The following is a 70,524-nucleotide window of genomic DNA, read 5'->3' as shown; positions in this document are numbered from 1 at the left end:
ATTTCACTCACCTGTTTCTGTTCCAAACGTCAACCTGATGGATTCAAAACACAAGCTTAAAATGAAAGTTGTGTTCTTTGTCAGCATCACTTTATGTTTTCAGCATTTTTAGCTGAGGTTGACTCACTATCGTGTCATATTCAGTGTCCAGAAATAGCATCAACAGCTAAGTTTGGCTGGACAGTATAGCACAGAGGGTAATGTTTAGCCTGGAGGCTCTGGGAGACCAGACAAGAATTCTGAGGAGCTTGACTGCTGAGTTCACCATGGGACATACTGAGAGAAGAAAATAAACTATTACAGCCTCAAAAAGTATTGTGTGTGTGTGTGTGTGTGTGTGTGTGTGTGTGTGTGTGTGTGTGTGTGTGTGTGTGTGTGTGTGTATACTATGTTTACATGTCTTTGTGGGGACCAAAATTTGGAAGTTTACTTTACTTGTGGGGACCAATAGCCCTTATGGGGACAAAATCCCCGTCTCCGCGAGTTTGAAGGCATTTTTGAGATTCAAAGTATAGTTTAAGTGTCAGGATTACAGTTGGTTGGGTTAGGCATTAATTTTTTATGGTTAGGGTAAGCAGCTGGGAAAGCATTTTGTCAATTAGGGTTTGAGTTAGGGTCCCCACAAAGACATGAAAACACGACTGTGTGTGTGTGCGCGCGCATTTAACAGAGAGAGAGAGAGAAATGATGCATGCAAGTGTCTACCGGGAGCAATAAACACAGCTTGAAGCCCTGTTTCGGTTTGGGTTTTTATAGCAGCAAAACTTTCATCAAAATAGGACAGAAAAATTGACTTATTTGGCAGCACATCACACACTTTGTGGATAGAAACATGTTTGTGAAAGGAAGCAGTTTAGCACTTTTTGTTCTCATATAAAATCAGCTAAATGTGTACATCAAAAACCGATCTAAATGATCGTACCTTACACATTTTCCATGTAAATGAACCTTTACTTTCCCAGGACATTCTGGCTTTTTCCATCTGCTGTCTGGATCTCTGCTGCTGCTTCTGATGAACCGGGTGTTTGAAATAAAACTCTCTAAACCTGCAGCTCAGAGATGGAGGATTGAGATTGGTAAGAGCTTAATAAATAACAGCCAAGCCCATTTAGAACCCATTTTAAAGTAAAGGGGATAGCTCACAACAGGAAGCCCCTGTAAAATTGGGAGTCAAAGTTCCATTTGAATGGGATGGAGGCACAGGCTGCACAGCACAGGCTGCCTTTCAACAAAGAGTTAATTTTTAGTGATAAAAAAGCATGAAACCTATAGAGATATACAGTCAAGATAAACAGTAATAGAAGCTCAAGACAGCAATAAAAATTTAATATGATTTTAATTTAAAACATCTTTCTTATATAGGAAGGAATCATTAATTTTATCCCAATTCAGGAGATCCTTTGAAGGTGTGATCCACCAAGCCTTTGTACAACTATGTTGTTAAATGCAGTTGTCTAGATTACAGAGCACTTTCTGTTTGCATCACCAGCTGTTTACGCCTGTGCACTGCAGGGCAACTGGGACACAGCAGAAGATGTTTTGGGCCATGACCAGATGAAGTATGATCATTTGCTCTAGAGTCTCTACAGTTTTTGGAAAACCACGGGTGCTGTGTCTATCCAGTCATCAGCGCACAGTTCAATGCTTACCTCCACAGTAGTATAGGGGTGCATAACCACTAGTGGCATGAGAAACTTCCTTCCTTCTGTGAAATCATGATTAATGATAAACAATATATGCAGGTTCCTCCTGAGTAACAGATATTTGTCTTTAGAAGGGGCTGTGCCTATTTCTAAAACATATGACCTAAACCACATCCAGCGTCTCTTTCAGCGGTTTTTATTTAAATGCAGGACTTCAGTGATTCATGAGTCATTGCATTCATTCTTTGCTTTGAGCATCCAAACTTCTTTGGAAACTGTGTTTTATTTTGCAGCTTGACAGTTATTGCAATTGATGAATGCCAAAGCATACGATTTATTTTCTTGGTTTGTGATCTTAAACATTACTAACTGTATTTGAAGGTGGAGCACTGATGTTTTGAAAGTTACACAGCAATAGCTTCTGCTCTGTAACGGAAATTTCAGTGGGCTTACTCAAGCTCAATAACTGGATGGAAGAATAGCCACTTAGTGATCTCAAATTGATGATTATAATATAAAACTGATTGCATCCATATCAAGCATAAGAAAGGGCACAAGGTTAAAGTGTTCCCAGAGCTGTAATGACTACTTTGGTATCTTAAATTAAGTAACACAGGAAGAGATGTTATCAGTGTAATATTCAGGCCTCTGAAACTTTTCTTTATCCGTGTTATTTCAGTGTACTTCACACAGAGCACTCTGCGTCACTTTAAGAAAAAAAATTATAGAGGCTCGCTGCCATATTTTTAAAATACATTCATTTTCTCAGGGGAAATGATAGCCTGTCAGGACCTCGAGCTGCCTGCTGCCTTTAAAAACAATGTGCAAAAGGAAGCCCAGGCCTGAAAAAATGGGCCTTAATGTTCTCAGTCAAAAGAGTTTTTTTAATTGTACACCCTGGGTCTGCATAAATGAAATCTATTCTGTTAAATTACCAATTTCTTAATTTTAGAAACATTGTATTCCTTTTGTTTTTCTATGATAGATAAATAAATTAAACACATTGCAAACTTTCTGATGACTCATATGCGATAAAACGATGCAAAAAAGCCAAAACAGAGCAAGAAGCAGCAGCTCCAAACATGGATATAGTGTGTGCAGATGACAGACCTCTTTAGACCTAAGCCCCAGTTCTTATGTGCTGCTTCTATTACAGTTTCACACAAAAATATGTAGCTGCAAAGCAAAACAGCAGCCAAAAATTTCCCATGTGGACTGGGATGTAGCCACAGATTGGTCCAGACATGTTTCCTCTCTATGGGTGCCTGGCACCACTTGGGAAATCTTGGTTTGGTTTTAGTAAGTGGTACTCCACCCATGCCTCATTGGGGCTGAAGACACAACCGCAAGAATTACACCCTATATGAATGTCTGTCACCCTGTTTCCACTATAAGAACCGCTGTGCACCAACTTTACCCTAACCGACCGAGAATAGACCAGGATACTCGGTGAAGCATCGCCCTGGGAAGCCACCAGTAATGACCACCTCTAGCTCTATTTGGCTTTCTGTGGGATGGCTTGGAGACAAAGAGTCAGTTGAAAAAAATATGATCTGTGTGGGTTGCTTGTCTTCCTGTTTTCTTTTTCTCGATCAACATAGTGGGTATTTTTAGATAACAGTAGGCATGTTTAAAATAAAAGCTTTACAATGAATCAAAGTATTGACACATGCATCTTTTTATGCATACTTTCAGTTATTGACAGTTGTTTAAAATTCTTGCAGTTTTTCTGTATAATCAGTCAAGAATTTGTTTTTTTCTTCTTCTAATTAACACCTTTTATTATTAACTAGCAATATAGCTGCTTATAGACTCATTTTCAAAGGTCTGCCCTTCTGACCAGATCTTATACTGTGTGGGAAATTTAGGCTCATACCTAGAACATCTGGGTAGGGATGGAAAAGGATAGTATTATTTTATGTTTTTCCAAAATAGTATCTTTGGCAACAGTGGGAAGGAAAAACTCCTTTTTAATAGGAAGAAACCTCTGGCAGAACCAGGCTCAGGGAGGGGGCGGCCATCTGCCGCGACCAGTTTGGGTGAGAGAAGAAATATACTTAGTGTTTCTCTCCAACCTGTGATAATTTAAACTAAAAATAAAATCCTTCTTCATGAACAAACACTTAGCTGAGTAGAAGTGGCGTGCACTCTTGACTAAGAGAGTGCTTCATCCTGTGCTTTGATGTCAGTCCTGCTGATGGACTTGCAGAGATTACACCGAGCTCTGAAGTTTGACTCTTTGATTGGAGAAAATATTTACAGCATACACAAAGAGACGGAGACGAGCATTGACCGCCCACACCAGAGTTCACTACTGAAGGGGCAGTGAGAGGAAATACAGGGTACTGTTTGCCATCATCAGATACAGGATGAAGGAGTGGGATGCACTTGAGAGGAAGAAGAGGAGGATGTGAGAGTCAGAGTTTATTCAGCATTTTGATGAATCTGGTTTCTTTACTGGAATAATGTTGAACATGAAACCTTCTGGTTTCTGAACATACTGCTGATGGGCTTTACTTTCCACAGCATTGTCGTATGTCAAGAAAAATCCCTGATGCCAAAACCTAATATCAGATATAGTTGTCTGGTTTTACTATGCTGAATACGCTCAGTGGCCTTCTATAGTGATGTTTAGTTGAAAAGACGTGTGGTATGTTTAGAATAGAATAGAATAGAATTCAACTTTATTGTCATTGCACATGCACAGGTACAGGGCAACGAAATGCAGTTTAGGTGCTGAAAGCAGCGGACAAGGCAGAAACTGACATTTCTTAAAGACTTCAGCTCCTCTGTGCTCTGGTTAATAGCTATCCAGTTATTCATGAGCCACAAATGTTAAGAAACTTTAAGTTCAGTCAGCACAGAATATACTTACAGAAATAAACAAAACCTTAAAAAGACAAAATAAAAAAACCCTACACACAAAAAGCTATGATCATTATGATGGTGAATAGTACATATAAGTAAGAACACTTTAAATATAAAACAAATGCCAAGTTTTGAGTATCCCAGAGCACACTATAGAGGTAACCTTCTTTTCCTAATATGGTCTTTATGTCTGTTAAAACTGAAACATCACCCTGAACTCTTGAGCATATGCAGAAAAGTCCAGTATGAGATTTAACGATGTGTCTCTACTGTTTACATCTCTGGATTTGAGGGAGTCTGTGGTATGAGGCCAAACGTCATTAGAGAAGGAAAGGTGCAGACAGACAGCTGAGTTCTCTGAGCTGTTCATTTAACATCAGCAGAGCTCCTGGAGTTCTGGCTGCGCTGAGTGAAGACAGCTGCAGGACTCATAATCACCATCAACCGTTTCCCAAGCTAATACCACCTCTGCTCACCACCGATTATCGTTTTGAGGATTGCGCTCATTCACATTTTGTTGAGTTTTTTTGGCTCTGTTTTTGGACAGCAGGTACAGTTTTCCCTTGCAAAATGATCCCAGAGGCCAGGACCTAGTTCCGTCATACATACAACATGTGGCTTTTACATCAAACAAAGCAACATCTTTCCTGGGTTCATCTCAAGCCGACTGTTAATCTCATTTGATTGAGTTTTGTTTATTTAATCAAAGAAAAATACCTTATCTCAAGAGGCTTCATCACACAGAGAAGAATCCCATCGCACTTAATAGTACATTTATCAAATTACATGATCAAATGTTGCTCTCTGGCATGAAATCATGCTCCACAGGGAGTAACACATGAAGATTTTTCAATCATGACAACATTATGAACTGCTTAATAAAATATTTTTATAGCCACCTAGTAAGACAAAGAGGAAGGCATTTCAATATGAGGTACAAAGTTTATATTTCATAATATTATGCACATCATTTCACATTTTCAACTATAATTTGTAACTGCTGCTGTAAGTATTGAAAATTAAATAGAATAGCGGTAAAGAAAAATGTGATTGTATGAAAGTTTTGCTTTTGGCAACTAAAACTTGTATGAAAAACACATTAGGTAAACAGATCTTTTGGGAAACATTCCCCTTGAGCTTGATTAATGTCAGACACAACTTCACAAACAGGTGGCAGCAATAAGACGCTGAATTAATTAACTAAAAAAAGATCCATCTGGTGGCATAAACAACCACAAGATCAGGAGAAAATAAAAGAGCACGTCTGCTTACAGAAACTTTAGCGAGTCCTTTTTTTAGTAGTTTACTCTAAAGTACTGAAGTGGTCGTATAATCTTGCCAATTTGAATAAAAACAAAAGGCAATCGCTGAAATTAAAACAGGATTTTGTACTAAGGGTATAAATTTTCCAGCTCCGGGGAATTTTAATTAATGGGATTTATTTCATTTCAAATGGTGTTTTCCAAAATAGCACACTTTTATGTGTTTCCAGCTTTCCATAAATCTTTTCAGTGGTAATTTTAGGATATCTCAAACACATTAAGTATTGTTTTCTTGAAACTCAGTCCTAAAATCTTTCTCCAATTTCCTGATTTTGCTTTTGGTTGTAGCATCAGATGTTTTCTCTTGACTGAGACTATGTTTTATTGACGCCATCTGTGTGTGGCCTAAAGAAAGGCTCCAGTAATAAAACAAAAAGAAAACATAATGTTCCCATATTATTTTGAAAAACCTTTCTGCACTACACCTAAAGAAAAAAAAAAATCCTTCTAAAGCCACCAACGCATTTTGCTTTTTTAAAAAAAAGAAAAAAAAAAAAAAAAGTTGTAGACTACTAATCCAAAGGAACACATGGTAATTTTTATTTAGTCTATTTAGTTTATTTAAAGGCAAATTAAAGAAAAGAACATCCATTCATATTACTGTAGCTCTTTCCAAAAATACACAGTATTCATGAGTCTAACTGGTGCCTGTTAAAGACCATTACAGTATGAACAGTGCACACACGCCTCCTTGTTCGCCTCGCGGTGTGCTGTTCTCATGGTGTTGACAGGGGACACAAGGGCTCCCTTTGACAGAGCTGCCCTCCTCCCCTCCCCGGACCAGATGTTCAGAGTTAGCGGGCAGTTTGAAAATGACACTCATTCTTGAGCCACTTTGGATTTCCCATTCATCTGCTGATGGACGGGTTCAGGAGGTGAAGACAGGCAAAAGTAATTCAGTGAAATGTGAATGTGCTACCTTAGTAGTAAAGCTTTTTCTTAGAAAATATATAAATGTTACCTGAAATAACGGAGTGAACAAAAAATGAACAAGAGCGTCTCCACCCACAGCTGGCCCGGCTCTTCTCTTGAGTTTTTATGTCGAGCATTCTCAACTCTGAATAAACCCATGTGTAGGCTAAATGTGCGAGGAACGTCAAACACATGCACTCAAAAGAGTAATTTAAAGAATATCTCAAGATGCCGTCCTGAAAGAGATGAGAAGCAGAGGTGTTTCTCTCTGAGAACTGGACAAGATCATGGAGAGAAACAGAGAGGCTGTAAACAACCTTCTGACCACATGCACACTGATAGGTTTCAGATGATTGTGAGTAAGAGGGGTTATGCCCCGGGTATGTGTGAGAAGCTTTAGAAATACCTTGTGGTACGATTCATACCCACATTACATACCAGACTGATGAGAGCCCATGAAAAAAAAAAAAGTAACAATAGTGATCAAAAAACAATACATTTAGGGGAATGTGCCCTCTAGAAAGCTGAGGCATGATTAGGTGCAGGAACAGCAGTGAGTTACTGTCATCCCTCCCAAAGCTCCGAAACACAACACATCTCAACCTCTCAAAAAACCTAAGGCGCTTGTTGTTTTAGAACCTAAAAAAAAGACATTTGCATACTTGCAAATGCATTTTAAATTTAGGTGGTGTTAGCAAGTGTGCACAGTGTCCAGCTCCAACACTTAACACAGGTATAAAAAAATGATAGCAGTGAATCCCCTGCTCTTAGTCTTTTTCCCAAAAATGTATTGCCTTGTGAGAACTCAAAAGCAGTCAAATGAAATCAAGGTCTGGTCTCAGCTCTAACTGTACTTAAGTCTGTATGGGAATCATTTTTGTAGTTTTGTAGATGTGTCACAAAAAAAGGGTGGTTTATTACCAGAAAACTATTTTATTTGTTAGCATTATTAGATTCTGTCTGTTCTGTTCTCTGTTGGCAGTACTGTACCATGTGTACGGCGCCACAACAAAGTCTCTTCCTGCTGGCACCAGTTTTATAGCATCGTCTAAGCCCGTCTGTGACGGAATTAAGTTGATTCTTTAATGTGGGACGAATATGAGTACAAGTGGTTTTGTTACCTCGTTTGTTTTATCGTCATATGAGAGTGGAACATTAACAGTGCTTTCTAGGTTCAGCAGAACATGGGAACTTGTTTTAAACGGTGTAGCTTACAGTAGTACAACATATGTCCAAAATAAATGAAGACAAGGGGGAAAAAAAAAAAAAAAAAAAAAAAAATATTAAAAAAAAAAAAAAAGGAAGGTATTTGCTTTTGTTGCTACTAGTACTATGATTATGTCAGAAGTTTTGCTTATCATGCATTTTAAGAACGAACAAGACTAAAGGCAAACTTAAAACAATTAAAGTAAAACCTATTCCAGCTGTTTTCACTCCTCATATGGGTACCATGTGCATATTTTGTTTTGAGGCCAGTTTTTTGCTTTTCTCCCCTAAAATGAACTTTGTTAACAATACTGGTCTCTTCAGATCCTGGATTTTACTTTTACAGTATTAGGAGCTAGGGATCAATACTGGATTGCTGTTTAGTCAAAAAGGAACTTGTATTCATATTTAAAACAAATCTAAAGCACAGATAAAACCAATCAGGCATAACATTACTACGTGCCTAAAATTGTGCTGGTCCCCTCTTTTGCTGCCAAAACAGTCCTGACCCACTGAGGCAAGCACTCCACTAGACCCCTGAAGGTGTGCTGTGGAATACCATTTCCATGAAAGGGTGTACATGATCTCCAACATTGCTTAAGTAGGTGGTACATGTCAAAGTAACATCCATATTGATGGCAGGACCCAAGGTTTTTAAGCATAACTTTGCCTAAAGCATCACACTGCCTTCTACACATAGCGAGTCCTGGTACCAGGTATTCCCCAGGTAAGCAAGGCACACGGCCATCCACATGATGTAAAAGAAAACATGATTCATAAGAGCAGGCCATGTTCTTCCATTGCTCCATGCTTGCATGCTCATTGTTGCTGCTTTTGACGGTAGACAGGGGTCAGCACAAACACCCCGACTGGTCTGGAGCTTTGTACGCAACAAACTGATGCACTGTGTATTCTGACACCTTTCTATTAGAAACAGCATTACATTTTTCAGGAATCTGAGCTACAGTAGCTTGTCTGTTGCTCCCCAAGTGTATCAGTGACTTACCATGACCCCGTTGCTAGTTCACCACTGTTCCTTTCTAAGCTTCCAGATAGTTACTGACCACTGAGGACAAAGAGCTGCAGTTCTGATGATGCTTTAAGGACAAAATATTTACTTGCTCCCTAATATATCCCACCCCACATACAAGCCAAACCAACGAACTGGTCAAGAGGGCCAGCTCTGTCCTGGACTATCCGCTGAGGTCCATCGAGCAGGTTGGGGAGGAGAGGATGTTGTCTAAGCGAACAGCCATTATGGACAACACCTCCCACCCCCTGCATGAGACTGTAGGAGCACTGAGCAGCTCGTTCAGCAGTGGACTTTTACACCCACAGTGTAGGAAGGAGCGCTACCGCAGGTCACTCTTACCAGCAGCTGTTAGCCATGTTAAACTGTGTTACTCATCACCTTTTTAATTGACATGTTTTTAGTTGCTGCTACTCATTTGCATCTTGTTTGTACACTGTATCCATCTTACACATATTTACCTTACTTGTTCAGTTCCTAGGAGAGCGAGTCAGATCATTTTGCCTTTGCAACAATAGCAGATATGGACTGGGCCATGAAGTAGAGGCACATATTCAGCATTCCATGAGCTTGGATGCATTTATGGTTTAAAATCATGTTTTGTTTTAATTCCAATGCTACATTTTTGTTTTCTTTAGTGTGTTTTGCTTAAGTGTCTTGCCAGGAGAAGCCATAAAGCTTCCGTGCTTGATAGAGACACATTCGCAGTCCCCACAAGACAAACAGTAATGACTACAATGCTGATGCAGCTGGGAACTTAAATCAGTTATTTCCAAAACACTTAAATTTACTGCTACCACTAAAACAGACAGAAAGTTATGACAACACTGCAACATTCACACATCTGGAAATGTGGATACTCGCTTACCCTTTGCTATCCACATCCAGCTGCATAACCCCACTCTTGCACTTTTCTAGAGGAATCAGATACATAATGCTCTCCAAGGTAATTAAGCAAGAACATTGCAGATGTCTGATGTTGTCTTTAACGCACACTTGTTTGTGACACATGAATCTATGGGCCGTCCTCAAGGCCAGCTGCTTGTAGCTTACAGGGAATAAAAATCATCAGCAGAGCTTAGTCCCTTAAAGGTTTTGGACTTTCCCATCCTGACGTTCTGTGAATGTACTAAAAGACAACAAATATTGGAAAGGTTAAAGCTTAGGCATTCTTGTCAGTGAGTCAGCACAGCATTTGTGTCCTTGCTCACTACTTGTTGAGTTTTAAGACCATTAGAATAAAACAAATTCCAAACCATTATCAAGTTCTGGGTTTTGGCTGCTGAACACAATCCCAGCGAGCACAGGGTGAGAGATACACCTTTGACAGCTTGCCAACCTGTCAGCGGACTAATATTTAGACAACCACTCTCACTCACACCTGTGGTTAATTTATAATTGCCAATTAACTTAGTCCTGTACATGTCTTTGGACTGTGGAAGGAAGCCAGAGCATCCAGAGAACACATGTAAACTCCACAACAAACGGCCTGCTGTAAAAGTCATTCCTGTAAAATGTAGGTTATAAGTATACATTAAATAACAAAAAAAAAGTAACTTTTGTCAGTATCACATTTAATGAGTCTATGGTCTGCTTAAAATAGGCTTTCCATGTGTAGCATTTTTGGCCTGAGTGACATGAGGGTGTGCCTCCAGTTCAAAAACCTGAGGTGAGGTGGAAGACCAGCCCCACAGGGTACTGTAATGCTGTCAGAGCCAGCAGGAGGCTTCCTTTCTGAGAAAGTCTACCTCAGTGTGGTCCAAAACCACAGTCACTGCAAGAGTGAGACAGTACAAAGGGAGTCATTTATAACACGGGTGGTGCACTGAAAACGCACATCTAGAGACGTCTAACACAGTTGTACAAGTTTTCTGTAGGTTTCTTTTGTCCAAATCTGGTAGAATATATAGGAGAGGTAGTCTTTATGGGTCTACTTAGAATACAATCCCCCTACTGCAGTCTTGTTTTTGTTTTAACTGCTCCACCTAGTGGGAAAGAATGAGACAGCTGGATGTTTCCATATCAAAGTTTATTGCTGACATGCATGTAGAGATCTGATGAAGTAGAAAAATATGTTTTTATACAAACGCGTTTTCATCTGTACAATTACGCAGTTTTCTGTATTTAGATGCCCATGTCCAACCAAGCAGCTTACAACACATTTTCCCATTGGGTTTAAACTACGCCACACATCCTACACCAAGTTTCCAGTTGAAACAGTCAGCTATACATCAGTTATATACTGACAACTTTAAAACTAGGGTAAAATTAAATTTGAGGAAAAAAAAAAAAAAAAAAAAAAGTATAAAATTTTTTACTTTCAGTTGGGGAGGTTGATTTTCAATTTAGATTGAGATTTTTTTGGAACCCAATTATCTACAACTTGTTTTACTGGCAAATCCAAATATCCTGCAATAATCACGTGTTTTTACACAGAGTTATCTCACAATTGCCATGCTTTCAGTCCACAACGCAATCTACCAATACAACTCTGTAAAACACATTGAATGTGGTAAAAACCACTAGCTAGAAAGTGAAACACTGATTCACTTTACTAAGAGTTACTAACTCAAGAGTTTAGTAACTCTTGAGTTACTAAACTGTAGACGTGTCACTGGAGATGGTGTTAAGACACTTTCCACAGTATCAATGTAAAAATCCAGCAGTAGTTATGGTGCTAAGAAAACCCCCACAGCCACTACTGAACCTATGCTATTACTACTACTACAATACTGCTGTATAACCCATGGAATTCACATTGAGGAGGGAGAAAGCCAACAGCTGTCTTTACATATTTCAGCCTCCAGATGTGGTACTTGAAGGCCAACGTGAGCTAAAGCACACATCAATCCCATGTGTTGAAGCAGAGCTGGTATCTCACTGGGGTGGAATAGATACAATGACTGGGGCAGTCATGATGGTGCATTATTTACATACTGACCAGCAAGTGTAGGGAGTTTTTTGGGGGGGTAAATATAAGAAAAGGAAAAAACAAAACACTACAAAATAACCCCTCCTATAAAATAAGGAAAACATGCAAGTATCATTTTGTTTTCTTTAAAAAATAGAACTATGCAAAAGTCAGTCTCATTAGTGTAGCTTAAGGTGATCACAGACATTATGGCAAAATGGAAAGAAAGACTTAGTAATACAAAGAATTGAAACAAAATAGAAATGCTACCATTTCATGAACGGGCAGAAAAGGATCAAAATAACAGGGTTAAAGCAGAACCACTGTTGGAGCTGACGCTTAAAGCAAAGATGTGGGGTCTGCTTCACTGGTCTAAATCAATGAAACAGACCCAAAGTTAAGTGACACTGTCTGAAATGTCACTTAATTTTTTTGGGACCATCTATAATCAATGTCTGTGATGCAAGCTCCAGTGGAGGCATTTGGGAGAAAGTCTACACAAGTGAATAAAAGTATGAAATTACAAGGGGAAGTAGTAAAGATTTGAAAGTATTCAAGAGCCTAAGTTCATGCAATCAGTTTGAATATAAATAAGCCTAGAAAGCAGGTACCAATATGCAAAGGCAAGTTGCAGTGCACAAATGCCTAACAGTCACTGGTTAGTAGCTTTGCCATGGTTTGAAGAAACACTTAAGAATGCCAAGAAAACCCAGCAACTAAACTTAAAATCTGAGTCTGTATTTGAATTTTTCTATGACTTATAGTATTCATTACCAGCCAGGAGCCTACGCCATAAGATAATACAAGCATGTACAAGAGAGAGGCCTGAGAATGGCAACAGATATGTGATCATTTCCAATCTTAAAGCATTAATGTCATCCCCTAAAACATTCAGTCAAGCCCGGTTTTAGCAAAGCCTGCACTAGTTTTCACAGTGTCTGCCACTGAGGCAGGCCAGATAACAGAACACAATGATTGGAGGATAGCTTAAAGGGTCTGAGACAGTTAACAGCCTCAGACCATCATTTCGCCTGGCCCGAAAGACAACATACACTCATGGACACGTCAAACATTCACATTCATACTGAAACACTTATCCCAAATCCGTCTTTATAAAGAGAAACAGGGAAGTTAAATACCTGGAAGCCATTTGATTCTGAATGAGCCTGTGGGTACCGGTTTCCTTGGCTAAAAGTAAATTTAAAGTGCCCCTATTAGACTTATTTACAGGCCTTAAAGAGGGAGTGCCCACAGAACAGGTTTACATGGTCCACACACACACACACACACACACACACACACACACACACACACACACACACACGAACGAGTGTGGGGTGGGGGTGGTAAATCTCACACTGTACATTACTTGCACTGAAACCCCTTTTTTGGCCCCTTTCCTTAAGCCTGCTCATTGGTCAGTTGGCTTGACAAATGCCTGTTCTGAGTGGTAACAAAGCTTTAGCCACATTTTTGCTTCTTTTCCGTGAAAGCTTGGAAAAAGTATATGCAACCATCACATGCATGCCTAACTTGGGTAAAGGGGATTTTGGTCAGATGACATTGCGCTTATAGAAACTGTAGTACAGAGCAGCAGGGGTCAGAAAATGGCTTTAAAGTGACAGCTCATTTACACACGGGGGTTGTGTTTGTGCCACCATTTATACTCAGTCCATTTTGTGGCAACAGAAACATGTTCACATGACAACATGTTTAGTGGGAAAACAGCTGCATTAAAATACAGTTTAGTATGACCAGAGCCTAAGAGAAGAAAATGGAAAGCACAGTTAGCCGGGCACCATGCCAACACCAAACACATAAACTACTTCCTAACCGTTATGGGTGCGTGAATATTAAGAAGAAAAGTTCAAATTTCTTCAGATGCTGGGAGTACACAAAGAAAGCGGTTTTCACGCTTGCAGCGAACAACTGAACTTTTGTTGTGCTTTGCTTATAGCTGTGACATTTTAGTTAGCAGGAGCGACTCTGGCAAGGAAGTAATGACTGAGGCAGCTGGCTGCGTCTGCATGTAGCTGAGACAGCTGCTCGACCTTTGAGGTCATGCCAAACCTTTGCCACATGGCAGTGTGTTACATAGTAATGCAGATGAGGGGGGAAAAGAGGAATATAAGCAAGGAGTTTCAGGCATTTCATCAGCACCATTTTCCACAGTTGCAAATAATTCCACTTGAACTGCACTTGGCTCCAACTTTTCAGACATTTCACATGTATGGAAATAGTCATGCAAGACTAAAAGGACAGGGAAACCTACAAAGGATAATAGGGGCACTTTAAGGCAAGATTTTTGGCAATAGAAACAAGACAGTGCCCGATCGTCACTATACTGGCACTGTGGAAGCGTTATCAATATGCCTTGGCAGGGAGGAGCCAACAGTTTTTCCCCCCATTCAGTTCTTGGCATTGTAACTTCCAGGTACCTCACACTAGCTGCCTAGATGCTAAAAATAGATTTCCACAGGGATGAGCAAAAGCGGGAGACAATGCATTCTGCAAATACCAAAGGATGCTTGTACATACTTTGATCTTCAGTTCTTTCTTCAATGCAAATATAGGGATAAATGCTACTTAATTATGATTTAAAAAAAGCTTATTTGAATTTTTTGAAACCACTGACAAGGTTTCAAAGCATTATCACTGACAGAAAACATTAATGCTATGTCACTGGTGGCATCAAGATTCAATTGTTACAATCCCTTGTCTCAGAACAGTGAGCATGGTTTACCAACAGAAGAGAGACAGAGAGGTAGATTGATTTGAAGTCAGAGTTACAGACAGGAACATTACAGGAAAACAGACTGAGAGGAAGGAGTGAGGGGAGGAGGTTGGAATGGAGGTATACAGAAGTGACATCTGTGATCAAGTGATCCGACTTGAGGCAATACCATTACCACTAGGAAGAAAGGGGGTTGCTACATGATTCTGGTCCTGTATTGCTCAGGGGATCCAGAATTGGTTGGGAAGGGAAGTGTTACAGTAGGGCATCCTCGACAGAGGAGGAACACAGGGTTGATAGTTTCTTCAACACTCCAGGCAGAGCCTTGTGTTGGGGCCGTGTGAAACTATGCAATCACGTCTGCTGCACAGTGAGATCTGACTGTGGGCGACTTGAAGACAGGAACCTTTGGTTCAGATCTTCCTGCAGGCCTTGCCATGTTTCACAAGAGGATTCAGACAGGAGGAGCGAAGTTCTGGGTTGGCAGTTTGTTCTGGTACCCACTTTCTATCTGTTCCACCTAGACTGCCAAAACCCCACCTACATACAAGGCCGTCTGTACATCAGCTCAGGCCTCCTGTATGCAAGTTCAGTTTTGTGGGTGAGGGGGGTGAGGGGAATGGATTTACACCAGTCCTCTCTAGACTCTGCAGGTTTCTTTACTTCCTGGGAGGCCAGAGTCCGGAATTGGTCATTGAGGGATTACTTCCGCAGAAAACGTTGTGCCAAGATGGCAGCATCTAGTGGGCTGACAGGCTGAGCATCGTGTCCAAGACGCCTTACAGGTGGGATGCTGCCAAACTGACGGTTTGTGAGAAAGCTCTTGGCTTCATGGATAGTGTTCTTCTCTTCAGCTAGCAGCAGCTGCTGCCGCATGTAGTTCTCAAACTCGTACTGCGAAGACTCTTCTATCACCTTGGCCTGAGGAAAGAAAGCATCCAGTTCAATATGCTGCAGTTAGTGTGGTAGCAAAAAGTCAACATTGAGTAAAGAGATCTTTTTTGTAACTAAAATTTAATATTCAACTCGTTTTCATAGTTGCATCAAGGACGCTCAGTTTGGCTGTGTCCAAACTGGAAGTGATTCGTCACTTTTGGGTCACCCAAATTCCCTATGGTCTGTGGCTACAATGTTGTTACGACCCACTTTCAGTATGTAGCTCTTGCTGCATATGTATCCTTTAAGTTTAAATGTAATTTTCCCTCCAAGATCTTACCTCTTGTTCCGGGTGATTGACCTGATCATCAATATCTGGAACCACCTGCAAAGGGCCACTCATTGCTGAAACTGACTGCCTGTGATTAAACATAACACATTAATCATTAGGAACTGTCTGTCTGCAAATGGTTTATAGCCAATACCAGGAAATGTGCAAATAAAGCAGTGCAATTCAAATTTTTTCGTTTCTCTGCAAACAAAATGCAAAACATCTGATTCACTCAAACATCCAGCAGGTGGCGCAATTACCATGAGGCAATGATGGCACTGAGGGACTCCAGCACCTCTCCTGCAGTCAGCCTTTCCTGAGGGTCCAGCACCAGTAGCTTTCGGATCAGGCACACCGTGTTCTCTGACACACGGCCGTCCCTATAAATGGTGGTGTAAGGGAAAAGGACAAGATTTTTCTTTAAAGCAAAAAAACCTAAAACAAAAGTGGAACATCTACAAGGTCAGGTTTGAAATAAATATCAAAATGCAGACGAGAGTAAATTAATTTAAATCCTTGATTTTACTGCAGTACAACAAAAGACAATGCAAGATTGTATCTCAGAACAAATTTGAATGAAAGAATAATAACAGAGCAAAATGTCATATTAATGTGATCACTTTAATTAAATCTCCACAAAGATAAATGCTCACTCTGGGATGGAGTACTCAGCAGCCTTGATCTTGCGGAAGAGTTCTTGAGGCATGCTGTCATAAAAGGGGAACTGGCCATACAGCATTGTGAATAAAACAACACCAAGCGCCCACATGTCACTAGGTTTTCCACGATATGGTCGACCTGGAAGCAGGAAGGAGGGGATAAGGGTCTATTTAACATGCATGACAAACAGAAAACAGGTTGACAATTGGTGCAATGTCAGTTTTTGTCCTGTGAGGAGAAACCAACCGTTCAGCAAGTTAAATTGCCATCAAATCACGAGGTTTAATGATTAACAATATAAGCAAACACTCCACATCTGTTGTACTTCAAAGAAACTTCCAATAGAAGCACCTTAAAAAAAAAAAAAAAAAAAAAAAAAAAAAATGTTTTGAAAGCCAGACGAGACATTAAATCAGAAGAACAACAATGAGAAGCTGATGCTGGCGAGGGTGGAGTGTCATGGCTGTGCATGACCATAGGCAGTGTTGTTGTTAGAGCCAGGGAGTCGGCAGCAACAGCAGCAGGCAATTATGTTAAAGCTTGTGACACACAGGCAGGGGATGGGAGGGGAAAGGGTAGATGGGAGTAGTTTCCCTCTAGTGAGTCATCACTGTATGAGTCACTGAAGCTCTGTTTAATTGTGTGCCTGTCACGTTATGCTGATATACACGCTGGGGTTTTATCTACAGTTTGACTGGTTGGACATGAAAGAACTGCACTTGAAATTATACTTCTCTTGTTTTCTGTCCTAGAGTTTGCATTGGAAATCAGTAATTAAAGTTCTTTTTGAATTGGCGTTAATAGTGGCACTTGGGTGTGCAATTTTAACAGAAGCACCATCAAGCTGGGGAAAAGGAAAAAGACAAAAGGGAAAAAAAAAAAAAAAAAAAAAAAAAAAAAAGCAGAGCAACAAGAGTAAAGCAGTAGCTTCCCCTTGCAGATGCATACCATACAGCAGTAGGATGCAACATCACTGAGATTACTCAAATAAAGGCAAAAAAGGCCATTTCTTGCTTTTGCCAGTCCAGGATTGCAACATACCTCCGGGTTGCTCAATAACCGGAAAATCCAACACAAGACCTGACTGCTAAGCATTATGAAACCAAAAACAACCAACAACACAAAAACAAAGTTCCTATCTGGCTTCAGAGAAGGAATCACGATTCCATAATTTTACTCAGACATTTCTAGTCTGCATTTGGAGGGAGGAGGGAAAGAAGGAAAAACAAACAAAAAACCAACAAACCAAAAAACCCTGCACACTTGTTTCACCCACACTAAGCAAACCCATTTCACTTCTGATAGTTGGTATAATTGGTCAAAGAACAAACAAACAATCCATGCCTGAAACCCTCACTCACCACTTAGTACATCAGGACTGATGTAAGCTGGACTTCCTCTCTGGTCTTTCAGAAGGTCATCCTCACTCACCAGGTGCTTTCCCAGGCAGAAGTTTGTGATGGTGATTCGATGAGTCCTGTGAGGACATGCAAAACAAACTTGTTAATGCTTTCAATCAAACGGTGAACACAATATTCCCATTGATAGAGTTTTTTTATTTTTTTTTTATTTTTATATGTTCTCAACAATCTTGCTCAAAACACAGTTCAGACTTAACACAACACATTCAGTTGACGGAATAAAGACTTGTCTTGACCCCAAGGCTTGATCTTTATTAAAAAAAAAAAAAAAAAAAAAAAAAAATTTACATACAACAAATGATAAAGTTGGCTTCAAGCTCTGCAAAAGTTGTTGAAAGGTTTTACATGCAGTATTGGTATCTTAACAAATAAAACTTTATGCTCAGAGCAACAGGGCTTAACTACAGAACACTTTGCATCAAAGACAAACTGTAGCGAAATCTCAATTTTGAAACCATGCATAAAGCTAATATACTTAATACAAATAAGCACCGATGGTATGGTGTTAGCTATTATTGGCCTACAGCCTTTATGAGAACAACATCAGTCCAGATACAGTGGTGCTTCAAAGACTCACTCTTTTTACAGGTTTGATTAACTTTGCTTCCCTGGTAGTACTAGGATTTCTCCAATGAGACTTGGATTCAGAGCAGTTAAGTTTACCATGAGCAAACTGAGGGACTGTGCACTATGTTCCTTTAGCAGAGAGGGAAGGGGAGAAGAAAAAAAAAAAAAAAAAAAAAAAAAAAAAAAAAAAAAAAAGAAAAAGCAAAAGCAAAGCTGCACTTTGACAAACATGAGTCAACCTGTGGTTTAGAATAATTGTTTCGATGACTAAGCCTGCATGGTGATGGGCTGTTAAATGAATATATAAAGCTCAAGTTTAAAATATGTACACAAACAACTTCAAACCCACACGATCACTCCCAGGGCTAACACGCTAGGGGGGGGGGGGGGCACTCGCACACAAAAGCAGCCATCGTGTACTAGCTCGGGTCCTTTGGATCATGCTCTTCACCCACATCCGCTTTCTAAAAAGCCTAAGGTCAACAGCTTCCCCTATTCTCTCTCACTTTCACACCCTGCCTCGTTTTTCATTCACTATTCCCATTACAGCATCTGGAGACAATTCTGGCTAAACGCTCTGACTAAAATCCTCTAATCTTCCCATGAAAAAGTCGCAATTTGATTTTCAGAATTTTATGTTATCAATACCCTTTAACAGCTTTTGTAATTCAAGTCACTGTAACCACATAGCAGCCTTGTGATCTGCACAAGGATAGGCCAAAGGAACAGAGGGCAATGCTTCAAGGACCCTCAACATAAAAGCTTCCTTCATGGAGAGATCTGTCCTTTTGTCTGTGTGCATCACGACACAGGCTTCTATTCTTGCACCGGAGATTGGTTAAATGAAATTGCATGTTTGCTTCGTGAGGCAAGGGTCCCTGAGGACGCAAGAGAGACCACATCATCCCTGCTTCCTGGTCATGTGACCCAGGGCAAGTCAGGAAACCAGAAACCTAAATAACTCCCATGACTTCTCCTTCCCCACAATGTTCTGATCATAATACACCAGCTGACAAGAAGAGGTTAAACGCTGGGCAACTTGTTCAGAGACTTTCGTTTCGCAGATTATGGGAACCACTGATTCGAATGGTCTTACCAAGTTCCAGGTTTTTGTGTAACAAAATGTTTTTAATGCAAAAGCCACTACATGTCTAATACAACTGTATTTTCATTTTATTATTTCGATTATTTTATTATTATTATTATTATTACAGTAGGAGTTTGTCAGCTTTTACAGAATTTAAAAAGACACATTTATGTAGTTCATATCCACATACGCCTATGGAATCTAAAATTAGGAATTCCTATAGTTCTAAATATAGTGACCCTGAATACAGATTCATAATATACTGTTAACAGCTGGCACTGAAATCGCACACTGACATTACAGTCATACGTACTCAGGGTGGGGTCACGAGGAAACATGCCAACCAACAAGTATGATGCACTTGTATGCTATGAAGTCTATTGTTTGTAAATACAAGTGGTGACTCTACTGCAAAGAGGAAAAAAAAAAAAAAAAAAGACAACCTACAGATATAAATAAAAATATTAAACTAAAATAGGGGGGGGGAGACGATGGATTAAAAAAAATGATATAACAAAAAGGGCATAGATCAGACAACAGATGCAGAAAAGGGATTGTAGTGTAAATAATGAAATAAATGATGACTGTGTGTGCAGTACATGGTGGTGTGAGTCAGCTCTGAGCTATGGGCCTTTGGCAGGCCTCTCCTTTGTCTCCAGCTGGGACGGAGTGTTCCACTCGTCTGCTCCTCTCCCCACCACCCTCCTACCCTGGTCTAAACATTGTTTCATCACTACTACTGCAGGTTGTTATGGGTGCTGATGCAGTAGATGAAGAAGTGTGCAATAAAGCAGATAAACCAAGTACATGACATCTCAGTACAAGTAGTTGCAGATCATGGCTGAACAACACTGTGTCAGCTTTAGTCATTCAGTCCTTAATTAAGAAGTTTTGTGTCCTCTAATGTTTAACTTTTTTCTGACAACTTTATGCATCTGTAACATTTTGCAATTCTCTAAACTCTAAAAATAGCACTTCCAGTGTGTGTGTGTGTGTGTGTGTGTGTGTGTGTGTGTGTGTGTGTGTGTGTGTGTGGGGGGGGGGGGGGGGGGGGGGGGGGGGCAGTTTTACCCCTCAATACACTTTCTAAACACAGTTGAATGGTTTACAGATGAGTAGTTTTTCATTCTGCATGGCAAATCTGACCTGAGGTGCACCTAAGGTCCTGCATGCTGCATAACCAGTGCCCAGTTCGCCTCTCATTTTTAAGAAAGGAAAAAAAATAGAAATACAAATCCAGCAATAGGAAGTCACACACATGGGTGAAGTGTTAAGCACAAAATGGTGAGGCTTTCGTTTCCTGATACTGATGTTGCCCTTAATCTAAGAACACGACCTCTGGTTGTACTGATGTTCAGATATACACTGGAAGCAGGCTGCTGGAGCCAGTTTAGACCTAATGCACATGTGAGCCGAGAGAATGAAGCCTGGCACACTAAAGTAACTCACCCACTATAATGGGAGGAATTACTGGCCAACTAACATGCCGTGCTGAAATAAAAGCTGCACATCTTACCGCTTGTTCAGCACCATATTTCCCAGCTTGAGGTCTCTGTGAACAATGTTTTTCTGCAAGCAGGAAAAAGTAGGGGGAAAAAAAAAGGTTATGTTGTGCTTTGTGAATCATTGGTATCACAACAATCTGTTCTAGGAGTGGCACAGGAGCATGGGAAATGAGTAATCAGAAATGATGATAGAAAGGGGAAAAAAAAAAAAAAAAAAAAAAAAAAAAAAAAGTATTTTCTAAACAGTTGACAAAACATTGCAGTATCCAAACTGTTTGCTCAGAAAATTGCACAATCATAGTTTCATTTAGACACACTGGAGTGGTGCAACGGGAAATATTCTTTAGAATGCTTTAAAATGCTCTTCGATGAGTCGAGCACAATCCGTTTAGATTTACCTTGTGAAGAGCCTCCACCACACGCACCACATCATAGAAGATGACAATGGCTTCCCGCTCACTCAAGCGCTTCTCCTTTATGACGTAATGCTGGAGATTTATTAGATCCGCCGTCTTGTCACTAAAGTCATGTGCACACAAGCAGTCCAGCACGAGGCAGAGACGCTTTTTCATCTTGCGCATTTTGTTAGCATCTGTGTCCTCCACAATCTCATAGGCTCGATCCTGGAGAATAAAAGGGTAATGCGTTTAATATGCAGCATATCCAGTCAAAAAGGGGTAACAAAACCACATGCAAACAAAAGGGCTTTCTGCTTTTCTGCTATCAGCTGATCAAATAGATTTAACAGATTGATTGGAAATAAAGATTGCAGCGCAGGAGCCATTAACAGCCTGCCTGTACCCAAGATAAAGACAACATCTACCCTGAAACACTGGGTGCTATAGACCAGCATAGACGATTCAGTCTTCCAGCACCACCTAGCAGAGACACCACTTTATTGATTTTTGTATCAGATTGTCTTTTTTTGTTTTGTTTTTTTAGATTCAGTCAGCACCTCTTAAACAGTACATTAAACCCAGCCTCTCACAGCACAGATGCACTATAATAATCCAATCAATATCACAAGCCTAAATGAATCAGAGTGCATGGCTCAATGCAGCTATTCTGAGAACACAGGCAGAATGAAAGAGACAGGATGTGAAAGAGAGACAAGAGGAAACGGAGACAGAGATTTAACAATAACAACGTTAAGAGGACGCCGACGGGAAGACAGGTGAAAAGGTAGGTGGGCGGTGGGGGTCATTATGAATAAATGTGAGTGTAAACAGAAGATGACTGCAGATAAATATAGTTTTAATGGCACTCCCACTTCTCTTTTGAAACCACTTGGATAAGAGAATAACAGCTGGCTGACAAGCTTACTGCTGCCACTGAGCTGATAAGCGCATGCCGTTACTTGTACTTGCATAATGAAACCATATTCTAAAATGAATAGAAAGTGATAGAAACCTCTCCACATATAGAATGCCTGCCGACCTAGTGCTGACTAATGCACAGCTTGTGAGGTTCTAGGCCAGTGCAATGTTTAAAATAACATTTTGGCAGAAAGTTTTCATAGTTTTGGATATTAGACACTTCTTTGCCAGCCAAACAAACTTCACTGTAGATAAATCAATAAAGCGTTTTAAATTCTTAGACCTCTTTACAATGAGGACAAATTCAGCCATAACTAGATGCCAAATAAGGACCAATCAATAAGTGGTTCAAAATAGACGACAGGTTGATGCCATTAGCATATCTTATTTGCACAACAGTTAAAGCAAATATTGACTGAAAAACAAACAACAAAAAAATCTTTATATTCCTAACATTAACTAAGAAACATTTTATCCCTCCACACTGACAAAAGTAAAAAGCAACTCAACTCAAGTCTCAGCCTACCTGAAAGAGGCCATGGTGGTGGACCACACCATCTTGGTTGTGCAGCAGGGAAAGAAGTGAGTATTCTGTGTGCAGCAGCATCTTCCCCTGCCTCTCCTCTTGTGTCTCCTTGGCAGAGTCTACTCGTTCCTCCAGCGTCAAAATCTGCAGTAACCACACACAGAGCAGACATTAGGCCCCAAGACAAGAGTTTATAAAAGCCCCTTTTCCATTAGCATTTACTCGGATCAACCCGACAGGTTTTTCCCCCATTCCTTTCGAGTAGCACCTAATGTGTGTGGTCGTCATTATAGCAACACAGCCAAGTGTCCCGTGACGCTATGCGATACCAACGTTACTAGATGGACGTCGAAGCAACTATATATCTGCTGCTTGGTCTGTGGCTTCTCGTCAGACTCTGGGATCACAAAATGTTTTTTGTAACCTTTTCCCCGATTTCCAGGTTTAAAAAGGTGGTTTTGATTTTCATGAACGAGATGCTTTCATGACTCATCGAGCGACACCACTGATCAGCCAATTTGTGACGGCGTCACATTTTTTCCACCTCCTCTGATCACTTTGGCACCCTGGCTAAGCAGGTACTACTTTAGTCCCTGGTACGAGGTACTATGACCTAATGGGAAACCCGGAAAACTATGGCGAGTCACCTGAGTAGGTACTAATAGAAAAGGGCTAAAGGCACAGATAGCGTTCCCCTCCCCAAAAAAAGCCGCACTTTAATTGCTTACTCTTCAGTCCTAAAACAAAACATTTAATGACTTAAGTCACCAAGTTCTGGAGTAAACAGGGTCAAGCTGGACTCAGGTCAATGAAGTAAACAAGCTCTGTGTCATACGTATGACGGAGGGTTGTGAGGTTTAAAAGTTGACATTACAGGTGGCGCAAACCCTCATTCCACTCAACTGTAAAGCTCCCCACTTGTTTAACAAACATCGAACAGTCCCAGTAAACTGACTGCTAGACTTAAACAGGGCAATAAAATGAACAGCAACAAAAGGAAGGTCAAAAGTTCAGGTGTCTACAGGTGACGTAGCTTTGTTTTGAACAAGATGCCCAATCTTAATTGAGTCATATGTTTGTAAGAAAGAAACTCAAAACACCACAAAACAACAACATTTCTACCCAGACAGACTTACTTTGAGTTGATAGAAGTCATCTGTGCCGTCTTTTCTGGCCAGACACTGCACTATGCTCTGCACTGGTGAGTTGCCCAGGCGAGGCCCTGCAAGGACACGAAAGGGAACAGCTGCATGACCAAAAGGCTACATGCTGAAGTGTGTGTGCTCTCACTGCCACTCATTAAAGGCTGCATTTACCCATTAACACCTCAAGTGTAATGTTTTCTTTGGAAGTCTGTATTGCAAAGAGTGGAGGAGTTGTGTCCAATGTACATTTTATAGTATAGGAAAGAAATTAATTTTCCAATGGGAGGAAATAAAGTTGCTCAAACAGACTAAGACCTTTCATGACGATCCGCAAAAATTCTTCAAATTCTTGTCTTAGGCCCTTCATACACAGACAGACACCCCCCTATTTCCTGTATTCATGTGAAGCATATTTACAATGCACACTAGGTGAAATTTCATCCAGCCAACATTTCAACCTTTTTCAGAACTGAGCAAACACTCCTAGTGTCCTTACCAAGAATAAAGGGCCCAGCTCTCTTGGCATTACTACCGGATATCCCGGGACTCTGCAGCTTGCTGGCTCTGCCTGATGTCTCACCAGCCCCCCTCTCCGACGAGCGCCGCTTAGACATACTGGAGCTCTACAGGGGAATAAATCTGATTAGCACATGAGATAAAGACCGTCAGGTTAAAGTGAAAGTGCATGCATCTGACTGGGGGGGGGGGAAAAAACAAAAACAAAAAAACAACAAAAAAACCAAAGCAAATTGAACAGAGGTCATGTACTACTCATCTATAATCAAGTCTGTATTTTTAAAACTAGTGATACATGTTTAACATATCTACTATAAACTTAGCAATAGTTCTGCAGACTGTGGTAGAAAGAACAATGAGGAAGGCTTTGTAGCACCTCCACCTTTAAATATTCCACACTCAGTTACCGACACCTCAGTGTCAATGTGAGGCCATTACAGCACCATTCCAACTAATAGCTGCTCGTGGCAAGGGTAACACCTCAGATTCAATCTCCAACAGCCTATGTTAATGTGCCAAAATCTGCAATTTAAACAGCTAGCACTTTCACATAAATTAGAGCCACTTGCACAATACTGTTTAAAATGGAAGCTTTTCCGATTAATACTTTAATCTTTAGCTTTTCCTGCTGCAGTGGACTTGATTCAGAAAATCCTTCCGCTCTAAATCTGTTGTACAGCCAGGACTATCTGAACGGATATATTCTAACTACAGAGGGGGGGAAAATAAATAAATAAAATAAAGTGTCCTGATAGGAACTTTATTCACATGCCAGAAAAAGCAGAGAGAGTGTGACACATTGCACAAACTACATTAACTGACACAGCAGATCTGATCTGCCTCCCAGAATTCAGAGAGCAAGAGGTATGCAGCATGTTTTGTTTACTGATACAGAGTTCCTATGTAATGAAACCCCATCCGTTTCCCATAACAGGGAAGTAGTGCCCTGAACCGAGAGGAATGATTCACCCAGCTGTCGTCCAGAGAGCCTTAAAAAGTCTAGGCGATGACACCGATAAGAGTCTGCCTCTGGCAGGTGCAGCTTAGAGATAGAAAAGCTCACACAAAATGTCCACATACAAGTGATATCCGAGTGTCGCATCTCTACGTTAAATGTCACCGATAAGTAGTATGCATATTTGAGCCACAGCAGAGATTCCCCACACGCAAAAACCTTATATTATACAACATCTTTTAAAGTTTGATGGAGACCCAAAAAGCTTTAGAATATCTCAATCTTGCATCCGACAAACTCCAGAAAATTCTCTTTAATGAATCTGCCCATCTTCCTGTTTCAAAACTAATCGTGCACCACTGCCAGTTGGTGATTTTTTTGGGCAGAGAGGAGGCAGGACAGTTGGCAGTCAGTAGAGCTGGTATGAATTCTCACTTCCATGAGGCTTTTTGTGATCCCAGACAGCAGACAGTGTCATCATCATGTCTCTCGCCCATCTGTCTCCATCTCCACTAGTCATCACCCACTGAGTCTGATGAGCTGAGGTTTTCTGACTGCATTTATGGCACAAGCCAGAGTGACACCAAGTCATACTGCCAGTAGTAAGAAAGCATCTTACACTAGAGGACACAAAGCAACAGATAATTAAGCATTACAATTTATGAGACTTGTGGGCAGGAAATTAATTTTTCAGGCAGCCGCCAAAGAAGCTAACAGAACGAACCGTGTACACAGGGGCTTCCAGTGTTTCCAGAAAATAAACTAAATTGTGGATGAGTGCTAGAGTTAAATAAGTACATGGAGCAACTCTCTCTTCCAACCGAATAAGCCGAAATGCTTATGCACCTTGAACTACAACACTAAAATGACTCATAGGCAGATACAACACACAAATGAACCCAAAGCTATTCATGTACTTACTAAAAACTAGCTGCAGTACTGTGGAGCCAACCTGAGAGTCATCAAAGAAAGCAAAGGTCAATTTAACCAACTTATCCACACCGACCTAAATTACTTCAGCGTGATGACAACACACGGTTCCTTTTCTGACACTGCTGTGCCTCTCTGCACAGCCTATGATCTAGTAAGCAAGGCTGCCTCTGCCTGTATCAGATGGAGGACAAGAACAGATAAAGCCTCTGAATCATATCACACAAAAGGAGGAGAGACACGCTGCCAGTGCCCACGAGAAATGTGGGCTCCTTAAATAGTATCAGAACAAAACAACCACGTAGGTGTCTCAAGATCCACCCACCCAGACTCCAAGCCACTCGTCTGGCCTGCGATAGCAAGGTAGTACAGAGATGGAGAAAAAGCAAAATGGCACTTCGGTAGTAAACATTACAAAGTAAAACCGTGCAGAAAGGTATGCTATAACACATGCACAGATGCAAAGCCAGTTACAGACAAAGTAACTCCAAGGTCAGATCTCCAGTCCTTATGCTTAAATGCAATGCTACTGATATCCGTTCACACGCTGTCCCTGCTCCTAGCTGCAGCCGACTAGATTCTGGCAAAAACAACGCCCTTGACCATACACCAACGTCGTGGACACAAGGTCACATTGCAAATCACCTGACAAAAATAACTACAAACGCGCACACACACACACGCAGACTGCCACACATCGTTTGGTGCCATTTTGCAACCACAAGGTCTGGACTGGACACCGTTCAGTCCTGGCAGCAAGCACTGTAAACGAGACGGGTCGTAGAGTAAAGCGCTGACGTTATGCTTTGCAACTTGGACAAATTCACTCTACAGGCAGCTCAGTACTCCAGCAGCCAGACGCTGATGTCTGGCTCTTCTATAGATCTCTTTGAACAAAAACTACCTGAACGATCTCAAACGGCTAGGTACACGCATCTAAACCAGACTGCAAAGCGCGAATAAATGAATGCTTGATTGTGGCAATTGCTTAAACACCACAAGGCAAGTTATTTTTACATTGTACACTTACCGACAGCGACATAAAACCAATGTTAGGCACGCATACAAACTTAGTACGGCAGCGAATATGATCGATTTACTCGGGTAAATACGGATCTACCGACCACACAAAGGGGGCACACAGCACAACAAGGAGTTAGTATTTCGGTGACAACTACACTGAGCGGTTGTTAGCTGAAATACGGCTGCTTTGCGTGTCTTCTCGCGTACCCAAGAGGTTTAAATATGGTTGCTCCTGGCGAGCGATGTGAGCTAACGCCAAGCTCGAGGCTACAGAGCAGGCGGGAGGCCATTTAAACAAAGTAGGTAACATTACAGCTGGCTAGCCGTGCCAGAAAGCTAGATAGCAACGTAGTCACCATCTCACTTACCTCGAGCCTAAACCGCCGGGTTAAATCTGTGTCGCCTCCTTAAAACATGGACATTTCTTCGGTGAACGCTGTGGTAGATGTGAGGCGCTTCTCGTTTTAAACAGCAGACACCACAGAGGTTTGCTTTCGGCTTTTTTAGCCTCTATTACCGAAATGAGCAATTAAGGAAAAGCCTCCGCTCTTCGCTGATCGCATCTTTCCACAGCGACAGCGCCACCTGACAACGGAAATGACGCACACAATTTATTTGATTGACAGCCGCACTCGACCAATGCAGACAGTTTTTTCAAAGCCGTTTCAGAGTGATGATGAAATTCTATGCAAATAGAAGTTTAGCTACAAGACTGTCTGCCAGACAGTCTAAGATTTAATTAGCGTTCTTTCTTGCATTTTAAAAAATATTATCTTTGCATGATAAAAGTTGCAAAGTGAAAATGATTACATAAGAGTTGAAGAAGCTTATTGTAAATCATACTGAAGGATGATGTTTGTAATGTCATGTTTTGCTGGCAACTTAATTACAGATAATATGATAAATCATGGGTTTTTCCTTTGTTTATTTGAGCAAGATTGTACTCACAATGAAGCGGGATTAATAGGGGTGAAGCTTTTACATTAAACAACTTGCATTTGTTAAATCTAACATTAAAGGGAATTCCGTATAATTTATAATATTACATTAAACACAGCAGTCTTTAACTTTACTCACTGACTTTACTTTTCATTTAACACAATTACGTAAGGAGATCTCTGAATTGTTGCTTCATAAGGCTTTACCTTGCAGATTCTCTTTAATGACCTACATAGTACACTTAATTTAGGTCAACCATATGACTCAGTGAAACTGTGTATCACTGAATTCATTCAGATCTTCATCTGATAAATACATAACATATTTACGATATCTGGTCCCTCTCTTCTAGATCAATTTGGAGAAATGTCTTCTTGACAAGGGCCCTCTGTATGTTATTCAGCAACAGCCAACCAGTAGACCCCACTCAAAAGTAAAAGTCTTAGTCATTTACTCAGTAAAAACATGAATGACAGTGGCATTTAGGAGAGCCCACCTATCTCAATTTAGACTTACCTTGACCTTAAATTCCACCCACGTGTACCAGTTTCAAACCAGTGGGAAGATGTGACAGACACAGAGAGGGCAACCTAAATATCAGATCCTTATTTGAGTTGCACTAGTCTTCCTGCCTTGACTCAGCCGAGCATATACCCCCAGCCACATGAAACGCATGTCACCCTGTGGCTTTATAGTGTCCTGCCCACAGTTTTTAAAGAGGAAACTGAATCATAACTCAAATATGGGGTCTATGGGAAAACCTGTTAGAGGGTTGTTGTTATCATGCTTAGGGCAAGGCTGCATGGACATTATTAATTCAAAATCATCCCCCTTTTTATATTACTGCGTGCACCAATTGAACAAGAAGTGCAGTTTTTGTTTGCAAAGCTTTATGGTGAAGCATTGTTTCTTCTGAAGTGCTGCTGATTCAGGTGGCTGATTCTAATAAAGAGTCTTGCAGGATGACTGGTATGAGCTTAAGTTTCTGTTTGTTTTGGAAGTAAGCTGTATCCTTAGGGCATACAGTGTTTCTTGTCTCCCCTTTGCCAAGATTATTGGGAAGACCTCACCAGAATCCTCCTCCCCGAGATCAATCTGGAGAAGTGTCTCAGCATGTTTTGCTTGCATGGTATGCTCCATTTTGATGTGTGTGTGCGTGAGTGTGAGACAATCACAGTCTGACTGCAGACATATCACGTACAAGAGACAACTGTTTCAGTAGCAGTTCTCATTAGGTGTCTGTACTGCAGAAGAGAAGTTTTGTGGAGATATTGAAGCATGGTGATTGTAGTTTTCAAATTTGCTGGTAAATGCTTAAACATACAAAGCCTTAATTGCTCTGACTTTTAAAATGCACTTCATTGAGTCCTCCACAGTGATCACTTTTCTTTTTTTTTTTTGCAGGATTTTAACTAAGTGGAGTCCCGTGTGATACATTGCTTAACCCTCTAAAGGGTTAACAATACAAACTGTGTTGCAAAGTCAGATCGCGCCACCTACTGCTTGAAAGTGTTAACTACAACAAGCTGTTTCAAGGTTCATGCCAGTATTAACACTTTGTTGCATCAGAACCCAAACTGGTGATGCATTTAATACAATAATCTGTTCAAGAGATTAGATTTTTTTTTTATTTAAAAACAAACAAACAAACAAAAACAACCCCAAAATCAAACCCCCCCAAACACTACACTGCACATTCAACAAAAGCAGCAATATGGACTCACCTACATAGAAAATCAAGTATACGCAATAAACATATTTACATATTACACAGTCATATTGCATTATGTTATACTATAACAATGTACTCATTTCTATAAGCACATTTCTATACTTTACATACACATCACAGGATAATGGAATATGTCTTACAAGTTGCTCCTCAGACTCTTTTAAGGTAGAACAGTATGATAACAAACACATTTGTTACCAAATAAAGACTAAAGTATTCATGTCACACTGAAAAAGAGCACTTGGGTTTCCTCCAGTTCTCTCATCACGTAGTCACTTGTTCATTAGAACAGAAGAATTCACAAACTTCTTCTCTGGATGGTGTAAATTAAGATACAATTCAAAAGGGGAATAATTAGAAATAAAGAACCACCAAATGTGGACTCAGTCTGAAAATTGACTCAAACTGTTCGGTCATTGCAACTGTTAAAATAATTTAAAGAATATTACATAGAATAGAATAAAAACTGCAAGATATTGCACTGTATAAACACTTGTTTTGCTATTATCACATGGTCAATAAACTAATATACAATAAGCCAACTGTACATTGAACCGAAATACCTTTGTGTTTACAGCAAACATACTATTACAGCTTAATGCTTGCCTCACCACACATTCTTTGTTCTTGAATGCAAATATGCAGCTGATCGTCTGACAACAAAACTGCTCACACCTGCTTTGTAAAAGCACTTGAGCAAGCAGTTTTTCTGGCTGCATGTGATTCTGCTGTAGTGCATTTGCAGGTATGGAAAGCAGACTGGTCTTTAGTAGTGCGGACTGTTGACAACGCAATGTTCCCAATCCCTGGCCATTTCTGTCACTGTGACCATGTCACAAACCGTCCATCATGGCCAGAAGGTCGTCCCCTTTGTTGCTGACACTGGGAGACTGATCTCCTGACTCTGTAAATTCACCCATGATCTTGGCCAACTCTGCATTGGCTTGCTGGTCCTGAAAGACAATAAAACGCACCAATCAGAGTGTTGGATGGGCCATTACAGGGATTTGAGCCTCATCACAGTAAATCTGGTTGGTCTGGCAAAGCCTCACATCTTGAATCAATTACTATACAGTCTTAAGCCCAACACTGAGATAAGTAACATTTAGCCCTCAGTGCAATAAAGGTTTTATCAGAGGCAGGAACAAATAGTCCATCAGTGGTTCGACTGGATTTTTTCCCCCCCCCGTCAGAGATAAGAAGCCTTGATTCAGTCTTTTTGAAGTTTACCTCTCTTGCTTCTTGGTTCAAAGGGGCGAGCAATAGGGCATTTGATCGGATCTGAAATGTATCCTTTTTCACCTGCTGTATGACGGATGCTACTTTAATAAACAGTCTAGAACCTCTATGAAAGCTGTGCTCATGGCTGTTACAATGAGTCCTATAATTCAAATAATTCCATGAAGAGTCCTGATCATGCATTGAGATTTTTCAGAACTAAGGTCTGTTTTCAGATACGTCTCATTTCACTGGAAAAGCAAGATGTTTATATATGAGGTTAAAGTGGGAGAAGAGCGGCACCCCATCAGAGATAGAAGGGAAAGGGAAGCAGATTGTCTAAAGCATAACAAATACCAGTGTAATTTTGTAAGTTTTCCTGGTCTGTAATCAGTTGTGTAGTTTCTGCAGTGACAACAACAACAAAGTTCTCGTAGTGTTGAAAAGAACAACAATACTGAGATTTTCAATTTTATAGTCTACCCTTGCCCTTTGATGACAAATTGCTTTTCTGTAAATAAATATGCCAATTACACACACACACACACACACACACACACACACACACACACACACACACACACACACACACACACACACACACGAAATTGCTGGATATGCAGCTTTCCTACACAAGTTGGCTGCGATTTAAGGTCATTTAGATTTACCTTGGTTGCTTGGATGTTTATGACTCCATATGAAAGCTCATCGGGTCTTGATATTAATGCCTCTCTGTAACAGAGTCACAGTGTTACTTCTGATTGTTTCAAAGAAAATAAAAAGTATTTTTCACATTTGGAATAGTAATGAAACGATTACATCTGATACATATGGACACTCACTCTTCTTCTTCGTCAGTAGCAAAGAGGTTAATTCGGAAGCCAGTGTCTGTGTTTCCTGGTTTCTGAACTTCTAACCCTCCCATTAACCTGGCCAGCAGGTTCAGTTCCTCTTTGGCCAGAGGGTTTGGAGCAGCGCTGACCTGTTGACACACAACGGTGTGTTAAATTTAAAAGTGAAGTTGTATGCTTTACATTTATAATTGTTTTGTGCGTTATTGAAATTGTCAGTTTTCACCTTTGTATGCTGAGCAGAATTTTTAGATGTGCCAGACATGTGAGTTTCCACTGGGCGACTTATACTGTACCTACATTTTGGGGTTTTTTTTTTTTTTTTTAAAAAAAAAAAAAAAAAAAGGGAGAAAATGTGTCAACATACAATGGTGTTCAAACACTGATAATGAAACATTCTTTCAACATTGTAAGAATGGTTTGTACAATTTTAAAGTGAAAAAGGAAACAATGCACACCAAGACATCTGTGCTCTGTTAAGTTTTGACTAGTGTCAGACCAAAATTTGGTTTTTAGGGCTTTGTGCACATACTTCACAAGGAAATGCCAGATGATGAAATTTTCAAAGCTGTGACTCACTGCTTAAGCTTTTAATGAACAATTCACAGCTTAAGCAATGAAAGCAGCTGCCTATCATTCTGAAAAACATCAATTATTAGCAAAAACGGAGGGTGGGGTTTGGAAAACTAAGAGAACTTTCAGAGAGAAATTGTAGGATTACTAAAAAAAGCTGTTGTTTGAATGCAAAAGGCCTTCGGGAAGATTTAACACGAAGCTGAACTGTTCTGTTGTGCTGCAACAGCTGTGCAAACGTGACCACCATCAGAAGAAAACATTTCCTGTATCCTTACCACAAAACTAAGCATCAGACGTTTGCAAATCAACACCTAAACCAAACCTTCTGCATTGTGGAAACAAGTACTACAGACTGACATTTTTAGAGCTACATTTAGCAAAGGTATATGTGTAGAATAAAAGGATGGTGATTTTAATCAAATGCACCCCTCTCCAGCTGTGCAGGATAGGTTGAATTTGATATGTTTTAGGCTCTTGTGGTAGCCAGTGCAACTAGTAGAAAGAAGAATTAATTAATTTAAGCAAATTCTGGAAACTGTAAGCACAGTATTAGTTATAAAAAAAAAAAAAAAAAAAAAGAAAAAAAGATGCCGTCCACAAGATAATGATCCTTAACACAATACACTACCTCAAGGGTGCTTTTGCAGTTCCTTTCATTATCCTTTATAAAGGTTAATCGGGTAATTTCTCTTTTGTGTGCTTAAAATCCCTCTCGTCCTGGCTTACTATCACAAAAAATGAAAACTGCATAAAAACAACAAGGCATGTTTATATAAGGGAAGATTCCAGCATCGTACATGTTTGTGCCCAGTTTTGTGACTCTATCACCAAAGATGTCAAAAGATCCTTCACGGAGTGCAGTCGTATAGTTCCCTCCATTATTGAACTTCAGCCTGGTGAATTCCTCACCTGTACAGCTGAATATCCTACAAAAAAATGATATACACACACACACACACACATATGAATGCGAGAAATAGAGACAGGAAAGCATTTAGTACATAGTATGATAAAGAGCCTTTATTTCCTGCTTAAATGTTTCACACAGCAAATCCTTAAGAATTTTGATCCAAGCTAAACATGCACGGTATCTAAAATTAGAAGTCAAATACTTCTTGAACGAGACCTCTGTAATGCAATTAGCTACAGATAAGCTTACGTAAAATCAGATTACGGTGTCCAAGTAAGATAGCAAAGAGACAATATGCAAGACAAAGCGGCAGACATTAAAGTTCAATGAAAAGAGAAAGAGTATATTATCAAAGCCACTTATTTAGTCTTACTTATTGACAATATTCTTTGAACTTCAGACTGCCTGGGTCTGAGGGATAAGAGCTCTTTACTGTGGTACCTTATCAAGCCAGGGACTTGAGTGCCATGGGGCACAGGACCACTGGTGGGAAGAACAAAGCGGCCATTTGAATTCTGCACTTTGTCCTTGAGGAAAATAGATACCTGCCATAGAAGAAGGTACAAACACAGAGAAAGTAAACATTAACTGAACAAGCAGGAAAAAATTAGTTATACCATCTTCATAATAAAAAGTCACAAATGATGACTCACCCTTATATGCATGTCTTGAAAGAAGATAAGAAGAGTTTGTCTAATCAGCTGGAATTCACCACTGGACAAAGGCGTATACATCTAAAAATACATATTGGTATTAAAAAAAATCTAAACTGGTGAAAACATTTATTTATGCTGGCGGTACTGGCAACACAGAATTGAAATCGCTAGCTTAGACGGCTTTCTTTGTCTTAAGTGGGCTTTCATAGCTTGCTTGGTCATTTCTAACACAAGAGGTGAGTTTTGTCTTGGAGGAGAAGGCCTGAGGAGAAGTAGTGACTCTCAGTACATCACCAGCTGCAGTATAAGAGTGTTAAACCAGTTCATATGCCACGTGATTACACTCTTATTAAGAATGTCCTTGATTTTCTTTACCCCATGAGCTTTTCTTATCTTCTTCATTTATCTTTATGTAGTTAACCAAGGGGAGCTTCTTTGCATGCTACTTTTTTTTAAAACCATATACATCTTGCTGCAAACTGCAGGAAAAAAAATCCCCACAAGCAATATAAAATATTTCTGACTATATTTTCTTGTAACAAATGTGAAGACAGCAAAGTCCCACATGTAGTACCTCTATCAGCTGTCGGTAAGTCTCATCAACCTGGCTAAGAATGCTGGGAGTATCTTTCACAAAGTCTTTGATTGCATCCATGTGGTTGAAGGACACAAGGAGGATGTCCTTAGCTCGTGGACAGAGAAGCACCTGATACTTGAAAGCCATGGTCATCAAGTCATAGAGCTATGAACAGGGACACATTCATCAACACATTGTCTTAGGCATCAGAAATAAATGCATGCTGTTGTTGAGTGATAAACAGTAGAGGGAGACATAGTATGTAAATGAATGTGCCTTATGCTTAAACACAACAAAAATGTTACATTATACACTTGATTTATATTGATTGGCATGAAGGTAAATCTAATGTAGATCCAATATGCATAATGAAAAGGCTGTGATTAAAAACATCTGTGTGGTTTTGAAGAAATGTAACTGGTGCATGGATAGAAAGTCAATGCTTGTAATTAAAAATGCAAACAAAATATTGGGAGCACAAGAGTAAATTAAAAACACACAGGCTGTATATGAATACATGATGTCTTACCTTGTCCATACTAGCTTGATTGAGTCTCATTATGGATGCGTGGGCCAACCTGTCAAACACAGTCCGTAGGGCCTTCTTGGAATAAAGCTCCTGTGGCTTAAAAAGCTCCTCCAGGAACTTTTTGTTAAACATGGTGGTGATGATGTCATTCATAACTATTCAGACAAGCAATTAAGCACAAAATGTTAATTAAGGTTAGACAAATGCCCTTCCCATACTATTGGCTCAGAAGCAGGCAGATTAGCGCTCTACACTCTACATTGCCAAAAACGATTTTACCCAGAGCTGAAACCCAAAGACCCTAACAAAGCAGCAGACCTATTTATCAGAAATCCTACAGCCAAAGATGTTTTTTTGGAGGGTGGGGGGAGGTTTTGCCTTTTTTTTAACCAGTATTGCAGCAGCAATACTTACCTTAACTAAACCTTTAGGGTTTAGTTAAAAAGTGCTTACATTTTAGATCACTCAAGTTTGGGAAAGTAACATTATTTTGTGGCTAACTTACTGGGGGTTCAAGGTATATGACTAATTCACTTTGGTTCATGAAGTGAAGTAATTTGTCCAGCATATGTATGCGAACGCCACCTTGGAAGCTTGAAAACTGGAGTTTTGGAATACAGACACACATATAAGAAAGGTTGTTACAACCAATGAAGCAGGACATTGTTTGTCAGCTCATCTGTTATTCATTCATTATTTACGCATGGCATGGGTTCAGGCTAAGCCAAAGCAGAGCAAAAGAGCTACTAATGCATCAGCGCCTCATTGCATCTTGTAATAATACCTCTCTTTCTGTCCGCCTCTATCCAGCCAGGTATTGTGGAAACTTTATCAATCCAAAGGGAAATGGTACGTAAGTAAACAGCTGATTTTAAGACTGCCACGTGTGCTGGTGGTTAATGCTTAACATCATCTAATATCATTTTACAACAAACCAGTGATATCTTTTAAACTGACAGAGCGGCAACAATACACAATTGTTTTACAGGGCTTCCAGTCACACTCTCCTACGAAAAGACATGTCTTATTTTGACTTTCTGATTCGACAGAAACACCGACATCATCAATACAGAAACAAGTAAACGAACAACATACATGTGCACTTACTGCGGTCTAACATTAATATTTTTTTCTGGAACAGGATAACAATTGTGTTGCTAGCTGGAAAGCTGCTAAACTAGCTACCTTTCTTAGCTTTGTCAGCAGGGATATTCTGAGCTCGGAGACGCTGGTCTAGGATGTACAACATTTCCCCGCCGAGATTAATGAAAAGCAGCGGCAGAGTCCTTGAAGACATGATGGAATTTGAACAGCTGAATCTTTCCAGACAAAACAGCTAGCTCGACTGTTTTAGCTGGTGGGTGGTCTGTCTGTTTGGTAAAGCCGCTTCTGGTTGCCAGGCCACGAAATAAATAGCCAATCAGAGCCCTATGTAGTAAATACGTAAAAGAAAGGGGCGGGATTAGACGAGGTACAACCGCGTTGTAAATTAGGAGCTCACTGATTAGAGATAGATGGACCATTTTTCACCATGTAGTCATACATATTATATAATTATATATAATATAATGCAAACCAGTGGTTTCATGGCAAGTCTAAGCATTCTAACCAGTACAATTCGACTTATATGACAATTATAACGATATTATAATTCATAAGGAAGATCAACCTTTTACTCAGCTGCTCACAACTGATTTACGATAATACCCAACAATCTTTTCTAGAAGCTTTTTTGGACGTTTTTAGTTGCATAACTCTTACGTTGAGAAATAAATGATATAAGGTGAGCCATCAAATTTCAAAAAGTTGTTCAAAAAATGTGATGCCTGTTGAAAATGCACTTTATTTACAATAATACACAATTGCTCTTGCAAGTTAGGGCCAAAGATTTAATACACACATAAATGCATACTTCATTAAATGCTTTTTTTGGTTTGCATGAAAGCTCCATGGGTAAACAAGTTACTTCCACAATAGCTGAGCATCATGAAAAACTCTTGTTACTGTGAAATCTCTCCATTCCTGATGCGGATTTCTCTTGCCATCCTGCACATTTCACAATGTCCACAGAAGAAGATCATCAAGGCGTCGTTGCATATTGTTCCCTGTGGTTAAAAGATTGCATAAATTACAGAAATGTTGCAGATTTCTCAATTGTGGGAAACGCACAAAATTTCTCATGTTTGCAAAATCTGTGTCTTTCATAAAAGCAAGACTGAAACAGACTACCATACGTGCAATACTTGCAACCTAAAGACTAATTGCATAAGGTACGGTATTCTGAAGTTTGGATGTTATAATAACTGCTTTGAGTTGCATGGGTAACATACCTGAATACCATAGGTTAATCTCATGTGAGTCCTCATGGCTGTTAAGCCTCCAGGCACGCAACCCAAACAGCAGTTTTCACCATACTTATTTGCTGTGTAGCAGCTCAGTGCCAGTGGACAAAAACAACCGACGGCACCTAAACAACACGAGTACATTTATGAATGTCTAAAACGAACAAAACAAAGTGTGTATGCACAAATGATGTGCCTTGTACTTACAGACCAAACAGTCACTGCAGCAGGCACACAAGCCTGTGCTCCACTCTCCTGTTTGAACATTAGTCCCATAGCCGCCAGCACCTGGTTGATGGGTGACCACTGGGTTTGACATTTGGATTACTTGGTCTGTTTATTTGCTCTGCGATTTAAGTACCTAGTCAAAAACATATTAGAGAGCATTAGATATTTGCACACTAATTAACATCACATATTTACAGAAAACCCTTCTCAACACAGCATGCAACAGTTTACTCTGTCATTTGAGGTATATCAAATTATGATTTAAAAAATACTTTTTGGACTTTCCCTGTAAAATATATATTTCTGAATAAAACATTGTTGCAGGAATACGTTAGTGTAACATGGACTATTTTCACAATATCGTATGAAAGATAGTCATGTATGTGGTTTTTAACCCAAAGAACAAATGAAAGCCCATGTTATCTTGTATCAAGGCAGCCATAACGGAAAGGCCAACTTTTAACTATAACATGCGTACGAATTGCAAATATAGTTTATATGTTTAATTTAAGAATATTTAACTTTTAAGTTTATCTGCTGCGAAAGGAAAAAATGGTGTCACTTACCAGAAGAGTGTGAGAGTATGAGCTCCACCTGCTCAAAATGACAAGTTGCACACCACACAGGAAATTGTGACGAGCGTGAGCTGTGAAACGCTGGTTTGGCAACAGCCTGCACTTTCTGGGGACGACAAAGATCTGTGGCGATTCACTGGCAAAAAAATTCAGTCTATTAACAGGAATTGCTGCTTTTTTCTTTTTAGTCTGATAAAGGGTACAACCTCAAATCACAAGGTCACAAGCACATGTATGTGACTGAGAGTTTAAAGTTTTTCTGATCTCATGACAGATCAGTAGACTTCAGGGAAGCCATGCAGTTAGAATTGTTAAGGTCACACTTTCATATGACACCCACAAATGCAACACGTTCTTGTCTTGAGGTTTTAATCTATTAGAACACTATATCACTAGTGCAGTATGCAAAAGAAGGGATGGATTTACTCAGGATTTGAATAAACACAAAACTATATGAAACTGTAAAGCCTTCTTTTCATATTAATGTATAATGTAAAAATAGCTTTTAATGAAAATGCTGGTCTTGTTATACCCTATATGAGAATTAAATTAACCTTGCCTCGTGATGTTGTACATTTAAATCCGATGCTTTAGCAACCTCACCAATTTTTACCAATATAACACTATGACAGGAATGTCAGGAATTCTTAATTAGATTTTTTTTAACAATTTCTCTCTAACTTGAATTAACTTACTGTACATTTAAACAACACTCAAAAAGATAAATGATACTGCATTCTACCAACAAGCATTTTATGACCCTAAACATAGTTGGATTAAGTCAATCTCATGTTTCCACAAAGCCTGAATACTGCTTCAACAGTACTCTTCCAGGAAGAAGTCCTTATCTGATATGCCTCAACTTGGTACAAATGAGGTGAACTGCCACTGACAGCTGATTAACAAAACATAAAAACAAAAACAAAACACACACCGGTGCTGATATGAAGCCATAATGACGGACAGAGTCGATCTAGTGATAATATTTTAGCGCTAGTTTTTTGCCATGTGGTTTAACACAGAGTATCCTCTCAGATAAAATGGAGAATTTGCAGTGTAGGTTTATTTCCAATTAGCATATTAATACTATACTTGAGTTTCTGGCTTCCTGGTTTTCTAAAATGAGATCTTAAATTAATACATCTAGAAGTCATGCTTTAGTTCAATTACAATTTGGAGGATTATTCCAACCCAGCTTTCTCAGGTATTTTATTCTTATTAATCTTTGACATCTCCAGACAGTTCTGGTATCAGAATGACAACAATAGAAAGTAAAATCGTGTGACGGCAGCATGGGAAAAACATTTATTTATCTACATGATACATCACAACATCTGAAGGTGTACAGATTGTGGCTTTTGTCTCATTAGATCTCAGCTGCATTTGTCTTTGCTGACTCCGTGTCTGTGGAGCCTGAACTCTGCTTTATCTTCAGCCTCTGCTCTGCTTTTTGCTTTTGCACTGCTTTGAAGACCTGAGATGACACACACAGACACACAAACACATATGACCAAGTGTTAGTGGGGGGCATAAAATAACACCTTTAATGTATAGAGAAGAGTTTCCAGAAGGCTTGAGTAATGCACCAGATGCTCTATATGCTACACTTCCATTACACTTGTGTGTAATGGAAAGTTTTAAGTTTTTCCCAACAGATATGAGTATACATTAATGTGCAGAGATGATGTAGACTTAATAAATAACAGCTTCATTTATTTGCTACCTTAATACAGAATTCTTTCTTGGCCATCCAGCGACGGGTGGCCCGTCTGTAGTACTCTGGGGGGAAGGTGTATGTGATGCCCAGCTGCTCACACACTTTCTCAAAGGCATCGTAGCGAATCAACCGAAGGTGTTTCAAAATCTTTTTCCTTCGGTCAATGGCCATAAGCATTCGTCTCTTGTTTGCTTTATCCTAGCATCAAACAACACAGAATATTGAAAGTAAATACAAACAGAGCAACATGCGATAGAAATCAGGACACCTACTGAGGAACAGCTGCTTCGTCATGACACATAAAAACAGTTGTTAATTTTAATAAAATTGTTTAGGCTATGATGTAACACGGAAACTTCCGACCTTGGCCATGCTACGCATCTTTTTATTTAATGTGGGGGAGTACACAGGATATCCTGTAGCACATGCAGGCCTCACAAAAGCAGAGAGGAAATGTGGAGAGACGTATTCATACATGAAACTTCCAGTGGTGACAGTCAAGTGCTCTACATGTGTTACGTCATTTTAATCTGTCAACCTAACAAATTTGCTGATTAATTTAAATGCATTTTATTCTCACCTTATGATGTTTTTGCAAATGTTCCTGGTAGTTTCGGATTCTAGCAGTCAATATAGCCACTGAGGAGCGAAAGAACAGGAGAATTTCAACATCGCATAATAAATAAAAGTTGTATCCCATGTTTTTTTTCAGTGAAGAAACTATGTGCAACATAATGAAAAATATAGCACCTCACCTTGTACTTCCTCTGAGCTTCGGTCACTCTCATCTCTCTGGACCTTTGCAATTAGCTGTTCTTGTTTTAGCTGTAGCTTTTCCTTCTGAAGGTGAGATTATTATTATTAGTTATTAACGCTGAACTACTTGTTTATGCCTCTGCTTTCCCACAAGAGGGCCAAACAATGTACATCAAAAAAGACAAACTTACATGACTAGCCAACTCCAGTGAAAGAAGCCTTTTGACAAGATCATCAGTTCTGTTAGCAGAAAATACAATAGTGTTAGAAGAGTAGACCAATCAGTATGTGCGTCCACTTTTATAAAATAATTAATAGAAAGTCTGAATTTTAATCATTTTGTATATGTTTACGTTTGAGCAAGGGGAACAGCCGCATAATCCATCTTCAGCATTGTTGGAGGAAGATCGCTGAGTTGGCTCTCAGGTCCTGGAGGAAAAATACTTTTTGGATTTTTCTTTCTTTAACTTATGTACACATTTAAAAATGCTCACATGCGCACACTATGGTGATGATAGCTCCTCTTAAATACCTGTCTTCTTCTTCTTTGCAGCCCGGGCATAGTGTCTCACTGGCTGTGGAACAGCAAAGCTTCCTGCAACAGAGAAATCAGATGCATCACTGCAAACATTCATGTTTAGTAGATTCAAAATGCTACTTTCAGTTGTTATTCACAAGAGATCACCACAGCAGGTAGCTCCACGTGTTTGGTTTGGCCGGATTCTCTCATGATGTAACCCCGAAAGGATTTGTGCCTCCCTCCAGGGATCTAATTCTCCCTCAAGGGATCGAATTGGGGATTGTTCACTTGTCTGGCAAATGTGTAAAACACTACACTACAGAGCCACTGCTTAGGAGATTAAACTCATTTTGAAAGTAGAAGGGAACAAGGGAATCGTTGCTTTGCTAATGATTTATTTTATTAAAAAAGGCCTCAATTTCCTCAGCTGAGGTCAGTATTCATGATTCCAAAATAAGGAAGACACTCAAAACAATCGCATCTATGGGGAAGTTCCGGGGCAGAAACCACTGCTGCTGATCTTGCTGATCGCTCAAAAACCTTTGGGGTCAGCATCATAAGCACATCATAAAAATAGTCAAGTTTGATTCCTGTTGCTCCTTCTCGAGGTGGATGATTTACTGTAATCGACGGAACTATGAATTCTGCGCTCTACCAGAAAATCCCGTAAGAGAATGTCCAGCAATCGTTTTGTACCCTGAAGCTCAAGCGCACTTGGCTTATGCAACAGGACAATGATCAAAAACAAGCCAGCAGGTCCTCTGAATGGCTTTAAAACAACAACAACAGAAAAGACAAAAAAACAAACAAACAAAAAAAAAACCCAAAACAAAGCAAACAACAGAAAATTAAAAATACAATGACAGTTTTGGAGTTGTTTATTCAAAGTCCAGACTTAAATCTGATAGAAATGCTTTGACATGACCTTTCATGTCATTGTGACTAAAAGAATTCCACAAAGAGTGAGCCAAAAAATTCCTCCACAATGATGTGAAGGACTCATTGCCACTTATTGCAAATGCTTGACTGCCAAAGGTAACACAGTGTTCTTAGATTTAGATGAATTAATTTTCCACATAGGTTGAGGTAGGTTGAGGTAGGTTTGGGTAACTTTTTTTCTCTTAATAAATGAAATCACTAAAAAAAAAAAAAAAAAGCCTTTTCTATTTACTTGGGTTCTCATCTTCTATTGAAGTTTTTTTGATGATCTGAAATATGAGCGTGACAAATAAGCCCAAAGACACAGCAAGAGCGTAAGAGAGCTGTATGAAAAACAACAAAGCCTGAAAGTTACTTATAATCTCTAACATTTATTTGTGAATGAGCTATTTTAAATTATGAGGAGTATTGTCCCTCTAAATATTATCCCGAAATACTCCAAGATCTTCCTTCCTATAAGCATGAATGGAAATGATTCAAAAACACAGCAGGTAATAGGGTAGCATAAGCAGACCCCTAAGTTCTGGGATAACTTTACTATCCTATTTGTAGAGAAACACCTCTCTGGGATAATACATAATAAAAACATTTCTGCTGCAAGCCGAGTTGTCAGAAAATCATTGATTTATTGTAACAAAAAAAATAAAATACATAAATGAAATCTACAGGATGATGAAACGACTCATGAAGCTTAATTTGCGTGACTGATGGAGTAACTTGTAGAGTAAAACTAAGATAATCTTTCTAAAACGGTTGTCAAACACTCACCCTAAAACGCAACTATGTACATATCAGATGGCGATAAGAGCAGTGGTTTTCAATATCAAAACAGCAAATGATGTCACTTCCTCTTTAATGTTATGCGACAGTTCAGCCCTCCTTCAAAAATCCACCAACGTGTGCAACTAATATTGCAATCCACTGATGGAAACTCATCAGGAAAGAGCTTTTCACCGAGTTTTCACCTGGCAGTAATCTTTGCTGTTGAGAATAGTTTAATAGAAATTCTCTGTACCTTATTTTAAAGTTATCAACAGCAGAAACCAAAGTAAAAAATTTCAAGGTAGCATACATTTTTCTTGAGACACTGCTGGTGATTTCAATTCTGTTAGACTGCAGTGTACAGCGTACAAACCTTGGGTTAAAAAGTATTTATTTGCTGTATTAGTCATAGCACTGTAGAGAGAAGAGGCCTGCAAGCCAAACAGCTCTTATTCATGCCTGTCACTGAAGGGCTGGCAAACCTGTGACTGTCAGTGCATAGGCTGCAACAGTGAGAAAAAAGAAAGAAAGGAAAAAAAAGCTGTCATATTCTAGTAGACTTGAGGGGGAAAATGAAAGAAAAGCTTCTGTAGATGCTCCAGATATTATGATAAGAAAGCAAGATATTGCATCAGATTAAGCAGCAAAGAAGTGCAGAAGGGGAGATAACCACAAAAACATTTAGGGGAGAAAAGTTTCAAGTAGCTAAAGCACTACACTGTTACCTAGTCCTCTTTTAGAGGCTTCGTGTCAAAAATATTTCTGATATTCTTTTTGTTTGTTTCACACCCTGTGTGTGCAACAACCCTCTGATTAGCAGGCATCAGTTTTGCACACGGAGGTGTGTGAAAAGAGCTGTGAGAGGCTCTTCAAAGTCCCTCTATCTGAGAGTACACAAGCTATCCTGTCTACTTAGAAATTACACACAAATCAACCCCCCAAAAAAGCAAAACTCAGATGTCCCAGTTTTCCACACAGCATGCATTTATTGATCTGTGTGGGAGCTGAGACTGTGTGAAAAGTATGAAAAGAGAATCAAGACTCCACATGAAGATGTAACCCGGTTTGTGCACACCAGGAGATCCTTGCGCACTTTAATATTTTTAGACTGTCGTATGCACAGAAAGTTTTTGGAAGGGAAAATGAGCAAATCTGTAACAAAGGAAGCAGGACTTAAAACAACAGCCAATTCAGACTGTGAAACTGCCCTGTGTTTACACTGCTTGGTTTTGCGTGTGACATCATCTCCTACCTGAAAAAAACAAAATCAGCCACACATAGTTGTACACATTTGAAACTCTACAAATCTGTAAGAATCTATGAGAAATCCCACACTTGGCATTTTTCATAGACTCAACAAAAGAAATATGAACATATGGGTTTTTGTGAAAGACTGTTTTCAATGACAAGTAGCTGAGCAGCTGACGAAACACCTGCCAGTAACTTCACACTGTCTTGGTGGTGTGGAGAGAACTGTGTGATAGAAAAATGAATTTCGTAGGGAGGCTGTGCAAAGCCGATTACTACACTTTGGAGTACATTATGATGAAAATCGTTTCAGACGTCAAGTATGCGGTCTTTCCGCTTATCAGGGTAACATGTAGCTCCGCCAACAGTGCCGCCTGCCGTTCGTGTTAGTTACTTCCCAAGAAGACCTAGCGAAATTACGAACTGCTCACAGAAACACATGTTTTGACTGATATTTACCCACAAGCAAGTTTTGTCTTCCTCACACTTACCACTTCTCACTTTTGGTCCTGACAGTAAACTCGACCTGTTCGTCCACGGTTTGACTGATGCAGCACAACAGAGAGCTGCCGAGCTTTCCCGCAAAACACTAGCTTGGACCTTGAGAACTGCCCTCAGGCCTATGTTTGTGAACATGGCTCACAATATAGATAACAAGGAAGGAGAATAAACTGTCTAAAACTGCTGAAAAATTCGTCCAATAATCACACTCGACCCCTACATGAGGATCGCCATTTTGGTTAGACTAAACTAGCAGAGTAGCGATTGCGAGATGCTGTACTAGGCTAAAATAACAATCCCAGAGCACGTCGATAAAAACGAGCGTAAAACGACTTTTGGAATCTTTCATCGTTACATTTCATTATTATTATTATTATTTTCAGTGACAATTGTTTGGTTTAATAATTGAAGCAGTCACAGTTAATGAGAAGTGCCCCCTCCCAAAATTATTACTGTTACTTTTAAATAAAAAGCAGTAAAAAGAGCACTGATGGTAATAAACTGTCAATTTATAACTGCTGACATACATGCTGTACAAACCTCCTAAAATACTACCCGTTTCTTTGCTGGGAAAAGGAGAAATTGGTGTATTGAAACGGGGAAATACAATATATAAGACAAAAACAGAGTTTGTACAATGCTAAATTATTTGGTATGACCACATTCTTCAACATAACCAGGACTCTCTTGGGCAAACTTTCTTGTAGTTTGAAGTATTCTTCAGGAATAACTTTCCTGGCTTCCAGAAGGATATTCAAATGTTCTCTGGATGTTGGCTGCCTTTTCTTTCATTCTCTGTCAAGATGATCCCACACTGATTCAATAATGTTGAGATGTGGACTCTGGAGAGATCAATCCAGGACGCATGATGATCCATTTTGTGTTTAATTTCTATGCAGGTATGCTTTTTACTGCATTTTCCAGTGTGTTTGGGATCACTGTCATACTGAAAAATGAAGCTTTGCTAATTAGACACTTTCCAGAATCGTGCGGTGGATCAAAATCTGATGGTACATTTCTGCCACTAATTCGTACAAGAAATACAGCTCTGAACCTGGACACAGCTTCAATTTTCTCTATTCTGACCTCCTATTAAAGATTCTTTGAACCTGAAATTTTTACATTTGGATTCACCACTTTACAAGATCAATTTCCACTGATTTTTCAGTCCAGTTCTTGTATAATTCAACTTACATTACTTTTGTAATGTAACTTTTCTCCCTTTTTCTCCCTATATCCCAGAGAGACTCGAGAAATATGTCCAGTCTTTGTGAGTCCCCCCCTCCCCTATTTCTTAAGAACATGACTTTCAGATGCTGGTTGTCTGCTGTAGATAGTTTTTAGGCCTGACCCTTCTTCTTTTTGTCCTCCACTAGTCAAGTGTCTTCTGATTTCTTTTAAAGGTGACACTGATATGCCAAGTTTTCATCCAGTAATTCTTTGAGAATCATCATGTTGGTGCAAAAATATTATTTTATGCCTGCCAAACTGTTCTCTTTGACAATTTTCATATATTTAACTAAACAAAACTAAAGTCAAACAAATTATATGTTTTGCAACAAATTACTGCTAGAAAGAACGTACTGGTTTAAAATTGGTTCTCTGTTAAGTTGTCTGTTACAGATGATTACTGTTACTAATTATCCTTTATACATCTTTTATAAATGGATCTATAAATCAGTTTATGTGACATTTCTGAGGAGTTTTCCAGCAAATTTGTCCTGCTAATCTCAGATTAGTGTGCTGTTTTAAATAGTATCTATGTTTAGCATTAAAATATTAAAAAAGTATTTATAATTTTATTGAAAACACTTTTAAGGTGTAAAACATTCAATCAGAGAATTCACATGTAATCCACAAAAATATAATCTCAACAATATAGTTTAACCTCCTAAGACCCAAACTCTTCCACGGCATGCATTTTTAGTTTGTCTTTGATATTTGGGCATATTGGGGCCCGATGAATGTAAAAACAAAGAATTTTTTTCCCCTTATTTTTGTTTTTAAGAAAAATAAGAGCCACATGAGGATATTCGTTTAAAATTTTGATAGAACAGTAGCAGTATAATGTCATCATAAGTGGATATCAGGTCCTAGGAGGTTAAAGTAAAAAATGAAAAAAACAAGAAGAAACTTCATTTGCTGCAGAAGTTTTACAAAGTATACAAAAACTTTGCAATGATAATCAGTAAATATCAACATGATTTCTATCAGCTTAAAAAAAATTCTAGCTACTAGCCATGTTATTTACAGCTGTGTACGTTATCACATTAAATTCATTGCACATACTTAGATCTATGTAAGCCTCCAACAAAGCAGTTCTACTTGTAATTGCCAATGGTGCTTTAGTCATTTTCAGTATCATTCATGGCTAATGCTCGTAGAAAAGGAAAGTCATCCCAAAGACTCTCTGGGTCTGCCACTTCTTCAGGTACACAATCATGGCTTGGCCCAAAAAAATGCTGCTCCTCTGTCATTCCACCTAGTGCTAGATTCTGGTAACACTTGGGGGTGAAAGGTTCCTCTGCCTCTAAGAGGGGCTGTGTAGATTCAGAACGCAGGTAGACATGAGGCTCTTTGGGCGGTGGGCTGTTACAAAAACCAGAGAACACCACAGTAGCATAAGGAACAGAGTCACTGTTTGAGCCAGAGTATTCGGTGATGAAGGGCGAACCACAAATAGACTCTCCAAGGTCACTGGTCTCTTCTGAACTGTTTATCCAAAGATCATCCTCCTCTTTGCTTAGTTTCATGGGGATGTCCGGAAAGCTGAGGTGGGACAAATATATCGGATCCTCGCTGTCACATGAAGGATGGGTATACTGCAAGTGAAAAATAAGTGAGACAACAATAGTATCAATTTCTTGGCTTTACACCATGTCATGTCTTTTTTTCACTCATGCAGCAAAACAAGCTTTAAATATCCAACATTAGAAATTAATATCAGTTGGAATGCTTTAAATTAAGTCTCCTGTTAGTTTTCACCAGATCCTGATGGAGACCTTAAACAGCCTCTTTCTCTGTTAAATGAACCTCTGTGTTTAGCGGGTATTTGTTAAATTTGTCTTAATTCCATTGAAAAGCACTGTAAGCTAAAACAACAAATTAACAGGGCATTAAACCAAATAATGAGAAGGAAGAAGCTAAACTGTTTCTGCAGAATTTCACAGTCATTCCCTGTAGGGTTCAACCTCTTCATTCTACATATTGCAGATTTTTGCAGCTTTAATCAAAAACATTAGTAATAAGGAACGTATAAATGTATAAAAACATTTCTGTTGTCCTCTAACGGATGTCCGCTTTCACACCTGTGTTGATTCTGATGTCAGTCTTAGGACAAAGCTGTTAGCTGGGTCTGGAACAACTGGCCAAAAAATCCCCTTAAACCTTGAAGTTAAAGAAAAAAAGAATTAGTGTAGTGTGTTAAGAATAAACAGCATTACAGCTTCCCAGCTTAAACAGTATGAGCATGAGCTTACCTTTCATGTTTGGAGAAACAAGTCAGGACTATGAAAATAATCAGCAATGAAAGTCCAAAAACTGATCCGATTACAATCATCGCACTAGCGACCTCATCTGAGAAAAGAAAAGACACGTAATGTCACGTCTGATCATATTCTGTTTGTGTTGACTTTCTCCAAAGAAAAAATGATCGTACTAACCAAAGGGCTGAAATTCAAAATGAACTGCTGACCCATTCAAGCTCCCACCAAATGTGCTAACCATCAAGACAGCTCCATGCACACTGGGGTCTTTAAGGATCACACTTCTTTTTTCTGTATCTACGTTCACAACTGAAGAACAGTTAAACATTAGAGGGGATCAAGTACTTAAAATATCCTATACAACATAGTAGAGATAAGGTATTTAACCTACGGTTAACGGGTCCCTTCTGATTCCAGTAGAAGACTGTGTAGTCTTGGATCTTTCCATTTCGTTGGTCTAATGGTATTTCATCCCAGGTAATCTTAATATCTGAATTCCAGGTCTTTTGAATATGTAATTTTGGAACCATGGATGGGGCTTTAAAAAGAACAACATCACAAGTGATTAGTAGAACTAGAAAGAGTTTTTAACCATTAGACATTATATTAGACAGCTCAGGTCTTTACTCCAATAGGTTATTCATTTCTTTCCACAAGAGGGCATTATTTCATCATGTATCAGCTGTTCTGTGAAAGATTACAAAATATATATTCTGTAAGTCAACGCTCTTCTGACTACTTCAAAGTTGAGGGAGTCTGGCTCACACCTCTGCTGGCTTGTGTGAGACTTTTTGTGTCTTGGGTGACTTACCCTTCTCTCTCAAGTAGGCATTAAATGTCTTAGGAGGGCCTATCCCATCCATAAACCTTGGATATACAGAGATCCCATAGGGCTTGTAGGGCTCAAAGCTGCCTGTTGATGAGTGAGAAGAGGTTAGGGTGGATCATTGCCCACAGGAGTCTAACAGTGTGTAGAGGCAGGTTAAGCACAGGAAAAGGAAGATCTTACACAAGAGTGATTGTTCAAATTCTTGTTGTAGAGGATAATCATCCGATTAGGAAAGCGGAAGACAAATATTGTAAAACATACCTGTTATAACAATGCTGGACTGGTTTTGGCCAGCAATGTCAAACTGGATGTGGGAGAGGCCTGATTTTAACAAAGGTCTCCATTTCACCACATAATCGCTGAGTCCTGAGGAATCCATGCTTCTCCACTGAACAAGAAATGAATTGTTTCCATATGGGACTGCTGTGGCATCTAATACCACAGGATGAGCTACAGACAGAAAAAGATGCATATCATATTCTACATGTCATATGATATGATGCATTCATTTGTTTCGTGAGTGAGTTACCTTTATGTTTGTAAATCTGTACTACAGTGGGAGAAGATTTCCCTGCTGCATTTACAGCCTTTACATACACTTTCTTAATGCTCCTAGAAAGACTGAAAGTACAGTAGTTCTCCCTTGTAGAGCACACCACTCTCTTTTGCACCAAGACGATATATGACACATTTTGGCCATTGGCACGAAATCCTTTTGATGGCTGAAACAGAAGGAAAAATGTGAGGAGATATTTTAAAAGACGACCTCTCATGCTCCACCAGAACTAGAAGACAAAATGCATCAATTTGTGACAGGTGTCAAGCAACGTGTGTGATGTGTGTACCTTCCAAAACAAGCTTATGTTGAGTTGTTTTAGCAGGGGATCCTCAGATATCTCCATCCACGAATCTAGGCGTCCAGTGGGAGCTAAAAAGATAGAGTCACCTGTCAGCATGTTGCATGTCAAAAGCCTGCACGTCTCCTTTTACTCTTTGGAAATAAAAACTTTTTCATCCACGACGGGTTTATGGATTCAATGCAACAAAGCTCAATACAACCTGCGCTATAGAAAAAAGTAATGGCAGATGCAGAAGATGACATTAGCATATATTGAAAAGACCAGGAAATGGAAGAAAAGGCAATAGATTGGGAAATGGTTGACTGACTGATGGTGTCAGTCTGAATTGATCTTACCACTCTCCAAGGTGACACCAGACTGGCTGCTGCTCCATTCACTCCAGGGGCTCTGCTGGTATCTGACTCTGATCTGTGCAAAATACCGAGTCCAATGCAGCAGGTGACACATGTCCACAGGAGTTTTAGCATTTTGAACCAAGACCTGGCATATTTTTCAGGGACACAGAATGTACAAACATAAGTTCTTGCATATCCAATGTGAACTTCAGGGAAGGAATATCAGCATTTGGATGTCTATAGCCACTGGATCAAATGTTTGGGAAGATACATTTTCAGTTGATATCAACAAAGGGTTGATTTGCACTCACTGGGTCATTCCACTGTGTGCTGTCAACAGACTTAAATCGGTATTCCAGGTTTAATAACCCGCAAGACTGGAGCCAGGCCTGGTCTGGGGACAAATTCCAGTTCAGCCTCAGGCAGCCATACCTTTTAGAAATCACTTGAATACTGGGTGGGTCAAACTTAGCTGAAATAGTGACAAAAACAAAAGCATGCATAATTTTTTTTTCCACCGATTTTAAGTACAATTTAGTATTGTCTATGAAATATAGTACTTATAATACAAACAGAGCTTGAAGAATGCTAAAAAAAAGAAAACCCCAAAATTATTTTCCTTACCCGAACTAACAGGTTCTAAAACAAGTGGTGCTGAGGTTGTCTCTCCAAGTTCATTCACAGCTTTCACATATATCTTCATGTCATAAAACAGCACAAATTCAAAACGAGGGATGGTATAGTGATGGACTCCTTGTGGCAGTTTATAAGAATAGTTTTCATTTTCAGCCCTGAAATGATGAAATTACATTTTAAGAAATATAGTCGTTCAACCTTGAAGACAAAGCCTAGATAACACGTCTGATACCAGTATGATATTTACTGCTCGACCAGTCTTTCACTGTAATCTATATTTTGTATATTTGCATTTGTATTCCATTTGTTACATATTTTTACCACATTTCAGTATGGAGGGAATACTGTGTGGGCAGGTGGGTTTCCCTCTGCCCAGGGTCCCAGCTACAGGTGATTGTGTTGGGGTTGGTGAGGTTTGTCTGACAGGTGAGGTTTTGCGGTGCTTCTGGTGGATCTAAAGGTAAAAAGAAAAACAAAGTCATTTTTAAATGGAATTTAATTTGATCCGTGTACAAAAGAATCGCAAATGCTTCTCACATCCAGCTCGGATCTCCACGCCTGCGACTACTTGAGGAGGAGAGGCTTGGATACAGCAGGTGAGGATTGCTCGGGTGTGATTGAAGCTTGATATAACAGCTCTGGAAACCCTGCTGCTCTCACTGGCTTCTGGACTGCTGGGAATAAGCCTATCATCAAGGCGCCACTCTATATGAACAGCTTGTCCAGTGACCAGAGGGCAGTCCTCTCTGATGACACACGTGGCTGTCACAGGGGATCCCAAAGGTACCACTGAGCTGGATGTGTGGACCTTTGCACAGGGCTGTATGCCATCCTCTAAAAATTACAAAAAAACAAAGACGTAATGTGAAGATTGTTAAGATGTTTTTTCTAAATGTTTAGTCTTTTACTAGGTAAAATCTCCAAGGCAAAGGACACAAAATGATAGTAAGAATTGTCATTGTAATTGGTATTTCCATCTTCCTCCGACACCTACACTCACCATTTCTTGCTCCGTTCACAAATGTCACCAGCATGACAATCACTGACATCCATTTGGATATCATGATGATAAAACCTGTTAGGCAGCCAAAATGAAATGCATTATTGGTAAATTACCAACTTTCATGCTCTGTCAAAACAATATTTGAGTGACAAGGTGCATTGTGTGAGGGAGGAATTGACAGTGGTGGTGGTGACAATGGTGTTTCAAGGGTCTGGAAGTGATCTCCATAACGCATAATATTTCAGTATACACACTGTGCATCTCCTGCCTCCCTGATCTCTAGCAAAAAGGAAAAAAAAAAAAAAAAGATTTGCTGTGCTGTCTGCGTTTGTGGAGCACAGAAAAAAACTGAGCACTGACACTTGACAAACTCAAATAAATAAATAAAAATTAAATAAAAATCTAAGCACATAAATAAAAGCCAACACTCGTGGCATATTGGGTTCACCGGGGAAGTGACATTTAAAGCTCTGCTGGCTGAAAAACAAAACAGATAGAGACATCCACAGGTGCTATCAAGTTTCCATTGTTACACTGTTAAATAAAAGGGATGAAACTCTTTCTAAATTTTGAGAGAAATATTTAATAAAAAATATAAAATATATTAAAATGTATCACCTGTTACAGTGTAACTGGACTTTTTTGAGATTGCAATAAGAACAATAATACCTCAGTCACATAGGCCTAGAGACTGTTGATAACCTGCTGGCAACCTCTGGTCACCAGGGAAAAATACGCATTCCCCAGCAAGTTGGTGAATAGTTGCTGGCTGTCACCAGGTGCAACCCCCAACAAACTCCAGCAGCTCAAAGACACTTTGTTTTTTAGTGGCCGGTGGTTACCGAGGAGTCAGTGACCAATCGCTAGACCTGCGTTCGTAAGGTTTTAGCAATCAGTTTCACAAGAACTGGCAGCATCTTCCAACCACCAGTCAAAACCAGTCATATTTTTCTCACACGACTTGTGTTTGCTAGGTGGTTGCTGACTGGTCTGACGTAAACAAAATGGCTAGAGTCAAAGTATGACAGCAACACTCCTATGACCAAGAAAACAAAAAAATCAGTTGTTATCCAGCCATTACAATGATTCTTTTTTTTCTGTCTGAGATTGATGGCAAGCAGTTGTGGAGACAAATAATTTTCCTATGTCACGGTCCGTAGTGTGACTATAGCAAAATGAGAACTAGTTGGTAAAGTTCTGGCAGCATTTCTCAAACATACTGCACTTTTTATATAAAGTCAACCTTGCTCTTTAGTTCGAGAATCAGTTAGGGAACTCACCATTACACAGAAGTTTAAAATTCACAGAAATCTTTGTTCTGGTTTACAAAGCACCACCCAGACACGCCATCACAGCCTATATCAGTATCTCTGCAACTGTAAGGTACTGTGTGGAAGAAAAGACAAATAGTTTAGAGTACAAAAGCAAATACTAACTGATTACTAAAGTAACAGAAAACAATGGATTTGAGTTTTTTAGTGGTATTAAAAGAACATTTAATTGTATAATGAACACCGACATATAGACATGTAGTTTTAAACTTTGTGCAAATTATTCACACAATCATGTGTTTTGCATATTTTAATGCATTAAAACCAGTGTATGTACAATAAAAACATTCAAAACAATATTTCACATGAGAATAGTGATTTTGTTACTAGAAGATCAAAATATTGTGTTCAGTGCATTGTTAAAAATGTTTGCTAAAATGTAAACATATATTTCTGGACATTTCAATTTTGGACAGGTGTCACTTTATATTATAAAATAAAATACCAGATGGCAATGAAAGTTTGCAACTGATAAACAGCATTACGAGGGAGCAGAATCATAAAAATGTGAGAGTAGAGTTTTAAATTCATTAAACACTGCAAGCAACTCAATAGTAAGGAAACCTCTTGGGAATGATCTAAAATTATGCCAGTTGATTCCCTTATTAATGTCTTCATCAGAACTACATTTCACACTGATGTGAAGTACTGTGCAAAAACCTTGAATCACCTCTCATTTCTTTTGGTTTTGCTTCACTGAAGCCATACTTTCTTATAATTTTTTAAAGTGGTCTAGAACAGCAGTTTTCCGGTTTATTCTCTGGACATTGGCTGCTTTTTAATCAATTTTTAGATCTGTGGATTCATCTCTTGTTGTTTAAGCCACATCAGAATTGATCTCAAAGCAAAGAATGGCTTCTTGACAGCCACTCTTAAGAAAGGGATGGGTAGAAAAAGCTGAGGTGTGCCAAATAACACACAAACTGAAAATGACTGAAAATAGTGTGGCATTCAAACGTGAAATTTTTGGTTCAAATTGTTGTCAGTATGTACAGAGGTGGTCAGGAGAGAGGTACATCAGTCATCCACAGTCATCTGTAAAACACACTGGAGGTTCTGTCACGGTTTGGGGCTGTTTTCCACCAGAGAGGTTGTGAATCTTGTCAAAACGGATGGAACTATGAACACAGAATAGTACTGTCAAAGTTTGTTCCACCATGTAATACCATCTGGAAAACATCTGAGTGGCAGTGTTTTCATTTTTTAGCTTGACAGTGATGACAGACACACTGCCAATGCAGTAAAAGCACGCCTGTATAGAAAAAAGACACAGTGGAATACTATCAGTAATGGACTGACCTCCCCAGAACCTGAACCTCAATATTACTGAAGCAGTGTTGGATCATCCTTGCAGAGGATGAAACAACAGGCAGACAAGATTTGAAGAAGAGTTTTGAATTTCCCTCAAAATGCCTGGAGACCTATTCCTGAAGACTACTTAAATTACAAGAAAGCATGCCTACATGAGTTCAGGCTGTTTTAAAAAGAGAAATGGTCATCAAGCTTATTTTTGTTAACTGAAATAAAAATGAAAAGTAGACTTTAAAAAAAGGAAAATAACTCAAATGATTTTGTGAATTTGAAGACTAAAAAACAAAAAATACAGAGGAAATAATTCATGCAATATTCATTATTTTTGTTAGGATGCCTGGGTCGTTGACCCAGGGGTTTTGAGTTTATTAGATTATTTATACTTTCTAGTCTTTGGTTTCTTTGAGTTCTGTCTATAGTTTATGTCTCTGTCTTCTCTAGCTGCTCTGTCTCCCCTGTCAGCTGTATCCCCTTGTCTAGTTCGCGTCTCTGTGTATCCTTAGTTCCTATATCCCCGTGTCCAGTCAGTGTCTGTGTCTGCCCTGGTCCCACGTCTCTGTTCCCTCTGTTGCAGTGCGTGCGAGTCTGTGTCTTTGTTCAGTCTGTGTTATGTGTTTCCTGTTTTACTTTGAAGGTCTCTGTCTTATCTCAGTGTGTTCAGTTCACGCTTCCTTTTGTCTCGTCAGTTCTGATTTGCCCCAGCTGTGTTTCCCTCCTGTTATTCATTCCCTGATTGCTCCTTCTGTGTATTTAAGCCCTGTGTTTCTCTGTGTCCGTGTCGCGATCTACTGTTTTCCTAGCTGTGTGTTCTGTCATTCCTCCAGTTTAAGTTTGTTTTGAGTTTTTTCAGTTATGTTATATTTTGAGTTCACGACTGTCTCCGGAGTCTGCACCTTGGGTCCTATTCCTGTCTGCACACAGCCACACCTAACAATTTTGGTTAAAAAATTTATTACAACTTGCCTGTTGAGGCTTTCATTGGTGTGTTTACTGAAACTGTGTACACAGCTTTTATTGTAACACCCCTCCATACAATAACAACTGAAAAGAAACTAACAATGAAACTAATAAATAACTAAGTCAAACTAAACTGAATTAACAACAGAAAGCTCTCATATTACATTTTTTTGTGTGACGGTAGATATCAATAACACCACGAGCTGTTCCAGCTTTAATTTGGGTGAAAATTGGGTTAAGGTTAGGTTAAGGTCAAGGTCACAACAAATATGAAAATCAGAAAAAAACTTTAAATTACCCACAATATTTTACAGGTTGTCTTTAAACTTCAACAATAAACTAGGCCTTGGGGGACATGAGTAACTAGATTGGCTAAGCATTTGACCTTGACCTCTACTGTTAGCCCCTGAGGTCAAAGCTGACCTTGAAAACAAATGTCAAGACACCGTATTGAGTATAACACATCATAGCACGGAGAGAGCTGCACAATAGTCTTTTTACTTATTTATTTTTTTAATCCAACACCCTACGGCATCACGATGATGCCATGTAGTTTCGCAAAAATCACACATGGATGAATATCTCTTAAAATCTAAAGTTTTTACGGTTTATAGTAGCCAAAGATTTCAGCCAGTTCTACTCCGAGCATACAGGTAAAGATAATAAAATACACCATTTTAGTATGTAATGCTAAAAGGTCAAAGGTCAAAAGTCAAACATCAGTGTTGATATGAAAACAGGGTGCCGTTAGCATCTAATAAAAAGTTTTCATATAGCCTTTGACCTTCATGGGAGCTGCGCTCTTTGACTGCACTTGTCAGATCTGGTTTTGCCCTGTATACTGTTTTTCAATTTATACATGCATGTTTCGATAAATCACTGCAGCCATTTTCCTAGAAAAATATAAAAGAAATATGTGATGGGGAAAGAAATAAGACATTTGCACAGTACTGAATGTGTGTGCGTGCATGACTCACCAACATACAGACATCTACCCAGAACCAGTAAGTGGTACAGCATTGAGAAACTTCCTGTGGTCTTGTAACACTCAACCTGCCTGTTTCTGAGAATAAGCTGAGAAACTCACTGTTCCTCAGCTTAACATGTAGCATGCGCACAACACCAGGTGACTGCTCAGAGTCCAGTTCAATTTGTTCTGTAGGCTAAAGACACAAATGACATATTAGATTTTGACTATCCAAAGCATTTCTGGTGTAGAATAACATTCAACCGTTGAGCAGAAATGTTATGTTCATAGTGTCATTGTAACACCTCCATAAGATGAGGAAATATAACCTAAAATTTGTATAATTTGTAACTATCACTCAAACTGTTAGATCACTGCCCTCAGTCCAAAATAACTATTTGGTGAAGACTGCGTTTTGCAATGAGAGAGAAATGGAATTTTCTCTCCGTTTCTTATCAGCACTGTGCAAAAAGGCCCCCATTTCCCCCCGCTTTCCTTTTTAGAATTTCTGCTTACTACTAATAGGTAATTGCCTGTGGCTCTGACAAAAGGCAATTGAAGGAAAGACAGAGAGAGAGAGAGAGACGAGGTGGAGAGCAGAAAAGGGTATTAGACTCGGAGTGTATTTTGTCAACAACACAATATGACATACTTAAAATAAAGGCAGAATAAATGAAGTCTGGATATTCTTTGCGTTTCGGCCAATTATGTTCAGAACATATAGATGAGAATACATTATGTAGAATTTATTTTTGTGTCTCGGTGAGTCATGTCTCCATGTTAAAAGAAATATTTTTCTACAACTTCAGTAGATTTCCTTTCCTGTTGCTGTTGAGGGTTACAGAACGCCCACTTAAAGGATTTGGCAATATCCCTCACACATTGCAAAGTGTAATGACAGACTCACCGCTATTTCCCCTTTTTGGTTTTATTTCTCACACTATACAGTGTGTTTTGAAAAGAGATTTAAAAGGAGTTAAAGAATTGATTCGTTTTTTCCTATCATGGCTGTTAAGACATTCTGACCTTTTATGTGGGCAGTATCTAAAATCCCAGACCGATTGAATCAATCTTTTTAACTTCCGATTTTTAAACTGTCAGAAGATGTTTTCCATACACTAAAATACTGTTGCCCCCGTGATTAGAAGAAAACTGCAGCCATAAAACATAATAAAAACATTGCCATACTGTAGTCTTTAGAGCTTGAAAAAGAAGGCGGCTGGATTTCTTTAAGGTTTTTAAAGACATTTCACCTTCAATCGAAGGCATTTCTTCAGTTGTGAGAGGTGAAACAACTTCAAAAAAACATAAAGAACTCCAGTCGCCTTCTTTTTCAAGCTCTTAAGACAATGATGACTTGGGCGACATTGCGGTATTGTACTAAATTTAACAAAGGTTTAGGTAAAAACACCTTTGTGCGACGATCTAACAACTTATTTTAAATGTTTCAAACGATACGCTTCAAGTACTATAAAGCATCATCTTATCTTAGTATTGCTTATTTAATCCTAAATGTATTAAGAGTGTGTAGTGTGTGTGTGTATTAGGTATTAAACTACAAAGGATGATAAATGTCACATCTACAATACAGAGGGACCAGAAAATCAGATTAAACATGGATTAAAGATGATTTTTTTAAATAAGTTGAGTGGTCCATAACTTACATGTAGATGAGGATGCAACTACCTAGCTTTAACCTCATTCAGAAACAAGTTTAGCAAAGTTTTCCTTTTCAATCTGGCACAAGTATCAAAATGAAAGAAGCAGCAAATTGCTTGATGTGAAGATAAAGGAGAGCCATCAGAGAGGCTTGCCACTCACCACACAGCAGCTGCAGCAGACCCAGAAAGACAAGAGGCTCTTATCAGCCCTGATAGCACCAGATGAAACAGCGTGGCTCAAAGTAGCTCGGATTTGAGGACGTGTGTGTGCCAAGAAGCAGCACAGGCAGCAACATCCTTGTTTTGCATTTGTGAAACTGCTATTTTCCAAGAAGAAACATGTGACTGATGGGGCCCAGTTATGGGAAGGAAGAATGGGGAGTTCACATTGCTCAAATTCACATTTTTAAAAGCTCAGCAAAAAGTTTTTACAGGTGGTTTTGGCTGTTTAATTTGTCACAATAATATGCAGTTTTTCTTAATGGAGTAATTAGAAAAATCATTATAGCTCAACTTATAGCTGTTAAATGTCAGCTGAATTGAATTTTCAGTACTTTCCCAGAAGATGCTAATACAGCAGCTGTCAAATGTCCTTCAGTCGGACTCCAGGGAGTCTTCTCGCAAGAAGAATGTGATCATTCTGGCTCAGGCTGACCCCTCTGTGTTTTGTGTGACCTTTGAAGTAGCTTCAAAATGCACTCATCTCCCTCTCTGAGCCTGTCTAAGACTTTGTCAGCATGGTAATAGAACAAGCTCTTAAATGGGATTGTAAACTGTGCCTTGAACCCCCCCTCAAGGACACTTGAAACTAGTTGCCATATCACGATTATTAGCTTATTAAATTCTAAAATGAATCTGTGGCTTAGGTCTCATTTCACTGCACGCAAGGAGACCCAGCAAGCTCACCCACTCCACTTTTAATCTAACAGCCGCATCTCTGCACGGTCACTCTCGTGCCCTCAAAAGCATAATGGAAGCTAACTGTTAATCAAGAAGCCGCTGGAGGAGGAATTAAATCCACGCACTGGTAGGTTTTAGGGTAGGAATCAACCTGGAGAAAAGAAAAGCAGGCATTAATTAAAAACACATTAACTGGTTATCATGAGTTGACATATTTTGCTTGATCTTTTTTTCCCCTAATCAGCAATAATGAACGAAGCGTTTGCCATCCACTGGGTATTACACGCTATGTTTCAGTGAGCGGTAAAATTAGCCGAGTGCCCCAAAGCCAAGTGGAACTGATGAAGCTTTGCTAGGTTTGATTACGGTTTTTGTCCTATGCTTAACAGATTGCCGTCTCCTCCTTAGATTCTCATTCGCATTAAAAATTCGACTAACCCAAATTAGACACTGCTGTAAACATCATCTCATATCTGTCTGCTTCTATACAGTGAAATACTATAGTGAACTGCAGTCACAACTGCTGTAATTGTGCTAAGCGTGTATACTGAAATACTGAATATTGCCCTCTGTTACAAGAGTGATATTCCACTACTGCACTCAGCCTGATAAGTCGAATTCAGCATTCTTTACCACCAGTTATGTAAAATACTGATTGCACCGATTAAGATTTTCGTTGGCAAAATTATTACAGTTTTGTTTCATTAAACTTAACAACCTATTTACTGATGGCACACCAAAACTACCATTTGCCAGTGAACATACAACACCATGGTGGACTGCTTTGCTGACTTGGAAGCTCACGCTCACGTACTCAATAATGAATTCTGCATTTGATCAATAACTGACTTACAATAAAGTGAGGCAATATGGCCAAAATTAAAGTTGAATGGGAAGTGAACCTCTGAAAGAAGAAACTGAGGGTTTTGGAAAGGCTTGGTCTAAGCACAGGTCTGGAACCCCAGAAAGTGTTGCAAGGGGATTTCAAATGAGAAGTACATGCAAGAAAACAAAAATAAAAGTAAATTCAAATATTGAATTTTTTTTTACTGTACATTGAAACAACAAACTTAAAAAAAAAAACAGTCATTCTTGGAGTTGGAATTCTAGAATAATTAGATAATTAGATTAAATAATAATTAGATTTTTTTTCATCTTCTGTAGCTTCAACATACAAGTGTGCTTGTGTAGTTTTGCAGATGTTCTATGTAAACAAGTTCATTGTCCAGGTGAGGTGATGTTTCCTGCTTCGGCTTTTTAGCCTGTTGCATCTCCACCGGTGATCAGGTCAACTGCAGGGTTGTCAGCTGGCATCACTGCTCATAGTTGCCCACTAAACCAGTTCATCTTCCAGTGGGGGTCTGGTAGCAGACTGGGGACATCTTGCAGCCACCCCCCTGCAGCTGCCTTCGCTGGTGTGCTGTCAGTCGATGTCATTTTTCTGCATCCAGTAGCTTCCTTTCACAGCTTTGCCTATGCCTGTACCTTGCAGCGGCTAGACTGTTGTCTTGCGCAAAAAAGCCCTGTCACCCCATTACCAGTTGTGTCTTGTCACTACTGGTAGCATGATCTGGTACCTGCAGCCCATTTAGGTTTCACAGGTAGTTCCTCTAGGATGCCACATCAATACAAGCCATTAGAATAATGTTTGCTGTGTCTCTGAGCAGACACAGCTCAGAGCAGTCTTAAGTGTGTATTTGAGGTACTAGGACACATGGCGTTACAAAAGGAAAGTGGAAAGGAGCTTTAAAAGGCCATCAATCCATCTCCAGGAACAACATCTGCTCCTTTGTGCGACACAGGACATACAGTGGCAAAATTATCTCCACTGGATCACCTATGTTTACATGTCTGACCAACAGGGTCCAACATCCTTTAGTTAAGAAACTGGCAGGTCCACTACTGGCACCCGATTCTCTTCACCGATGAGAATCGGGTGCCAGTTTTTGTTGTTAGGAATGAATGGCCATCATCCACTCACTGGATTTGTTCCTCTTCATTTTTTATCATTTGCTGCTCCACCATGACACATCTCCTCATGTGTTAAAAGTAAAAATAGGAAATATTTGGGTAACAGTCTTTACATTTACTTTTGCATTTGTCAATATACTGATTTATTTATTTATTTTATAGACTGCATAGGACTGGTCAAAAATGTTTATGAGACTAGCAAAAGATATCTCTATCTATCTGTCTATAATAGGAAAAAATCTATTTATATTTTTGTTGACTGTAATTTTTTCATTTTCAATGATACCACTAGTATTTGTAGATTTTAAAGCAAAAGTCTGCATGATGGTTTGAAGTCTGTGGGGGGCTGTTTATTGTTTCATTGTGTTATTTATTTGTCTGGTAGCTTTTGGTTTTACTTCCTACTTTTAATTTTTCTTTCTTTTTGATTCTCAGCCTACCCTTTTTGTTTCACATGTGTTAAATTAGTCAACCTTAACTTCTACTTACCACTTCTTTTAAGTCTGTGTCTTGTCCTGCTGTTGTTTCTTTCCCCGTAGCTTTTTATTTCCCAGCTTATTGGTTTGTGTTGTGATTTCCATCTCTTCCTCTCAATATATAGAGATATAGCTAGAAAGAGACAGATGCGTGTTTGTGTTCTTTGTACCTGATTCTGTTATTAAAGCTCATTTTGGTTGCTCTTGCACCTGCCTGTTTTGTGTCCCACATTTTTGTATGCTTTTGAACTGAATCACAACACTGGGAATAAAAAGTCCATAATATGTTCTTTCTAATTATTTATTTAAAGAGCCTATTATAAATTATATTTCAAAGTGATCTACCTCCAGTCCATTTGTATAATTGTACCAGAGCTTCAAATTATTAAAATATAAACCTCCAGAAAAGCAGAACACACGTCATTCTTTGAAGAAGAGGCTGAAAGAACTAATGGAACTGGAAAAAACTAATGCAAATAATAAAAGGATGGGCATTCAAAAAAATATATCTTTGTGTTAAAAAAATATAACAGCCATGTTGTTGCTCTGAGACTCAACTTAAATGAAATGCTAATGCCAGTGTACTTGCATGTTCACAGTGATAATGCTTCCTGATATTTCAGTGCTATTCAATGCTATCCTAATATTACACAGGCATGTTTACCATATTTGCAATATTTTAATAAATAATTACATTTCAAATGAGTAGAAAAAAATAGATGTATTAAGTTGAACTAAATAAACCAAAGAGAGACCTGACAAGACCTTATCCTACATGCTTCCTAAATTGTTCATTATCCCTGTCCAATTTACAGTTTTATCGATTATTTTTTGCTAGCATGACTTGAGTTCAGCTTGCTTTGCTACACAATTAAAAGCAGATTTGGCAGGTAGGATTTATGTGGTTGTGTATTCTATACCTAATATAAATCTCTGTAAGTCTGTCAGTTTGATTATATCTGTGAGTGCACTTAGGGTGGCACAGTCGCCTTGGTCTATGCCTGAACAAGACTGCCACCGACCATTTCCCGGCAAACCTGCGTTCCCATTGTGCTATCTGGCCCCAGATATTCTTTAGGCATACTCACACTAGGCATAGCTGCCTTTCATTGTCCCTGGTCTTTGGAGATAAAACACAATGATGGTATTGATAGCCAAAAGAGAGTAGTTGGAAACAATCCTGAGACTAACTTGCTTTGGAAACATTATATTATTGTGGACAATCAGGTTCCTGATTTTGCACTTTGTGGTATAATCGGAGCAGTTTTGGAAACGGTGACACTCTGCTCTATCACATCCCTTATAGATGTGTAAATGACTTAATAAAGCAGTTTTTACAAAGAGCACCATCATTGAGGAAGCGCAGGACTTCCTACATACTTCACGAGTGTGAAGTGCACCAGGGTGCAGAACACTAAACCTTGACCAGAAATAGTACACAGCAACCACACCAGTCAAACGAACCAAACGAACTTTGGAGATTAAACATGCTTGGGAACAAATAGTGTGATCACTGTCTTAGTTTAATGCAATTTGTGTGAACGGCTTTACTTGCACAAAATGTGTGACAACAACAATTAAAAACAAAAACTGTCAGTAACTAAATTTTCATAATAAGTTCATAATATGTTTCTGCACATTCATGGTGCTTGTCATACAAGTTCACTTATGAGCACAACCACATTCACCATTGACAGTGTTTAATGTGTGTATACACCCCCGAGTTGTGTTACACTATTGAGCGTGGCCTCTGGCACTACACTGCTGTGTCGACCTTGCGGGTTGGTTGAGTGAGCCTGTGAGCCACTGTGTGTGAGGGAGGGAAAGGGAGAGAAAGACAGAGAAAGGAGAGGGTCAGACAAGCTCCAACTCTCGCTCCTGCTCCTTACATGCACCCAATCCACTCCTATCTAGTACCTGTCACACGCTGGCTGCAAAATGGAATTGACTATTGATTTCCCCCTTACCACAGGTCAGTTGTGCTGGCAGGCTATAGTGAGCTCAGCGAGAGCCTTGCGTGGGACAACAAGAGGAGGGGAAGAAACACGAGAAGGAAATACACACATTTCAAAACACACAGCACATACACGCTCTTATTAACTGAGCCTTTGTAACGGAAGACAGTCAGCATTGCTTTAAAAGAGGTGTGTGTCACAACATGCAGTGGAACACACTCTGGACTGGGTAACCTGGAAAACTGCGATAAACCTGCGGTGGAACTTAAAAGGCAAAATAAAGTAGTAAAAAAATACATTTGAAATATTTTAAGATTGTAAGGCTCCTCCCACCCTTTTTTGGCTCTTTGATATAAGAATGTGTGGGAGAATATTAGCTGCCAAGAGCTTTTCCACTCAAAGGTTATTTATGGAGTTCCACAGGGTTCTGTGCTGGGACCAACACCTTTCCCCACCATTATTTCTTTCCTACACTATATACATTTTCATTTTTATAATAAGATACCTAGCTTTATTTATCTATGAAGCCATTTGATACAAATCAAATACATGACAAGCAGGGCTTAAACACAAAGTTCTGGATGCCCTCTGACTTCCTATTTCTAAATGTAGACAAAAACTAAAGTTATTTTCCTCTAATCTAAAATTATTAGTAAATGGTGTCTGACCAGATACTAGATAATCTGGATGGCATTATCTCAGCCTCAAGCAACACTGTGAGGAATCTTGAAGTCATTTTTCCAACCCACACATTAAACAAATATGTAGGACTACTTCTATTCCCCCCCCCCATCAGAGCTATATTACTAAAATTAGAAAGATCCCGTGAGCAAGTAATGCTGAAAAGTTAGCTCATGCATTTTCTACTGCGATTCATTATAGGCCTGCTCTAAAAAGTTCTTTAAAAAGCCTTCTGTTAATCCAAAACACTGTAGCAAATATTGACTGTACTGACACAGACTAGAAAGAAAGACCACCCACATTAACTTTTCTTCATTGGCTCTCTGTTAAATCTAGAATTGCATTTAAAATGTGTTTTCTCACATAAAAGTCTTGAAAAGTCAGGCCTCATCATATCTTTTAAAACATAAACAGCACCATATTGTCCCAACAAAGGACTTGTCTCAGACTGCAGGCTTGCTTTTTGTTCCTTGAGTTTTTAAACGCAGAATGCGAGACAGAGTCTTCAGCTATCAGCTATACACGGCATGATATCATTAATAATTTTTAAACTCTGCCTCTTGTCCCATCTTTCTTTGCTTTCTTCTCCTTCCCTCACCCCCAACCGGTCACAGCATATGGCCCTCCCTCCCTGAGCCTGGCTCTACTTAAGGTTTCTTGCTGTTAAAGGGGAGTTTTCCCATTTCCACTGTCACAAGTCCTTGCTCCTAGGGGATTGCTGGGATTTTCTATATACATTATAAAGCGCCTTGAGGTGACTGTTGTGAAATGGTGCTATATAAATAAAAATTAATTGAAATGAAATAGACTTTTTCAGTGGAACAGTTTTCAGTGGCTAAAGAAAATATTTTTTTTTTTCTTTTAATTGAAAGACAGCAAATTCAAAAAGACTGACCTACACTGAATGTAACACAAAGGTTTCTTTATTTTAGTTGTCTGGTGATTCCTCAGATTAATTTCCTAGGCTCAGCTGGTTTTTACAACTTTCTTTAAAGACTGTTCATTTAGCTCATATTCACTGCAGGCTGAGCATAAATTGGAGGCTTCAAGAGGTGATTATGGAAAAAAAAGGACTGTTAAAACCTAGCGGTTACAATATCAGTAAATACATGTTGAGTAATAATGTTTTTAAAAAAAAAAAAAAAAAAAATCAAATATATATTTATCTCACTGCTTGATATAATAGAAGTATAAAACAAAGGTTCAATACAGAGAGGTTGGTTTTGCTCCAACCCAGGGCCCTTTGCTGTGCGTCCTCCCCACATGGCAAAAATGCCCACCGAAATATTTTAAACTATCACTTCAGATCTTGGGTCCTGAAATGAGCGATCTTCATCACAAAGTGATATAATTTAGTTTATTAAAAAAATAAATAAAAATTGCATTTGGTGGATTGGTGGCTGTGGGATGGTTTATATTAGGGGTGGGCAAATCCAGGCCTCGAGTGCTGGTGTCCTGCAGGTTTTAGACATCACCCTGAACACACCTGAATCAAACGATTAGTTTATTACCAAGCCTCTGGAGAACTTCAAAACATGTTGAGAAGGTCATTTAGCCATTTGAAAAAGCTGTGTTGGATCAAGGACACATCTAAAACCTGCAGGACACTGGCACTCGGGGCTTAGAGTTGCCCACCCCTGGTTTATATAGTGAAGGCTTGTTGCAGAGTTGCAGTATCCTCAATTTATGCACGAGCTATTAATTACAGACAGGTGATTTCATACACTGTATACCGTTACCCTGTTGAAAAGTTCTTGAGTTATTCATTTCCATTTTGTAGGCACTGTTTAGGATGCTAAGGGAAAATGCAGTGCCTTAGTGTTTACACATTTTTCAGGCAAGCAGAAATGCTTTCTCTAACAGACATGATAAAGAGCCCAGCAAGCCTGGTCTAGCCTAGGTCGCAGACAAATCTTGGTACACAATAGTGGTCAAGTCAGTAAGAAGTGGAATGTACGAGTGTGTGAAATTAATAGTGCGAATAATTACACCGTGTATACAAAACAAAATGTGTGAAATATATTTTGATTTAATGGCCCTGCAGTAAGAGCCTATTTAGCTGCGTTTGAGACTATCAATGAGGTGCTGACTTAAGTCTGCCTGAAGCCTCAACTCTTCACAACACAGCAGCAAAATTATTAAGTTTAAAAACAAAACAAAAACAACAACTGAAATTTGTGACAATGATTTACTGGAATATTTAAGAATGAAAAGTAATAGAATGTCACCAACTAAAGCAACTAAAAGTGCCTTAATTTGGCATGTTTAATTAAAACAAGAGCTTGTGTTAATCGTTACAAAAGTCAAGTGAAACTGTGTTGCATGCAAGAAGCTCTGATGTCATAAGATTTGGAAAGCTAGATTTCTTTGTTAGCAGCAGTGAGCTCCTGGTGATGGGTCCTTACTGCTCTCCACATGCTTAAACATAGTAAATCCCCCTGCCTCCTCCTTTCCCTCCTCGAAGCTGTAAAAAGGGTCATTAAGCTATTGATCAAGGTTAAGAAGGCAAATGATCACAGGATTGCGGCACTTTTAATGTAGCCATCAGTGACTAAAGACAAGTTTGTCCTTCCTTTCCCTGTCTTGCAAAATATATTTTGAAAGGGTCTTCACTTGTTCGCTGAATTTAGCCCAACATAAACACATGTGAGGTTGCCAGGTGGGGTTCAAACTCACTGCAGCTATTGAATTCTTTTTTCCACCCTCCCGTGATTGATTTCCTTCCTGCTTATCCCAAACAGCTAATTGGTTTATTTTTGTTCCGTCATCAGTTTCCCTCTTCACATTCAAGATTAGTGCGCATAACCCACTCTTAGGCTCTTGAGTGATTTATGGGTCAGTGTACCATTTCACACAAACTTTCAGCATTTCCTGACAATGTTCTGCATTGGTGAGAAAAAAAAAAAGTTTTGTTTTATAAAATGAGTGATACCAATTTGCACGGTCTGAATTATCTAATTGGAAACTCCAGACCAGTAGTGCAACATGCCATCACTGAAATGCCAAGGCTATTTGAAAAAAATTAGCATAGCCTCTACTAGTACTTGCAAACAACAGATTGTAAACAGATTATGGGATTTGTCAAAGGCTGACCCTCCATTAAGCAGCACCTGTGTACAACAATGTGAGCCAAAGGCTCTCTACCCATTGGAACCAACAGATGGCACTGTGGTAGCATCCAGGCCCCAGTGAGTCATTTATGAGGTGGGAGAGTGTTTTTTAAAAAAAAAAAAAAAAAAAAAAAAGAAAAAAGCAGAGAATCATAACCATTTTACAAATTTTATATTCAGTAGAGAATGTGTAATATCACTCATTTTGGAGTTACACGTGAAAAAAAAAAAACCACACACACAATATAGGTGCTTGTACACAGATAAGTGTAGGAGGGACATCCCTCCCCTTTGTCTCCAGTGAAACTAAGATTGTAGACTCACTTCTCACCCTGCACAAAAAGCCTGCCTGTTAACTTAAAAAAAGAAAAAAAAAAAAGAAGAAAAAAAAAAAAAAAAAAGAAGTCACAGGAACACCATCTGACAAGACAGCAGAGCTATATGCCAGGGCCTTTAATGTCAGACCCTTTCATTTGAATAAGTCTAACGGGATCTGGTTTCATGTCTTTCAGACCACCAAGGGGGTTGGGGTACCTTGAACAAACTGTTTAGCATTGAGGCCAGGAAATTTGTATCTCCAACTACCAAACATAGGAGGACCCCAACTAGTCATTGCTGCTCCATGGACTTTCTTAAAGTGATTTGAACCAAGGACAGGCCCTTTTCTTCCGAAGCCATGTACAGTTCGAGCTCTCTGGTAAGCACCATGACCCCAGCTTTGGGGCAGGGGGAGTGCATGGTGAAAAATGCCCTGTCTATTTGGGACGGACTCATCAACAACAAGGTCATGTTCACCATAGACAACCAAGTGACCTTGAGGATCCCTATTCACAAGGTCAAACTGGCTAGGGGCATCAGCTCGTGTTGGTAGTGCAACACGCTTGACCCCTTTAAAACTGGAACCGCGGTTACTGACCGACTGTCCTCTGGGAAAGCCGTGCTCTGGCTTTGTTGTGTATTCATTTTGAACTGGTCCGTAAGTGCCGTGGGTCATTAGAAATCTGTCAGATGTTCCTAGGTTAGCTTGTCTATGCCTCACGTTATGAAAAGTTGGCCAATTTTGTTGAGGGGTGGCCATGTTTGGTACAGTCTCAAACCATTCATGATTGTAAGGGTGAGGGGGGATTCCATGGTAAGCTGGTCCAGAGAGTTCAGGCGCTCCATGTACTCCAGGATAATCCAAACCCAAGGCAGCTGCACGGGCTACAGCACAGACAAACAAAGACAAAACAAACCTGTTTGCCGGTTCATTGTTGTGAAATGTCAAATATACCCACTAATTGGTAATTATATATTTTTTTAAAGTAGCAGCATCCATTGAAGTGCACTACATACCTCTTGCTGTTTTAGCACAATATGCACCACCAGCTGACACAGAGTGGAGCACAACAGTGCTAGAAAAAAAACAAAACAAAAAAAAAACACACACACCCACACCCCCCCCCACACACACACACACAAAATAAATAAATAAATAAAAAATCAGTAAGCCAAATAGCACAGCACTGAGAAGCTATAATTGTTTTTTAACCACAGAAAACCTTAAGCTTTAAATACCTGAGAAAACCCACGAGAAGAAAACTCATTCCTGCAGTTATTTCAGCATAAACTTCATGACAGCACAATTACTGGAACACTTGCCACTTGACTTCTTTTGTAGCCACTCGGACTGCCTAAAGCCTCACCCTGGCTTGATTTGCTAATTACAGACAGCTGGTTGTCATAGAGACCAAAACTCAGCCATTGAATCTAGTCAGCCACTGGCAAATTGCTTCATTATAGAAAATTAGTTAAAATGCTTGCTTGCAGCAGAACTCTACAAAACAAGACATTTGGATTTTTTTACATTTAAGGAAAGAGAAACACACATTTAAAAAAGGAGTGCGGGTCAAACTGACACCACAGCTGGTACAATTCTATTCACACACACAGCAGGAGAAGTTTGGATTGGAATAAAATTCGTTGTTGTGTAAGTTTGACTGTTTTTGCAAGCCCAGTATGCTAATTATAGCATAACCTCGGAACTTAATATTATCTGAACAGTAGCTAATTAAAACTTCTAATTCACTGGACCTAAAAGAATGATAATTAAATACAATGTCTGCAAGATCACTGTACCACCACTGATTAAGAATGATCTCATTAAACTTGACCTCGTTCATTAAAAGGTTCAGAAAACATCGACGGCACAAAGACGTTTACATACAACAGTAACAGTTCTTAATCTATTAATCGTGCTTTAAAATAAGCACAATTAACAGTTTTATTTTAGAGAAGAAAGAGCAGAGGGTGGATTCTCGCTGCTTGATATTTCTGAGGTGGCAATGAAGCAGCTGAGAGCGGTGGAAGCATTTAATAATTCACCCAAATTATTTCTGTCAGGACTGACAAGCTAAACAGGGCCTTGATTTAATTCTGTAATTGCACGTTCACCTTTACCCTGAACCCATACTTTGGTAATTAATAGGACCGAGCTTTATTTGAAGTGTGGCATGGCAAGTAATGGAATTCAAATTGCAGGTGATGTGAAACCAAAGATGTGAATGCCCGCTTGGTCAAGGAGCTCGTGTTATTTCCTCCACCACGGTGTCACCCGGAGGAGAACAGTGCCAAAAAGTGGCACAAACCTTCAATCAACCTCCAGACCTAATCCTCTGCTCCTGCATTTGGAACGCCATCTGTCTAGTGTTAAGTATGGGCTAGAGTGGTCTTGAACTTTGCTGTCTGACTTTTGGATTTCTGTAGCGCTCACAGACCACATACACACTGTGGTGTTGGTGTCTTACCCATCAGCAAAGTGACTGCATTGGCCTTGTGTTGGCTGACATTTTTGGGGACTTTAAATACTTATATGTAGAGAAAAAGGTTGGCTTGCCTGACTCACACCCTCTGGAGGCAGGTGACAGTATTCAAGGCTAGCAAAAGAAGTTCAGCGCTCTACCTCTCAGCCTTAGGGTGATGGTGAGCCCTCTTGCTTGGCTCCCATCGCCTTCATT

The 70,524-nt window shown here is 39.4% G+C and overlaps 5 protein-coding genes across 9 annotated transcripts; all 5 read right to left on the bottom strand.

Annotated features, from left to right (window-relative positions):
* Nucleotides 1-10,991: 10,991 nt before the first annotated feature.
* On the bottom strand, nt 10,992-28,081 carry stk40 (serine/threonine kinase 40). Of its 2 annotated transcripts, none has more exons than XM_040030357.1 (11): nt 27,853-28,081; nt 24,557-24,683; nt 24,052-24,137; nt 22,916-23,059; nt 21,472-21,696; nt 21,085-21,137; nt 17,855-17,970; nt 16,487-16,631; nt 16,094-16,213; nt 15,843-15,921; nt 10,992-15,547 (listed from the first exon to the last, which is right to left on the bottom strand). In XM_040030357.1, exons 2-11 carry the CDS (start codon nt 24,672-24,674, stop codon nt 15,329-15,331), a joined length of 1,305 nt encoding a protein of 434 aa, XP_039886291.1. In that variant the 5' UTR covers nt 24,675-24,683; nt 27,853-28,081; the 3' UTR covers nt 10,992-15,328. The 2 variants fall into 2 exon arrangements, with proteins under 2 accessions (XP_039886291.1, XP_039886290.1); XM_040030356.1 differs by lacking the exon at nt 27,853-28,081 and adding an exon at nt 26,787-27,846.
* Nucleotides 28,082-29,787: 1,706 nt separating this feature from the next.
* oscp1b (organic solute carrier partner 1b) lies at nt 29,788-37,468 on the bottom strand. Of its 2 annotated transcripts, XM_040030358.1 has the most exons (11): nt 36,658-37,468; nt 36,257-36,298; nt 35,473-35,627; nt 34,941-35,108; nt 34,364-34,444; nt 34,152-34,255; nt 33,598-33,726; nt 32,451-32,520; nt 32,216-32,355; nt 32,042-32,105; nt 29,788-31,108 (listed from the first exon to the last, which is right to left on the bottom strand). In XM_040030358.1, the coding sequence occupies exons 1-11, from the start codon at nt 36,767-36,769 to the stop codon at nt 30,989-30,991; spliced, it is 1,185 nt and encodes a 394-aa protein (XP_039886292.1). In that variant the 5' UTR covers nt 36,770-37,468; the 3' UTR covers nt 29,788-30,988. The 2 variants fall into 2 exon arrangements, with proteins under 2 accessions (XP_039886292.1, XP_039886293.1); XM_040030359.1 differs by lacking the exon at nt 36,257-36,298.
* Nucleotides 37,469-39,621: 2,153 nt separating this feature from the next.
* On the bottom strand, nt 39,622-45,348 carry mrps15 (mitochondrial ribosomal protein S15). Of its 2 annotated transcripts, none has more exons than XM_040030360.1 (8): nt 45,051-45,348; nt 41,623-41,691; nt 41,444-41,519; nt 41,282-41,330; nt 41,090-41,174; nt 40,915-40,973; nt 40,341-40,532; nt 39,622-40,091 (listed from the first exon to the last, which is right to left on the bottom strand). In XM_040030360.1, exons 1-8 carry the CDS (start codon nt 45,193-45,195, stop codon nt 39,984-39,986), a joined length of 783 nt encoding a protein of 260 aa, XP_039886294.1. In that variant the 5' UTR covers nt 45,196-45,348; the 3' UTR covers nt 39,622-39,983. The 2 variants fall into 2 exon arrangements, with proteins under 2 accessions (XP_039886294.1, XP_039886295.1); XM_040030361.1 differs by having other exon boundaries at nt 41,623-41,685; nt 45,051-45,344.
* Nucleotides 45,349-47,388: 2,040 nt separating this feature from the next.
* On the bottom strand, nt 47,389-58,738 carry csf3r (colony stimulating factor 3 receptor (granulocyte)). 2 transcript variants are annotated; one of them, XM_040030354.1, is made up of 18 exons: nt 58,596-58,738; nt 56,785-56,970; nt 53,489-53,594; nt 52,206-52,280; nt 51,743-52,039; nt 51,527-51,659; nt 51,194-51,360; nt 50,881-51,041; nt 50,570-50,714; nt 50,220-50,302; nt 49,904-50,096; nt 49,636-49,824; nt 49,357-49,458; nt 48,937-49,083; nt 48,723-48,854; nt 48,540-48,636; nt 48,369-48,447; nt 47,389-47,882 (listed from the first exon to the last, which is right to left on the bottom strand). In XM_040030354.1, the coding sequence occupies exons 4-18, from the start codon at nt 52,267-52,269 to the stop codon at nt 47,406-47,408; spliced, it is 2,466 nt and encodes an 821-aa protein (XP_039886288.1). In that variant the 5' UTR covers nt 52,270-52,280; nt 53,489-53,594; nt 56,785-56,970; nt 58,596-58,738; the 3' UTR covers nt 47,389-47,405. The 2 variants fall into 2 exon arrangements, with proteins under 2 accessions (XP_039886288.1, XP_039886289.1); XM_040030355.1 differs by lacking the exon at nt 56,785-56,970.
* Nucleotides 58,739-66,540: 7,802 nt separating this feature from the next.
* LOC120732621 lies at nt 66,541-69,211 on the bottom strand. Its single transcript, XM_040030353.1, has 3 exons — nt 69,086-69,211; nt 68,864-68,922; nt 66,541-68,731 (listed from the first exon to the last, which is right to left on the bottom strand). The coding sequence occupies exons 1-3, from the start codon at nt 69,112-69,114 to the stop codon at nt 68,037-68,039; spliced, it is 783 nt and encodes a 260-aa protein (XP_039886287.1). The 5' UTR covers nt 69,115-69,211; the 3' UTR covers nt 66,541-68,036.
* Between the last annotated feature and the right edge of the window lie 1,313 nt (nt 69,212-70,524).

The sequence above is a fragment of the Simochromis diagramma genome, unplaced genomic scaffold (genome assembly GCF_900408965.1).
Source record: "Simochromis diagramma unplaced genomic scaffold, fSimDia1.1 OVJJ01000361.1, whole genome shotgun sequence".
Lineage (NCBI taxonomy): Eukaryota > Metazoa > Chordata > Actinopteri > Cichliformes > Cichlidae > Simochromis > Simochromis diagramma.
The sequence above is the reverse complement of the archived record's forward strand: the minus strand, read 5'-3'. Positions and strand labels throughout refer to the sequence as shown.

Bases quoted from the DNA above. Each gene is read 5' to 3' on its own strand.
- oscp1b (XM_040030358.1), bottom strand. From the start codon at position 36,769: ATGTCTTCAAGGACTCTGCCGCTGCTTTTCATTAATCTCGGCGGGGAA. The intron at 33,727-34,151 runs GTACCACAGTAA...ATTTTTTTGTAG, and splicing joins CAAGTCCCTGGCTTGATAAG to GATATTCAGCTGTACAGGTG. The intron at 32,106-32,215 runs GTGAGTGTCCAT...ACTCTGTTACAG, and splicing joins GCTACTGACGAAGAAGAAGA to AGAGGCATTAATATCAAGAC.
- stk40 (XM_040030356.1), bottom strand. From the start codon at position 26,873: ATGTTTACTACCGAAGTGCCATTTTGCTTTTTCTCCATCTCTGTACTA. The intron at 21,697-22,915 runs GTAGGCTGAGAC...TTTATTCTCCAG, and splicing joins ACCACCATGGCCTCTTTCAG to GATCGAGCCTATGAGATTGT. The intron at 15,922-16,093 runs GTAATTGCGCCA...GTTTAATCACAG, and splicing joins AGTGCCATCATTGCCTCATG to GCAGTCAGTTTCAGCAATGA.
- csf3r (XM_040030354.1), bottom strand. From the start codon at position 52,269: ATGATATCCAAATGGATGTCAGTGATTGTCATGCTGGTGACATTTGTG. The intron at 51,042-51,193 runs GTAAGGAAAATA...TCACTATTTCAG, and splicing joins TTTAGAACCTGTTAGTTCGG to CTAAGTTTGACCCACCCAGT. The intron at 50,715-50,880 runs GTGAGTGCAAAT...AAAATATGCCAG, and splicing joins GCACACAGTGGAATGACCCA to GTCTTGGTTCAAAATGCTAA.
- mrps15 (XM_040030360.1), bottom strand. From the start codon at position 45,195: ATGTTCACAAACATAGGCCTGAGGGCAGTTCTCAAGGTCCAAGCTAGT. The intron at 41,692-45,050 runs GTAAGTGTGAGG...CTGATTTCTCTG, and splicing joins AGGACCAAAAGTGAGAAGTG to TTGCAGGAAGCTTTGCTGTT. The intron at 41,175-41,281 runs GTAAGTTTGTCT...TCTCACCTTCAG, and splicing joins CACTGGAGTTGGCTAGTCAT to AAGGAAAAGCTACAGCTAAA.
- LOC120732621 (XM_040030353.1), bottom strand. From the start codon at position 69,114: ATGAGTTTTCTTCTCGTGGGTTTTCTCAG. The intron at 68,923-69,085 runs GTATTTAAAGCT...TTTTTTTTCTAG, and splicing joins CTTCTCGTGGGTTTTCTCAG to CACTGTTGTGCTCCACTCTG. The intron at 68,732-68,863 runs GTATGTAGTGCA...TCTGTGCTGTAG, and splicing joins TTGTGCTAAAACAGCAAGAG to CCCGTGCAGCTGCCTTGGGT.